Source organism: Oncorhynchus keta, chromosome 13 (genome assembly GCF_023373465.1).
Source record: "Oncorhynchus keta strain PuntledgeMale-10-30-2019 chromosome 13, Oket_V2, whole genome shotgun sequence".
NCBI lineage: Eukaryota > Metazoa > Chordata > Actinopteri > Salmoniformes > Salmonidae > Oncorhynchus > Oncorhynchus keta.
In genome coordinates, this window is record NC_068433.1 from 38,691,312 (window position 1) to 38,763,400 (window position 72,089).

A 72,089-nucleotide genomic window follows, 5' to 3' on the forward strand; every position below is an offset into this window, starting at 1 on the left:
TCAACGAGATGCTATTCAGACGAAGAGAAGAGAGCAGGACCTGTAAGTTGAGTTCACAGCCACCTACACGAAGGACATGACTACAGAGATATGCGGGATGATGAAGAGGCTGCGTCACACTGGCGCAGCCTCCAAAGTCCACAGGAAGAAGCTCACTCCAGGGACCCTCTGAAGATTGAGACCCCAGGCACACAGGCAAAGACATGCTGGTGTAGAAACCAGAGATCTATGAGCTGGTGCCATACACCTAGGCGACCGCTGACTTGCCCACCTATTGATGCAGATGCTCCTGCTATGCTGCCCAGCCCTTGTACTACTGCAACACCTTAATGAGCTACCCCCAGTATGGCTATGTACTGGAGATCATCGACGAGGACGTCATCTTACGTAGCTTACGTTTGCCCCTTTCGGAGCTGCCTATCAGGTCTCATTAGTTCAGCATTTTTGATTCAGTGGCCAGATCATTGGATTCACCAATGTTCCCTTTTTTGTACAATTTAAAACTTTAATAGATGAATTCAGTCCTTTAGAGAAGGCCACATTTGGTAACAATGCAAAAAAAAAGAAAAAAAAAAAAAGAAAGTTACCTACAAAAATAAATCTGCATCATCAATAATATAAATAGAATATAGCAACATTTTTTTTCATTATAACATGTCGGTTCAATCCCGTCTCCTCCAAGCTGAGCCCACAGCTGCTGTGTTCGTCCACATCCTGCTACTGAACCATCACTAACACCGTCAGCAGAATCATTCCAGGTATAGATCTTACAGTCGCTGCATATAGCACTGCAGCGTCGAACATTAGGGCATAGCTGAAGAGACAGGGGGGGCTAGCAATCTTTGGCAAATAACAGTTATGCATCTAACTAGTTTATGTTTATCTATAAAAACTTTCATACATTTCCAAGTTCAACAGTACTGGCCTCTGGTTCCTAAGAGCCACATAGTAGACCTATATGCATTAGGTGTAGATGAATGCTTTATAGTATATTTATATGAGTTACTTTAGCAGTCATCCTCCTACATCCCACTTAACAAAGCTAACCAGAGAGCGCTGCCCATGATACAAATTGAAGATAAACCAATCACAGTCTAACAAATCATACAGGAGCTTGTACAAACACCTTACATCTTTCATAAAGCCCACTCATTTCAATAAGGCCTAATTATGAAACATTGTGTAGAATTATAATAGTGGAACATTGGCATCTGGTAAATGGAGAAGGTAAAGAAAAATCCCTGAATTAAAAGGTAAAGTGCCCAGAAGCTTCAGTAGATCGTAAACTGGTCCGATAGAAGCTCTGTAGATAGATATTAACTTGTCTGATTCAAAGCCCTGATGCTGAAATGTGCAGACCTTTAACTAACTAACACAGGGCCAGTGGTATCTGTCAATGTAACACTGTGCTTTGCAACACCACCTAGCAAGGATGGCAAAAATGGCTTTAGGATAAAAAAAAGTTAGATTTTACCATATCTAATTCCATTAACCCAGTGTTTAAACGTAAATTAAGTTCTGGGTGTGTAACCCCTTATAATAAACTCTAGCTATAAAATGTTCCCTTAATTTGAGGCCTCTAGGAGCATCAGGCAAAACCTAAAATAAATCCAAACATTTTATAATAGCCTCGGTTATAGAACATGAACACATAAGCAACAGCACATCATATCACCAACAGGCAGACCGAGAGGACAGTTACAGCATTTATCCATAAGGTGGGGCTATATAACCACACCACTACTCTTTCTATAGAGATAAACATGGCAACTAATGCAGTACCATCAGAAAAAACGTCATATAGTACTTGCAGATAAACAAGGCTTTTAAACATGCCAAATCAACATATATTCTTGCATTTGGTCAGTGTGTTTTGATACTGTGCCGAGGGTTGGTGGCCCAAAATGCGCTCACTAGTTGCTCTGTCCATTCAATTTATTGTCCATCTATTCCAAAGTACAGTCTCTGTTCAAATGACCTCTCCTGTAACTACCAGAAAATCGATACAACCCTGGTAGATGTAAATACAGTACTGAGAGAGAGAGAGAGACGGACAGGGAGGCAAAATGCGAGAACTTCAAAGCAACAGGTTCTAGCCGCTTTCTCCTAGCCTAGGACATTGAACACATGGCCATGTGACGTCACCTCTACAATAAACTGACTTTATCCTACCAGCCCTGAAGCAGATTAGGACAGATGTAGCCATGTTCAATGACTACCAGAGGAACAGAAATATAGCCATTGTCCTTTGCTGCGATTCATGACCATGTTATCTGTGGACACTGGCCTGGCGCTGGCTCCAAGAGGCCCTGAACTTTCTCAGCATAGAAAATCTCTTTTAACATGGAACTCCAAAAACTCTTGTTTGTCACATCCATTTCATTTGTTGTTGTTTTTTTACAGTCTTACTTATCTACTTCCTCTAAAACCATTAGTCAACTTCCTAAAAATCTTTCCATTCTCACAGCGCTAACCTCTTCTCCTCTGATACAACTAGTCTCTGTCCAGAGGTCAAAGGTGAGCGGTGAGCTCAAACTCCACTGTCAGTCTGGTCACAAGCGGTCACACTTCCATCCTGACCTCTAAACCCCAAACAGCTTGTGACTGTCAGACTCTAAAGACTGCACCAAATATGCTTCTCCTTTCAAGACCATCACAACCTTCAGTTTAAATACACCACTCTTATTCTGGTTCGTATCATTTGCCTTTTCTAGTTTCCATCTCATCCAAGACTGTGTCCTTTCCATGATAAACCAGTCTAGCCTTTATGTTGCTGATATGTTTTCTGTGCATTAACCCCGGTGAGAGAAATCAGTGAGCACACGAGTCGGGCCCTTTGGGGTTGGATTGCTGCCACGCCTTCATAGAACACAATAAAACCATTTCTGCAAAGAAACAGAACAAAGCTTCACCCACATAAATTAAAAACAACAATATGTACAAACCCTTGCATCCACCAATTAAATAAAAATGCAAAATAAATGGATTCAAATATTCGGGGGTTTGAATCATTCACGTGTTCAAAAAGGTCATTCTAAAATAATAAAAAAATGGCAATAACCAGAAGGATAAAAAGAGTGAACAGAAGAGTGGATATGGCACACAGGGGTGTAGGCCTACTCAGTAAAGACATGGAGCTAGTCTCTTGAGTGCTTAATGCCAAGTCCAGGCTGAACGCAGTGGAACCACAGATGCCCTCTAGTGTCCATCTAGTGTATTGCACATAGGGTCCACAGGTAAAATCTAGAGTTTATTCCAGCTCTCTCCAGTTTCTGAATCAGGTTGGACCAGTTTCCCCCTCAGTGTCCCTTAGACTGGATTCTGGTTCCCAGCCCTCTCTCCTCCGGGGACAGTAGTTACCCCGGCCCTCCTGCTGCTCTCATGGCCTCCTGCAGTTTGAGTCTGTAGTTGTCGTAGCGACGCGTCACAGAACACACCCGCTCAGTCTCCTCCTTCTCCAGCATCCTTAGGAAGTTACTCAACTCTGCGATGGAGAACGCTTCCCACTGGAAGAGGAGAGAGGTATGGTTAATACAGGGAGCATGAGTGTGTGTTTAGTGTGTGTGTGTGGGAGTTCAGTGTGCGTCTTACCATGACCTCGCCAGTCTGCTGTTCTCTCAGGACAAAGCCCAGCCTGTCGGTGTTGGGACCTGCTAGCAGACGCAGGAACAACGGATGCTCTCCCTCCGACAGCTTACACATGTACTCTACAGGAGGAAACACAATAATATTCTGTGGTTATAATTCATGGTTATTAGGGTTTATTCTACAGAACGGTTCAATGTCAAGTGGGGGGGGTGCTGTAAAAACACAAATGAGAGCTTTAGTAAAAAATAATATATTTTTTTTTAGTTTTGGCTACATGCCATGGGGGTAAGCACAAACAGAAAGCAGCCCGGTCAGATCAGAGAGACCGACGTCTTTCATGCGAGTCAAGTCACCAGGCAGCCCTAAACCCTCCTGCATGCTCCATATCCAGAGACAGCAGCTCACACCACTACATGCTCTCAGCCTGTCCCTCTACAGTAGAGGCTCCCGCCTGCCTGCTAGGCCAAGCCTACAGGCTCTCCTATTAAAAACACAGCTGCTGAAAGGGACTAGCTCTACACAGCTATGTACCAGATGGTGCCATGGTAAGTACAGTACTTTAGCCATCCATCTCAGCAGGACTGGGAGAGACCCGCGTTCCATGCCAGATTCAGACATCACCGTGGCATTTCTTGCGGCAGGCAGGGGCTTTAAGTTTACACCATCGGAATGGGTCATAAGTTAGACGTGCATACATTTACCATTCCTCATAGATAACGCAGTAACCACAGATCTAGGGTCAGAGTTATGACGCCTCAAATCCTAACCATTTCGAACTGAGTCCGTGCCCCATACAGCCCAGCACACACAAGCCCCCCTCATGTTTTTAATTGGACCACAGTATATACTGTCTAGACAGACATTAACAGGCTCAGACCTCCTCTCTTCATGTACCGAAGGGAAAACACCGCAAACACGCACAGAGCTTGCGTCCAAGTCACGCTGTCCTAGAGGTCTGGGATAGCGGGTGTGCGCATTTCCCTTGACATAATGAAGAGCTGTCAGATTACACAACAGTGTGAGATTGTGCAGTCTGTCACGGTCTGTCTATTGTCGGCACTGCAACTCGGCTGGAAGTCTGACCTATTCACAACCATAAGCTACCTGCACTCCTATTCCCGACTACTCTACCCCTAACCCCACCCAGTCTTCAGTAAGATGAGTTAATCTCCTGCTCTGTGGTATAGGGACTGATCCATCTTTGCTTGTCTGCTGGTGGTCTCAGACTCTGAGCCGGGTGAAGGTCCATGCTGAACCTCATCAGCGAGTTGCCCTCTCCATCTTATCTAGCAGAGCCCTAAAATAGGAAGAACAGTAGCGGGGGGGGAACAGAAGACCAAGACACCGGCTGATACTGTAAACTGTACTGAAACCTGTTGTGGACTTCTCTCCACAGGCTGGCTGGTTGAGAACAGCTGCTGCTGTACACGGTGTGTGTGTTCCTTCCCTGGTGGGGCATTCCAGCCACAGGGGTGAAAAGTAATGTGTGTGTGCGGGCAGCCCTGTGGCATTCAGCAACATGAGGGCGAGGCGTCTAGAAATACACACCCTAAACCCTACAGATACCGACACACACTATGTTCAGACACCAGCCCAGTTCTGGCATGCATGCTATCCAGCCAGCTAACATAGACTGGCATCTATAATAGCATGACAAACCAACTACAATGCCTCCTATAGCCAGAAAGACAGACACACAAACACTTACCTTGCTCATCCCTGCGGCAGCGTTTGTACAGGGCATATTTAGCAGGGTTGTCAGCTACGGTGAACTTGGTCAACAGGGCCTGAATCACCTGATGGAAACAAAGATCAGCATCAGTGTTCATATATAATTATAGCCATTTTCTACTAAATCACTGCACGCAGGTTGTACGTAACTGTGTGCGTGTGTGAGACCCACCTGTCGTACGGTGTTGTTGGAGCTGATGTGAAGAGTGTTAATCGCCCCCTGGGGGAGGTAGAAGGCTTCCTCTCCTCCCTGGCCCCCTCGTACTGTGACGGGTCTCCTCAGCTCCAACTGCACCTTAATGAACCCCGTATACACACCACTGGGGTTCTACAGGGAGGGAGGGAGACCGTTTAGGATACTGCAGGGCAACACAGAACAGGTACACAAGCACTCATGTTCGCACACAGTAAGCTCTGTCATGTCTGTGTGAGAGATGACCAGATGGGGTGGGTGGGGGCTTCACATTAATTACCAGATGGAGCCCAGATTTGTGGGCTCATCTTTAAACCAATTACTTCACATGCCATCCCCCTGTGGACGTGACAGCACTGTGCGAGAGAGCGTGTTTAGCAGTAGTGTAAAGGTACTAAAGTAAAAATACTTTAAAGCACTACTTAAGTTGTTTTTGGGGGTTACTTTACTATTTATATTTTTGACAACATTTACTTCACTACATTCTTAAAGCAAATAATGTACTTTTTTACTCCATACATTTTCCCTTACGCCCAAAAGTACTCGTTACATTTGAATGCTTAGCAAGACAGGAAAAGGGTCCAATTCACGCACATCTAAAGAGAAAATCCCTGGTCATCCCTACTGCCTCTGATCTGACGGACTCACTAAACACAAATGCTTTGTTTGTAAATGTCTGAGTGCTGTAGTGCGCCTCTGGCTATCTTATTATTATTTTATTTTTTTTACAAAATATGGCACCGTGTGATTTGCTTAATATAAGGAATTATCCATACTTTTAAAACCAAATACTGGATGACTCACTTTTACTTGATTCATTGTCTATTAAAGTATCTTTACTTTAAGTTTAAAAAAAGAAGAAAAAGACAATGGGGTACTTTTTCCACCACTGGTGTTTAGAAGGTTATTAAAGGAGAAGAGATGAAACACATCAATCAGCTGACTGCCACTACTAAAATGCACCATCACGGAGTTATGTTTCTATAGAGAAAGAGAACAAAGAGTGACTTGTGGTTGTGATAGATGGACAGATCAGGGACACAAAGAGAGGCGAGAAGTGGGAGCAAACAAAGACATTCTAAAAGACAACAAGACCGCAGTAGAGTCATTATGCCAGCCTGACTGCATGTTTTTGATGAGACTGACAGGTCTGATCGCATGGACTAGATGGACATCAATGTGAATCAAAGAACAGTGGTTTCGAACTTTGACCCAGAAGGAAATAAGTATAATAACTAGCAAATCTGATTACATCCCTCTCAGACAGGCCTGTTCCAGAAAACTAGTCTGGTGAACATGTGCTGTGTGCCACCATCATGCCCGCAGCTTGGTGAGCAGTCACAGACAGAGCTGGTCCTCTTCCACATAACAGGGGAGGTCAGGACAACAGAGCTTCTGTTCAATCATCATCCTTATCATTAGTAAACAGAGGAAGGAAGGAGAGATGTGGTGGAAACATGCAGCAAGCAAACGTGTGTCTCTTGTGGATCAGGAGGGGATAGATAACGCACACCACGTGAGCGCTGAATGAGCCTTTACAGTTAAACTCTGAAGGCTGGCAGAACCACGCACACACTCGTGGCAGAGATAACCATCAGAGCCTGACGGTCATACAAGTTGGTTTAGGGATGAGGGGGTCAAAAGTGGGAAGCTAGGTCAGAAGGGATGATAAACCGAGGTAGCCTAATGTCTGATGGAGGAGTTGGGTTATGGGTTAGTGGATGGGGTCAGGGTTAGAGGTCACTTACCAGGGTCATTTTGAGGTGGTCCTTGGAGGAGGAGTTGTACAGCTCGACCTTCTGTCTGATCTCCTCTCTGCTGAGATGAGTCCGTAACTCCCTTTCCTGCTCCACATCCTGATAGACAGAAACAGAGAGAGTTAAGTGGTGTTATTACATGTGTTATGGCCTGAAGAGATTGGTAAGATCAGCTGATACAGATCGACATAGAGCACACACACACACACACACACACACACTGACAGGCCTCCAGCCCTGGGCCTGCCAGTGTTGTCCTGACCTTCATTTGGAGGACCTAGATAAAGGATATTCAACTGGCGGGGCCCAGGCCAGATCTAGCCCGTTTATTATTTTATACTGGCCCTTTGATTAATTGTGCACATTAATGAAAGATCTTTAAAATTATAATAATAATAATAATAATAATAATAAATAATAATAGCCAATATCGGACGTTCAGTTCCAGAACGGCACTATGGTGGTTGTCTATAGTGTGGTTTCTAGCGCCTATGTGGCATGTTGATTCTACATATGGAGTCTAGCTTTTGAACGGATTAAGTTACAAAATATTAATCATTATTTATTACCACATTTTTAAAAGCTACGACTAAGGAACAGATACGTGCCTTCTATTTCCCTCATACACACAAGGACTCATTAAAAGTGAGTGTGACAAAAAAACATGTCTAATGACTGAGGGAAATTAATTCAAAGCATACTTCCTTCAGACTGGAATTTTGCATTACCTAACAACACACTGCATTCTTTGTTATTTATTGAGATGCTTAGTTTTCAGATGATTTTAAAACAACCTATTTACTTTTAGAACCTTATATTTGTTTAAATAAAACAAAAAGTGAGCATCAATGTTTGTTGCACCTTGACTCACGTCACTTCTTTCCCAATTACTTTTGGCAACATTTCCTTTTAAGAAAAGTGCTTAATTTATGGTTATGCGTTGCTTTCTTTCCACCTGACAGGTGTGGCATATCAAGAAGCTGATTAAAACAGCATGATTACACAGGTGCACCTTGTGCTGGGGCAATAAAAGGCCACTAAAACATGCAGTTGTCACAACAATGTCACAGATGTCTCCCTTGAGGGAGTGTGCAAATGGCATGCTGACTGCAGGAATGTCCACCAGAGCTGTTGTCAGAAATGTTTGTTAATTTACCACCATAAGCCGCCTCCAACGTTGTTTTAGAGAATTTGGCAGTAAGTCAAACCGGCCTCACAACCGCAGACCAAGTGTAACCGTGCCAGCTCAGGACTTCCACATCTGGCTTCTTTGGGCTCCCGTGTGGCACAGCGGTCTACTGCATATCAGTGCAAGAGGCATCACTAGTCCCTGGTTCAAATTCAGGCTGTACCACATCCGGCCATGATTGGGAGTCCCGTAGGGCGCCGCATAATTGGCCCAGCGTCATCCGGGTTTGGCCGTCATTGTAAGTAAGAATTTTTTTTTCACTGACTTAGTTAAAAAGGCAATACACCCCAAAAAATAAATGTTTAATTCTTCACCTGCGGGATCATCTGAGATCAGCCACCCGGAGAGCTGATGAGGATTATTTCTGCCTGGAATAAAGCCCCTTTGTGGGTAAAAACTCATTCTGATTGGCTGCGCCCCTGCCTAGTCAGTGTGAAATCCATAAATTTGGGTCTAATGAATACATTTCAATTGACTGATTTCCTAATATGAACTGTAACTCAGTAAAAATCATTGAAATTGATGCATGTTGCATTTATATTTGTGTTTAGTAATTGGAATCGCCCTACCCTAGTTGATTTTGGAATAATCTAGGGGAAACACTGGAATCACACGCATACAACAGTCATGCATCTCTCACACCCTGTATCTTATTGGGTCTCCCCCTCAAGGCAAGGGTCCACCACAGCAGAGACGACTCATCCATAGGACAGAAGTGCACCAGGCCCAACCCATAGTTATGTAACGAATGTTCTCCCCAGATCCAGAGAGAGTCTTTTTGCTGAAGGCTGTGACCGTCACACACAAAGTTTAAACTCCTAGAAAGTAGAAGGATCTGACTTCAGAGTTCGTTGATAACGATAACTGAATTTTAGTCATTTCTTAATGGGCAGCTTCCTCTCCATTTCACCCTGGATCATGCAGTCAAAGCAGACCCGCGTCATTCTCCGTGTGTGCCTGAAGGTCCAAAGTCCAGACAGCGCTGTGTGTTCTTACATGGGCATAGTGCTTCTCTGCTCTAAGGCTCCTAGATACTAAAAACAAACCTAAACCCCAGTCAGTATCCTGACAAGACCTAGCAGGCACTGGACACCTTATAAGGCCACACTGCACGAGAGACCAGGGTGCCAACTTGTGTGTACACACACACACACACACACACACACACAGAGAGAAGAGTCCACCTTAGGCAATAACATTGATAGTGGAGTGGTATGGTTCTAATAGCTAATACTAGTGTTCTCTTTCATGTCAACATCAAGGCAGTAAAAAGCATGCATTCCCTTCTGGAGGTTCTTCTGATTGACTTGTTTTTACTGCCTACCACAGAGGACAACAGGCTCATAAAGTAACAGAACAGAGCTCCTTACTGTTACGGTTAGCAATGGATGTGGTCTAATGCTGTGGTTTAGACTCCTGCCGCAGCCAGCTGTCTTCGCAGACTGGGAACTGGGCTTGGTGGAGCTGTAGTAGGATGGGCCTGTGAGGAAAACTGTTGGTCAAGTCCACCTAGGTCCCAGCTGATTCAGGTGGCTCACAGTAAGACCCAGGGGATTATGGGTAGCCACAGAGAAAGAGGTTGGTGATGGTTATGACAACACTTAATAGCCGCTATTGCATAGTAACCAAGATTTGGGTTGGTTACTGTGTTAAAAATAGTCTTCTCACCCTCTCCAACCAGCTCTATAGGATTACCTCTGTTTCAAACAGAACCTCGCAGAGGTCATGATCAACTACATCAGATGACTCCGCACCGAGCCAGTTCATGACCGCGGTCTTGAACAAACTAACATCAGTATCATTACTTTGGGTTACGAGGCAGAGTATATAAAAGGGAGTGTATTTGAGTCCATACAGACAGATGAGGATGGGGCAGACAGGAGAGGGTTAAGAGGAGCACCAGTGAGACAGAGCATGACAGGCAAAAGGCTAAACAAACAAACATCCCAATGAGGTAATGGACCCCAAAAAAAAAAAGCCTTCACTCCCACACAGTGTTTGTTATAGCCACGGGCCACTGCACTGCAACCGGTGAGGGGGAGAACAGAAAGACAGCAGAACAGACACTCCCTGAGAGTTCAACCTGTTGCTCTTTCTTCACCCATCACTGTAAATTACTGCAGCATCAAGGTTAATGAATGCCAGTCGGATTAGACTCCGTTAAATGAACTACAACCCTATACTCTCCCTCTGTACTCGGATTGAAGTAAGCAGTTAAGTAACTTTTCCTGGGGCAGGCAGGGTTAGCTGGGGTGGCAACGGTATAAGAGCAGGACTGATAAAGAGAAAGAGAAGTAGTTTTTAGGGTAAAGAGTCAGTAGGCCGAACAACGAGGGATAGTGGTCGGTAAAGATGCTCTGGGATTGACTGCTTAGAGTAAGCCTTAGTAAGTAGAGTTACAATGAGTTCAGTGCTTAAGTAGAGGTGCTGTAGCTTAACGTGTGAAGTAATGTGTGTGGTGTGTTCTAAGAATAGAGATTCGGCTATGCTTTGTGTCATCAGACTGGTTTCTCCAGCGCTTCTCTCAGTCAGGCGAGGAACAGGTTTGACTGACTAATTAAGATAACATCAGCTATGTAGGTAATCTGTTTACAGACAGATCCAGAGCTATATATAATATATATATAATATATAAATATATATATATATATATATATTGCATAAGTGGCCAGCTGAGGGCTCTGTCAATTGCCAATTGTCCCGGTTGATATATTATCAAATAGATATTTGAAAAACACCTTTAGGATTGATTATAAAAAACTTTGCCATATATATAAAAAAAACTGGAAATAGACTAAACACCCCTGACTTAATCTACATCTGGATGGGCATGGATATTGTTCTACATAAAGATCTGGTATGGGAAGAGCAATTTGACCATTTGTTATGGTATTTTGTGATGACCGTCTCAATCAGTGCCACAGCACTGTAGCAACTATCCCCCCCCCCCGTGTGAGACTTCCTCTGCAGCTTAGAGGGGAAGTCCACAGCAGCCACGCCTTTCCTCCGCATAACAGACATCGATAATCCTCAACGAATGAAGGTTATGTAGACTTAAATCAAGCACTGCATACACCTCATTCAGTACAAGCCCAATTGGAGAGCTCCTATACTACCACTAAACCACAGCCAATTCCCTGACACCACACTACAAAACACAGTATTAATTTGGACCTGGAGGGATTCCAACAGCTATTTGCCGTACTGGAGTCCAACCCAGTACTGCATGCACAAACACACAGAATAGCGTAGGAAAGACTAAACCACTCCAATGACAGGAGTGTGTGATCCATCCCTCAGTGTCCCACAGGGTAGACCAGAAGTGAATTCCTGCTCAGTGGGCTCAGAGTGAGAGGGTGACAGTGAGCAAGTCCATCCTGCCTCCTGTGGTGTCGATGGACTCTCATAACTGAAAGTGGCTTTACTTAACCTCTTGAAACTAGGGAGCACCATTTTTATTTTGGGGAAAAATAACATTCCCAAAGTAAACTGCCTATTTCGCAGGACCAGATGCTAGAATATGCATATAATTGACAGCTTAGGATAGAAAATCTAAAAAGTTTCCAAAACTGTCAAAATATATGCGAGTATAACAGAACTGATATTGCAGGCGAAACCTTGAGGAAAATCCAATCAGGAAGTGCCTCTTATTTAGAAACCGTTGTGTTCCTACGCATCCCAAATTGGCCATTGAAAGGGATATCAACCAGATTCCTTTTTCTACGTATTCCCTAAGGTGTCTACAGCCTTTAGACGTAGTTTCACACCTTTGTTGAAGAATGAGCGTAAACGACTACATTGCATAAGTGGCCAGCTGAGGGCTCTGTCAATTGCCAATTGTCCCGGTTGATATATTATCGAATAGATATTTGAAAAACACCTTGAGGATTGATTATAAAAAAACTTTGCCATGTTTGTCGATATTATGGATATAATTTGGAAAAAATTTCGGCGTTGTCGTGACCGCTATTTCCGGTGAATTTCTCAACATAACCAACAAACGGAGGTATTTTAGGTATAAAAATATTGCTGTCTAACTGAGAGTCTCGTGAGTGAAAACATCTGAAGATCAAATGTAAATGATTCATTTGATTGCTTTTATGATTTTCGTGACCAAGCTCCCTGCTGCTAGCTGGACATAATGCTATGCTAGGCTATTGATAAACTTACAAACGCTTGTTTTGCTTTGGCTGTATAGCAGCATTTCAAAATCTGAGATGACAGGGTGATTAACAAAAAGCTAAGCTGTGTTTCGCTATATTTCACTAGTGATTTCATGAATATGAATATTTTCTAGTAATATTTTTTCACCGTTGCGCTAGTGTAGTTGATGACAATTCTCCCGGATCCGGGATGGGTAGTTCCAAGAGGAGTAAGGAGATCAATATTTTTGCACTAGTTGGCTGTACATGCAGCATCCAGTACTTTATCTTCTTTAATTGTTCTCCGTCTTTTTAAAAATAGGGAGCCAATTGGTTTTAAGTAGCTTTATTTCCATGACTGATCAAAACATCACGGCTTTCGCGTGTCCCTCTGTCACAGACATATGTTGAGCAATATTTTATAAACAGTGAAGCGCAAGAAAATAAAAATCACTACTGAATCAGAATACATATCGAATCACCACCTAAGTACCGTGATATCGTATCGTGGGGTCCGTGGCAATTCCAAGCCCTTGTCAGAGGACAAGGAATTGACGATGACTGAGGGACAAGTCAGAGGACAGGGAATTGACGATGACTGAGGCACGAGCCTAGGGTCTGTCCTTTCTTGTGGGCCATTTCTTGATGATCTCCCTCACGGTTTCTGTCTAAGAAAATTGAGAGCGCAAACCAACTTAATTAGGTTTATAATCAACGGCGTAACTGTTAAATGTGTAAATCATCCACATGTGGGCCACACTCATTCAAGTATTTTTCTTTATTTTTACTATTTTCTACATTGTAGAATAATAGTGAAGACATCAAAACTATGAGAACACATGGAATCATGTAACCAAAAAAAGTGTTATAAAATTTTATTTGTTTTTATTTTAGATTCTTCAAAGTAGCCACCCTTTGCCTTGATGACAGCTTTGTCATCAAGGGGTCCAAACTTTTGACTGGTACTGTACATCTACAGAAATAAGACATAGCTTGCTTCTGTTGCCTGTTTGAGTGTTTGAGTGTTTGTTTATTAGCCTACTGATTCCGTGAGCGACAAGCCTCATGCAAGTGCAAAATGTTGAATAAAAGTAATTTCACAGATTTGGCTGTTTTAAATCTTTGCAATGCTGTAATAACAGCTATGCAATTATTTTTTTGTTAGAAGAGGCTGGTATTATTTGGAATGTATTTTTGGTTGTTTACAATATTCTCTCTGCCTGTTGTTTGGAACAGTGTAATTAACAGAACCTGTCTCACAAAACATGTTATCATTAGTAGGCGTGGCCTTGTAGAACCACCATCGAGCTGGAGGCCTAAGAGCGTGTCCTGCTTGGTCTTAATACCATAATTTACTTAGGCGTATATTTCAATATCTAGGCTACTGTGTATCAATCAATTATTAATTTGTTCATGTCATCACACAGGGAGCTTGTAATCTAACAGTAACTGTTTGGCATGCGTCATACTCTCATACCCTCCTCCTTGAGCTCCAGTAGTTTCCACAACTAAGTTTAATGTCTTCCACAGATCTGACTTCCCCTTTCCCCCCTGAACAACCAGTAAACATTTGCCCGTTTCGGGTTTATTTTTCACATCCTACACATCCATTTTGCTGCTTGTTATAAGCAATTTCTGTGATTTTGTAGGCTATAGGTCACATGCATGCAATGCTTACATGTTTCACGTAAAGAGAGCAAGGGTTAATGGGAGGTTCTCTAAACAAATTGGGGATTTTGGTAACAGAACAGTGGTGACAGTGCAATAAACACTTGCTGTGCTATGGTGCCTTTTCACTGCAGTAGGGAGGAGAGAAAGACAACATGCACCAGTCACACAGGCACTTGCTGTCATTTTTTTTTTTTTAACAGTGTGACTATTGGGCTTGGAGTCATTTGTGTCTATTATTTAATCAAACAGACAAGCTCAGTGCATTTGCAGTTGGTTTTATTCAAACAATTGTCTATATATGGAAGAATACATTTAACAGTTTGACCATTCGATTGGTCGAAAGAACAGGACGACTCTTGGTCGACCACGATTATATATATATTTTTGATTACAGTTACTTATTTTATAATAAAGCCTTCGTATCCAAATTAAAATTACACATTATCTAAAAGTAACTTCTATTGCCAACTTTGTAAAAATAGACTACATAAAGCCCCCAAAAATTATAATATTGCAGCCTGCATGTAGAAAATATCCTGATAAAAATGCAGGAAGCTGGTGCTAACAAACTTGAAGCATCGTGTAAAATATTCTGGGCCCTCGGAGTTATCCCACACCAGTGAGCACCAGACACACATCTGTAGCCTATTTGCACAATAAGAAGCAAATCAGGTAGGCCTATTTTATGAAGTTTCCGCTGGATAAGAGCAAGATTTTATTTGTACTTTTCCCCCCAAGCTGAGAGAGCTGGAAATGGATGTACAAACAGACTTTGTTAACTTGCCGTATGAGGTGAAAAAACAATTCATTTGATAACTCACTCCCACTAATGAGCCGTGGAGCTTAAGACAAATCAGAAATATGATCACATTTATAAGCCTACATTTGCGCGCAGGCCAGGTAGCCGAGGCCTACTTCTACGCGTAACCAGACATGCGTCCTTACTTAACATCGACAGGAGTGCTCCAAACAAAACACAATGAATATATTGATAACTCTTAAAGACTGAAAAAAATAAAAAATAAAAAAAACTTGTGTAGCCTAGGTTGTGCGCTCTGCAAACAACGTGTCCACTCTAACAATGAAAACTGTACGAGACTAATAATCTCATATATACACACACATACACACACTGGGGCAAAAAAAGTAGTTAGTCAAATCAAATTTTACCAATTGCGCAATTTCTCCCACTTAAAAAGACGAGGCCTGTAATTTTCATCATAGGTACACTTCAACTATGACAGACAAAATTAGAGAAAAAAAAAATCCAGAAAATCACATTGTAGGATTTTTTATGAATTTATTTGCAAATTATGGTGGAAAATAAGTATCGTGGGGCCCCAGATCGAGGGAGATTATCAGTGGTCTTGTATGTCTTCCATTTCCTAATAATTGCTCCCACAGTTGATTTCTTCAAACCAAGCTGCTTACCTATTGCACATTCAGTCTTCCCAGCCTGGTGCAGGTCTACATCCAAAGAACACCATACCTACATTCTCCCAATCTTCTTCTGGATCATCCAAATGCTCTCATCTTTTTAAGTGGGAGAACTTGCACAATTGGTGGCTGACTAAATACTTTTGCCCCACTGTATATATAAAATACTGGTGAGCCATTGGCGTGGCCTCCGCAATGGATTATGCCACAGACGGGTGTCAATCAAGACATTTTAGTTGTTGTAACAGCGACGAAAGAAAATAAAGATTCTAAGCCAACCAAAAGCGTATTGCCCAAACAATCGACCAGCCGACTAAAGGGGGTCAGTTCTCCGCCAACACAGCTGTAAAGCGTCACCACACAAGAGTGCGCTGATAATGCATCTCTTCGCCCCTCAACCCCAAGTGGCTTCTTGCCAGGATGTTCCAGCACAGTTATTGGTTTTCTAAGACTCCTGAAATATAGGCTTAATATCAGTGTGCGGAGTACGACTGCCTGGACAGACAGGTTTCATTACTGCAGCACATAGCCTAGGCCTGTAATAAAGACATTACATCACTGTGGTCCAATAACAAGACTGTTCTACTTCCTCACACCTCAGCTCCTCAGGCTTTTTACCACACCCCATCCTCCCCAATCTCTTCATCTGATCAGCCACTGTTACCCAACTCCGTGTGTGTTTTTCAACAATGGGGAGTAAGCATGGGGTGGTGAGAAGTGACATTATGAAAGGCAGACTTCCCTGTTCTTCAGTAGCTATGTTAGTGTGTGAGGCAATAGAACATTTCACAGCACTGAAAGACCAGTCCTTTGAGAACCCAGGTCAACAATAACCCAGACTTCCACTGTTGAGTTTTATTAGCTGTCGCTGTGGAAACCTGGACCCTGCACTACAGACCACAGACACACACAGGCCTGTTAACGAGGGAGACATGGATGATTGACAGTTCACATAACTGCCTGGGGAGGATTCATCATGCATCAAACCAATGTGCTGGGTCAGCTTGTTGTTAACCTAATGTGAGAGGCCCACACAATACACACTGGCTATAGTATGTAGCCTAGGCCTATAACATGGCATTGAGCAATGGGAGACATGGGGAATATAGTAACAAATAGCACTAGGCCCAGCACTGTTCCTCTGTCTTCCTGATCCACTTCTCGCTTCAGAGTGGATCTCCATCTCAGAGACAAAACAGGCTTGGCTTCAGACAGGTCTAGTTACAGTAACATGGAAAACATTCCAATAGAGCAACACAATGAGGATAATAAAGAGGGATGAAAAACAGGTGTGTCTGTGGCAAGAGACAGGAATACAATAGAGCACACAAGAGAGCAGAATGTGGAATATGGGGACGACTGAGCAGATGTGATACTATGTGGTTCACTCGGGGAGGAAGTAGACTTGTCTGACTAACGACTCATACAGTATCTACCATAAACTGCCACGGAGGTATGAAGCGGCAAGGAGCTAGCCTGTAGAACTAGTCTATGGGGAGTAGCATAGACCCACTCTCTATCATGTCTAACTCGCACTTAACAAAGACGTAACAAGAGCAATAGCACCAACACGCTCCGCTAGACCACTCAGTCGGCATGGCTGCAGGGAACCTGCAGTGGAAAATGAATTGAAGGTCCTTGGCTGCAAGGTACAGACTGTCACATCAAACACAACCTCTGGGAAGCTACTGTACTAACAGTTCCAAGCCAGTCAAAACAGGCTAACACTATAACTGTAGACTAAACTCTGACGATCAAAACTGCACTACTTTAAATCAACGTTGATGAAAGGCTCTCAACTGGAGTATGGAGACATTGACAAGCCTCTTATAGTGAAACTGAAGGTCTGATAATAATATTGGCCTAAAGGCAGCTAGCTATCCGGCATTAACTAACTATAGGCTACTCTCCTGTGACAATAATTAACTCAGCCTGCCTGCGCGCGTGTGTGTGTGTGTGTGTGTGTGAGAGAGACATTAGATAGATAAGCGCCAGTAGCCTACTACAACTATAGCGGCCCTCTTCCGAGAAACACAGTAGTCACGTTTTACCATGAGCATGTTCAAAACTGAATAAGTGCTGAATTAAATCCATTCAAAATAGAAGTAAGAACACATGATACCAGGGTTGTGTAACGCATTAATGCATGCTTAGACCATAGTCAGGCACTAACCAAGTGCAGAAACACAGCACACAGAGGCTCTATATAGGGTTACAAAGCCACACTTCCCAACCTGTCCATGCTCTCTGTGAGGGAATGGGACAGGGGTGTGTTGTTGCTTTTCCTACTATGAATAAACCCATACAACTTGGACATGACAGGTCACAGACCCCCGAGGCTCAGTCACCTCTAAGCACCAATAGAAACCTGAACAGGCCCATCTCTGGCACAATGGAGTGTGATATGAATGGTTTGGCTGACGGAGAGGACTGTGCTGACAGAAGCCGTAGCCAAAGCCTTCACTAAAATCAGACACAGCTTCAGTACTAGCCAGGGCGGAGACCAGCAGCTATAGCCACACAGTTCAGTGACTGTAGCAGCCAGCCATAGCGGGGGCGGTGACTGTAGCAGCCAGCCATAGCGGGGGCGGTGACTGTAGCAGCCAGCCATAGCGGGGGCGGTGACTGTAGCAGCCAGCCATAGCGGGGCGGTGACTGTAGCAGCCAGCCATAGCGGGGGCGGTGACTGTAGCAGCCAGCCATAGCGGGGCGGTGACTGTAGCAGCCAGCCATAGCGGGGCGGTGACTGTAGCAGCCACCGCACCAACAGATCCACAGATGATGCGATCTCTATTTCACTCCACACTGCCCTTTCACACCTGGACAAAATGAACACCTATGTGAGAATGCTATTCATTGACTACAGCTCAGTGTTCAACACCACAGTGCCTTCAAAGCTTATCACTAAGCTAAGGACCCTGGGACAAAACACCTCCCTCTGCAACTGGATCCTGGACTTCCTGACAGGCAGCCCCCAGGTGGTAAGGGTAGGCAACAACACGGGGGTCCCTCAGGTGTGTGCTTAGTCCCCTCCTGTACTCCCAGTTCACCCACGACTGCATTGCCAAGCACAACTCCAACACCATCATTACGTTTACTGATGACACAACGGTGGTAGGCCTGATCACTGACAATAATGAGACAGCCTATAGGGAGGTCGTCAGAGACCTGGCAGTGTGGTGCTAGGACAACAACCTCTCCCTCAACATAAGACAAAGGAGGTGACCGTGGACTACAGAAAGGGGGAGGGGCATCAAATATGCCCCCCTTCACATTGACGAGGCTTAGTAGAGCAGATGGAGAGCTTCAAGTTCCTTGGTGTCTACATCACCAAACACACACCAGTCAAGGGCACCACTAACACATTACTTTCACTAACCTGTACCCCCGCACATCGACTCAATACCAGTACCCCCTGTATATAGCCTCATTGTTACTTGTGTAAATATTTTCTTAACACTTATTTTCTTAAAACTGCATTGTTGGTTAAGAACTTGTAAGAATTTCAAGGTATTGTATTCGGCACATGTGATAAATACAATTTGATTTGAATTAGGCAAATGGTGTCCATTATGCTGTGAGGGCTGGAACACCCATGCGAGTGTATTGAGAATGCTGGGATACCCACCAACAAAGCAAAAAACACATTAGGCGCACAGTAAAGAATGGGTTTCCACAACACTCTGGCCTGAGCAACTTCAATCACATCTCTCCAAGACGTCCTGTTTCGTGGACCTACAAGTGACATGATTGAGCAGCTGATACACTGTATACATTTAAATGTACACATGTCAATGGGTATAGCTAGCAAGTAGCTACGAGATCCAATTTACTCCATGCTGTTGGCATGTCCTCCCTTTCTCGCTCTCCTCTCACGTAGTGTGCAATGGTGTGTGTGGAGCTTGTACGTAGTGTGTAATGATGTGTATAGATACCATGCGCAGTGTGTGCATGATTGTGGTAGAGTAATTACAGCCACATCCAATTTCTCTAACTGCTCCCAGAAACAGCATATGGTAGCCAGGGATCTTCAAGGATAGTGACCCACAACCCTCTGCTCTGTACCAGTTGGCTTCTGACCCTAGCCAGGGGAAATGAGAGGGTGGTGGCTGACACCCATCAGTTAAATGACCACCGGGATACCCTTTCTAGTGTGTAATAGACACCTTTAGGCCAGGTGTCTTCTGGGACCTATGAGTAAGAACCAGCTCCTAATTGGGCCTCAGTAGTGCTAATACAGGGCATTATTCAGGATAATGATAGTTTGTTGTCCAGAGGAGAAGGGATTCTCCCACAGACAGTGAGGGGGTGTGTCTAATAGACCACCTGTTCTGTTGTCTTGCTAGGATGGGACATGACCACAGGTGATACAGTTCAGTAGGTCTGGAAGCTTGATCAAGTGCTGCCGTTCCATAACTGATGTGGCTGTGCATGCACGAGTAGTCGAGCACACACACGGGTCCAGTGTTTAACAAACACCTCATCTGCTCCATGACGCAGGCAGTCTGAAAGGTAATCATATTATCAAGGAGCCTGCTCTGTGTGCGCGTGTAGGGGGGAGACTGCGATAGCAACCGGGGCCATTGCAAAAACAATCAAATTGAGTTTCCTCTGGAACAGAACACTTAGAGCAGCAGGCAGTTATAAAAAGGGCTTTATGTAACATGCAGGCAGGTCATGCAACAGCAACATAAGAGAGGAAGACTGGCCACGGATCATGAAGCAGCCTACTCCCATGCCAACTCCCTGCAGTAAAACCCACCTTTGGAGCACAATCTTTTTTTCAACATGGCTCTGTTTGGTATGTAGGCTAGATGACGTAGGGCCCCGTTTTGCATTTCTAAACTAAGAAGCACGTTTCCATAATCAGACTTTTTTTTTTATCAGTAGCTGTGAGGGCTGAATTGGTGGAGTATGCTGTGTGGGTCCCGCTTTGTTTAGCTGAAGTATGAAAACAGAGAAACGGTTGACATTCTCTCCTTTCTGCAGCAGAACAAAACTCACAACAGCAGGAAGGAAACAGGCCTGCATGGCACCCATTGACACAAACACACGGTGCACAGGCACACACAGCTGAGTCGAGCTGAGCATTGTTTATGGCTGGCTAGGTTGTGAACATAAACAGATGAAAGCATCAGGGACTCTTCTTCAAACAGTCTGTACCGCAAGTGGTGCCGCGAGCCCTCTGCCACTGCTTAGCCATGCTATTCTACGACCATATTGAAACACACATAAATAGACACGAAAGGTTTGGTGTAAGGTTGATGAAGGTACAACTGCTTGGACAGCAAGTATTCACCGCTTGGAAAGCAAGTATATATATATATATATATATATAAAACTTGTTAATTACACAGATCTATTGGAGATCTCCCTGGAGCAGATCCTAGATTTTGTCTAGGCTGGGTGTGCCACTGACAAACTCTTCATCTCCAAATCTGAAGACTCAAGTCAGAGGAGTCATCCCTCTCTCACACACACACAGACCGGTATGCTGGAAAAAAACGGACACCCAGTCCCTGAATAGCAGAGACAAAGCTCTCAGGCGCTCTCACTTCTTCTGGAACAGGCGTCTGGAGAGGTCTGGCTGCCGTTATGTAAACTCACAGCAGACTGAAGGTTCTAGTGTGAGTTTGAGATTTGCTCCTAGAAGTCTTCTCTCAGACCTTTTCCACTCCCCGAAAGCTAGTGCTAAGTAAACGATAGCACAGTATGGCCCAGGAGGAAGAGCAGGCCTGGTGAACAGGTTTGTTGTATGTACTTCGGACTTGCATGTTTGTTTACATTTCCTCATTTCCTACAGCAAGATGACAAGCAGGACAAAATGGAGGAACTGTGGTAAATGTGATACTGTAATAATTAGGGCAAGGACGATACCAATAGCGCAATATTTTTTGGATTGCAAAAACGAAAACACGAAGCAGACCAAACTCCTTGGTCCTTTAAAAACCTGCAGTATGTAAAGTATTGTGTGCTATTGCTTGGGAAATTAATGTGACTCTGGATGACAAAATAATGGTGTTTGTTTTCAACATAAGTGACTGATTTACTAAAGATATATCCTCTTCATGTTGTGTTTCCTTGCCACAATACTAACATGGCAAGGAAGTTAGTCCCAGCTCTAGGAATAATGCACAACTTGTCGCAGTGCTAACAGCATCAATACAGATCCTGGTTCGATCCCAAGCTGTGTCAAAGCCGGCCCCGACCGGGAGACCCACGAGGCAGCACACAATTGGCCCAGCACCGTACGGGTTAGTGGAGGGTTTGGCTGGCCGTCCGGGTTTGGCTGGCCGTCCGGGTTTGGCTGGCCGTCCTTGTCCCATCGCGCTCTAGCGACTCCTGTGGCAGGCCAGGCGCAATGCACGCTGACTAGGTTCCCAGGTGTACGGTGTTTCCTGACTTCCGCTTTAAGCGAGCAATGTGTCAAGAAGCAGTGCGGCTTGGCTGGGTCATGTTTCAGAGGATGCACGGCTCTCGACATTCACCTCTCCCGAGTCAGTACGGGAATTGCAGCGATGGGACTAGACTGTTACTACCAATTGGATAGCACAATTGTTTTTTATTTTATTTTTTAAAATACGTTATGCACAACTTGAACTGAAAGTGACAGCAAACAGAGAACTAGATACAATCAGGAACTGTAACACAATAGCTGAGGAACTAGGGGTGGCAGAGGGGGAGACGCATGAGGGAGGGTGTGTTAATGGATTGTGTGGTTGATCAAGGTCCTGACATGCGTTTGCACACCATGCTGCCAGGTAATGTCATAGACAAGTCAAACCCAGCCTCCCTGAACATGTGTGGGGGCACTGCCACTGCCATCAAAACCCTCCTGTACTTACACAGGAATATAGTCTGCGGGACTGAGATCCAACTAAAAAGGGGCCTTTTCCCACCAGCAGCAGCAGAGACGGGAAGGGAGGCTAAAGCAGCTTCTTTTTCTGTAGCAACACGGAAACCATGGGTGTGATTCCATCCCCTTCTAGTAATCTGGGGCAACCTCTGGTCCGGACAGAGCAGTGTTTCTGATGTCTGAGGAAGACCGATACTAAGCTGTTTCTTTCCCTCCCTCTGTTGGACAGATCTCTCCCACCCTCTCCATCTGGAAACAGAGAGCACTCAAGGAGAGAAACTGAAATGCATTATTGTTGTACAGCACCCTAAACACACAAACAGCCACCACTTGTCCTCCACTCCACTCAACCCAACCAACAGCCCTCTCTGTGACCGAGGCAGCATATAGTTTTATACAGGAAGACTGCCAGAGGAGATAATGCGTGATGATTATCTTACATAAGCGTCTGCCGTTGTTGACTTTGGAGCAGAGCAACAAACAGCAGCCCTCTCTTCCTACACGGCTGCCATGTTAGATTGAAACAGACCAACTCACTCCTAAACAGCTCTACTAAAACCTAACTATTTTAAGTATTTATTTAACTAGGCAAGTCAGTTAAGAACAAATTCCTATTTACAATGACGGCGTACCAAACCTTAACCCAGACGACGCTGGGCCAATTGTGACCCCGCCCCATGGGACTCTCAATCAAGGCCGGTTGTTGATACAGCCTGGAATCAAAACCAGGGTCTGTAGTGACACCGCTAACACTGAGATGCAATGCCTTAGACCGCTGTGCCACTCAGGAGCTAATACGATAACTATAACTAAGACTACACACACTTATTTTTTAAATTGTACCTTTATTTTACTAGGCAAGTCAGTTAAGAACAAATTCTTATTTTCAATGACGGCCTAGGAACAGTGGGTTAACTGCCTGTTCAGGGGCAGATTTGTACCTTGTCAGCTCGTGGGTTTGAACTTGCAACCTTCCGGTTACTAGTCCAACACTAACCACTAGGCTACCCTGCCGCCCCAAACACCTATTATTATGACTAATGTACTATACAGCAATATATCTATCACATAGCTAGCTCCACTACAAACCCATTAGGGTTCTCTCCTCCCGTATACAGAAAGAGGGCTGTGAGTTACTGAGTAGTCCACAGTATTAGCTAGCTACCCTGGAGACACAGAGACTAGCTGGGGAGGGTTATGAGGCCCCCGTCACTCAGAAGCTGTGCCGCCGCCGTGTGTGTCTATTGCAGCTGTTTCCCAGCAGCCCAGGCAGAGTCAGAGCTTTGAGTGTCCATGGTGCTAAGGGGTAAACAGAAAGACTAGAGGCATGTTGAAGCTGAATCTTTGACTTGTAAAGACACACACCACAATGAACAGGCACTCTTGGTTAAACACGGGCCAAGGCCAACAGAGAATCTAAATCGTCACAAAAACCATTGCGCAAGAGGAGACATTGCTACGGAAGAAACTAACTTGCCCCTCATCTTTATCATTAACTGGTAGTTTAACTGTTTTTTTGCTGGGGCTGTCAGGGGGGAAAGGAAGGAGAGTTATTTGAAACAAGTAGCAGTGACATAACCAATGGCACCATCAAGAACAGTACATTTAAAAAGAAGGCATTAAGTCATCCACATGGTACTGGATGAATAGAACCCCATACAGCAAGATTTGAGCTGCTGGAGGGTTAACTGGAGGAGCAACTATGAGAGACCCCCTGAGTGATGTTTCACTCACAATAACACAATTGTGGGTGCAGACACAGCATTATGCTTAGTGGGCAAGTCCCTTCATGGCATAGTGTGTGTTGCATGGGACACTTTGTCCACAGCCTGGCATGTAATATGACTGTGTCAAGGTCATATGGAAATATGAGAAGTCATGCTGAGAAGAGTTTGCAAGCTCAACACACACATAGTGAATGCAGTTGTGTGTGAGAGACAGGACAATAACTTACATTATATGCAGAGTCTTGGGTCTGGGAGACAGACCAGTATTGATGAGCACAAATTGACCTACTTATGAGTTCCAGAACCCATAGTCAGGATGTCATGGGCTTTAACCCAATCAGGGGCTAAAGGTCTCCTCTGGCATGCACGTTGACCAACTATTCGACTGTTTAAAATACAACTATACAATTTAATTGTTGACTATAGCTCAAAATATAAAGTGTTAGGGGCACCTAAATTGCTATCCTATCAAAGTATGATCCCACGTGGTTCTGAAATATATTAGCTGCACGTGCCACTCAGATTACGGCTATAATTGTCCACCATCAGATTAGCTCAATTCAAATCTAAAATCATAAAGCCTGGCAAACCAATACGGATTTAGCCTAAACAAATAATTGATAACTAAAGTTAGCTCATGAGACGGCTGGCCAGCCTCCCTCCCATTGGTTACGTTGAACATACTGTAGAGCAGGACTGCACGCGAAAATGGTAACTCCTTAAATTAACGCGTTAGCAACAGGTTGCTAACTATATATGACAAAACACAGTTGCTAACAGGTGAGACGTTGGCACAAATTAAAGTTAATGTACCTTGCACTGGGTTGGTTTCCCTGAAGGCTTCCTGAAGAACGAAGTTCTGGCGGTGAAAAAATACTCTTCGGAGTCCTCCTCTAAACTACTGTAGCCACTACTCATGGTGCTAGTCCACGTCATTTGAGGAGAAAACTAAATCTCTTCAAATTTGGCTGCAGCAAAGCAACAACTTGAAAATAAAGTTGGCTACACCTCCGCAAACTTGTTTTGTGAACCGCAAAAAGCCGAACACTTTCCAACGCTCGAATCCTCCGTTCACTCTTCAACCAACTACTGATGAATCCTCACACTCTAGCAACTATGGAGCCGCTGTCTGTCAGCCGCTCTGAAGACACGCCTACTAGAATTCATTGAAGAGTCCTCTATAGAAATCACCTTTGACTTTCTTCCTCTTCTTCTTCGTGTGGTTTTCCGGCAGTCTAGACGCTGTGTTGCTGCCGTTTACAGGTCGGAGAGCAGATTGCACATTTTGGTCACCCCCAAAAAAGGGAAAAGAGGAATTGGGACAAATTTAAATTGGACCACCATCTAACCATGCAACTATACACTATCCCCAAAAACCCACCACCCCATTCCACTATTTTTGCCCGAAGGATGGAACCCCTTCTCTCAAACCTTCCTGTAGAACTTCTGCACTAAAATCTCTCACACCCAAATATTTCTCTGCTACTGTAACTACCACATCTATCTTCAGTGGTGTCTGTTCCATCAGTGAAGTGCAGTTGATCACCATGGCTATAACCGCAAGAAATCCAACCTTACTAAAACGTATCCTCTCTGGCTCGCTCTCTTCATGCCTGCTCACTGGGGGGCTCCCAGTCGACTCACTCACCCTCGGGCTATCCTCTATTCTCTTCGCTGCCTTAGCATAGGAAACTTTCTGACCCACTCGAAGCCTGGCAATCTCAACCTGTCTCTCTTTCACAGGGCACTTCGTATCCCCAGCTGCATTGGCACCCTCACAGTTGACACACAGTGCTTTCTCTATCCCAACAGTACACTCCCTCTGACTATGCTCTCATGCACATTTCTCACATCGTTGGATTTCCCTTCTACATTACTGCTGCAACATGTCCAAAACCTTGGCACCTAAAGCACCATAGCGGGTTCGGAACATAGGCCCTCACAGAATAGCAAATATAACCTAACCTTAACAGGTAGAAACTCTGGGTCAAAGCTCAACAAAACAGACAGGGTATTTTCAGTCTTGCCATCGGGTCTTCATCTCACCAAATGGCGGAAGTCACAAACACTAGGAATCTTCATTTTCATTTGATCCACATCTACATTCAACACTTCCCTACAGGGCACCCCTTTCAGCGGTGCCCTGCTCCGGAGAGCAAAGCACACCACAGGTTGAACCCCGAGCTGCGTGACTTAAAGCACCCGCTTCCTCTGGGAGGCAGATACATAAAAAATCGAAACAATTCTACTTCTCAAAACTTCAGATGTAACCATTCCCAGTTTATCCTTTACCCAGCTTGACACAATGTACGGGTTGCCCAAAAAGCCGGAATCAACCCTTTTCTAAAATCTCACTCAGACCGGTCCCAAAATCATCTCTGGTAGGATTCTCGGGGCAAACGTTGAAAGACTCTACCACACCTGCTGCCGCAGGTAGGACCACTACATCCTGGACTGGCTCAACTTCAGAGTGCTCACCACTGCTGACTGACTCCATTTCAAGATCCTCAAGGTTCTCAAGAGAGCATGAAGACCTATAAGTAAGATGATTTGGTTTGTAATCAGGAGACGTATGTACAGTATGTACTCCTCAAACTCAGGAGACGAACCTCTGATCTTAGGCGCCATTCTTGCGCTTTCGCGTCATCGCACCACTTTCGCCTCTTCCCAACCTACAGTTTCCACCGGCTTCTCCATTACATTCACATCAATGAAACCCATAGTTATTTAATTCTTTCTTGCTTGCTTCTCTCCTTCTGCCTCTCATATTTTCTTTCCTTAGTCAGTGTGGCACTTGATGAGATACTCCCGAGTGGCGCAGCGTTCTAAGGCACTGCTTCTCAGTGCAAGAGGCGTCACTACAGTCCCTGGTTAGATTCCAGGCTGTATCACATCCGGCCGTGATTGAGAGTCCCATAGGGCGGCACACAATAGGCCCAGCGTCGTCCGGGTTTGGCCAGGGTAGGCTGTCATTGTAAATACAAATTTGTTCTTAACTGTCTAGTTAAATAAAGGTGACACTGTTTTTTATACTGTAGGTCTATATGCTCAGCACTTCCACTCATCATCAAATAATCCACATGAATCCATAGGTGCACACATCCTAAAGAGACAACATAACATCTGCCTGCCACTTACCTCAATGAACATGCAGCACAGCGAAGCTAGCTTTCTTATTTTCCTTCCCTGCAACATGCTGCTTTACCCGAGCTCCAGGACCAACTAAACTAAAAATGCAGACCAAAGGCATTTAATACTTTAGACTTACATACGCCCAGATGAATGGGTGGAACATCAGGCGTTCAGTCAGACCAACCTTTTAAAATTCCCAGTGACCCTTGATAGTTGTGTTTGTGTGTCTCTAAGTGTGTACATGTCAAAAACCCCTGCCTATCTACCAGAACCACATATAACCTATATATAAAATCAGAATGTCTTGCCCCTTTCTAAACTCTGCATAGGCCTATGGGATCCACCCTAACACAGCTCAATGTGTTCGCACGGGATTCTGTAGCCAGGGGTAACATGACATCATCAGTAACCAGGAAATGGGACACGTGAACCCTACACAGGAACTCCGGTTCAACTGCATTCTCACCTTTCAATCCAAACTGGTCAAGGCATTGGTTATAGTGACCTGGGGTCCATCTCTGGTCCATCTCTACCACATGAGGACAACATTACTTATGTAAACGTTTGGCATGGATGAAGAAAAGCTGAATAAAAACACCCAAATTAAAGCCTTGTTCTCTGTTAGACATGAGACTGGGTTGGGTTCTAGCCAGGAATAAACCCCTCTCTGCTACTGACTCTCATTCCCTGATGTTGGTTGGCTTTCTCTCCTACTGGCATTGATCACAGCGAGTCATGAAAATGTAATCAATTCAGCAGCAGCTTCTCATGCTGTTGTTACGACAACCACCCATGCAGTGTCAGATAATCTGTTGTATAAGTATTAATAAACATTCTTAAAAACACATTTAGTGTGTTGGCTAGCTGGCTCCTGGGTTTATTTGGTTATAAATGTGTAATATGTTTTTTATTCATGTTTTAACTCAGTGGTGGTGTTCTTAGTGTCTGATAAAGCTGTCTTGCATCAGCCAACAAATGGAACCCATTACTGCGATTCTCAGAGAGCAGAGCTATAATGCTTTAACGGCCACAATGAAAAGTGCATGCAGTTCATTTCTATTAGGATTTTAGTTGCCTAAGGCTTTTTTCTAAGTACATTTCTACATGGCTCCTCCTGTGTGGCCTGTTCTTTAACACACTAATATCATACAACTAACTAGCCCACCCAGTCACTAGAAAGGATGTTACAATGTCAGCTACTGGGTCAAACGTATGTAACATCTGTAGTGAATAGGGCGTACAACAACCCTTATCCTGACCACACCCAACACATACTGTAGCAGGCTTCTTGGGGGTTTATGGAGGGACAGCCCTAATTTAAACCCAGAGTGCAGAGGCGACCTAAAAATAACCTAGGAGCACTGGAACAGCCAAACCCTTCAACCACACCACAGCCTGGCCAGAGAAGATTCATACAGCTGGCCTCTCTGTCCAGTTCTCTTGCAGTCTCAGAGCCAACTGCCCACATGTCTGTCAAGGACAAACTATACAGTCCACTAGAACCCTGTCTAACCAACAGCTTCTGGTCAGGTAGAGTGATGGGCACTAGTTGTTATGGCTTCCGTGGCCTGTATTCCTGTAGTACTGTGCTGACTTTGGAACCAACAGATTGGCTCCTGTAGGTGCATGGGAGCGTGTGAATAAAAATCACAGAGAATGTCTCAGACACATGGAAACTCATTCTCAGTCCCAACCCCCTCAAACTCCCTCTCCCTTCCCTGGTGTAAAACAATGGACACTCGGCTTGAACCCCGCCCCCCCTTCCCGATCTCCACAGAGAGAGAGCGGTCAGGCAGGCCAGGCTAGAGAGAGAGAGAGGTGAACCTTCACTAGGCCTGTAGTCTCTCTGGCTGAAAGCTACAGCCCTTGGCAGACATTACCCACATTCCTCTGCAGACAGGGGGTTAAGGTTCTCAGCACACTGCTTGTTTACAAGCTGCAGATTTTGTTAGTTATAGGTGAAGGGGTAAGAAGAGGTGAGGGTGAGGTAAAAGGGGTAGGTGCATAAGGAGGTGAGTGGGTGAGGTCGGGGAGGCGTAAGGAATGTCCCATAAATGAGCCTTCCACCACAAAGGCTAGTCTGTGGTGAGAGTGTTGTGAGAAAACTGACACTCTCTACTTCAGGCTAATCAGTGAGTGTGGGAGTCCGAGTTCCCCTACCTTTATCATCTAGAATGACGACATTGTTGTAATAATTCACCCTATTTTATTATCAGGAAGTACAAAAAATATTCCTATGAGCAATGATATATGATGTGCTTGAGATAAAACACAGATGAGGAATGCTCACTCATAAGAGTGATGGATAGCTAGTTTCAGTATACTGTATACAGTGCATTCGGAAAAGTATTCAGACCCCTTTCCTTTTTCCACATTTTGTTACATTACAACCTTATTCTAAAATGGATTAAATACATTTTTCCCTCATCATCTACACACAATACCACATAATGACAATGAAAAAACAGGTTTTTAGACATTTTTGCAAATGTATAAAAAATTAAAAACAAATACCTTAGTTACATAAGTATTCAGACCCTTTGCTATGAGACTCGAAGTTGAGCTCAGGTGCATCCTGTTTCCATTTATCATCCATGTGATGTTTCTACAACTTGATTGGAGTCTTTGGTAAATTCAATTGATTGGACATGATTTGGAAAGGCAAACTTATCTATATAAGGTCCCACAGTTGACAGTGCATGTCAGAGCAAAAACTAAGCCATGAGGTTGAAGGAATTGTCCGTAGAGCTCCAAGACAGTATTGTGCTAAGGCACAGCTCTGGGGAAGGGTATCAAAAACAATTCTGCAGCTTTGAAGGTCCCCAAGAACAGAGTGGGCTTCATCAAATCATATCGAATTTTATTTGTCACATGCGCCGAATACAACAGGTGTAATCATATACCGTGAAATCATTCTTAAATGGAAGAACTTTGGAACCACCAAGACACTTCCTAGAGCTGAGCAATCGGGGGTGAAGGGCCTTGGTCAGGGAGGTGACCAAGAACTCGATGGTCACTCTGACAGAGCTCCAGAGTTCCTCTGTGGAGATGAGAGAACCTTCCAGAAGGACAACCATCTCTGCAGTACTCCAACAATCAGGTTTTTATGGTTGAGTGGCCATACGGTAGCCACTCCTTAGTATAAGGCACATGACACCCCTCTTGGAGTTTGTCAAAAGGCACCTAAAGGACTCTCAGACCATGAGAAACAAGATTTTCTGGTATGATGAAACCAAGATTGAATCTCTTTGGCCTGAATGCCAAGTGTCACGTCTGGAGGAAAACTGGCACCATCCCTACGGTGAAGCATGGTGTTGGCAACATCATGCTGTGGGTATGTTTTTCAGTGGCAGGGACTGGGAGACTAGTCAGGATTGAGGGAAAGATGAACAGAGCAAAGTACAGAGAGATCCTTGATGAAAACCTGCTCCAGAGCGCTCAGGACCTCAGACTGGGGTGAAGGTTCAATTTCCAACAGGACAATGACGCGAAGCACACAGCCAAGACAACACAGGAGTGGCTTCGGGACAAGTCTCTGAGTGTCCTTGAGTGGCCCAATCAGAGCCTGGACTTGAACCCGATTGAACATCTTGGGAGAGACCTGAAAATAGCTGTGCAGCGATGCTCCCCAACCAACCTGACAGAGCTTGAGAGGATCTGCAGAGAAGAATGGGAGAATCTCCCCAAATACAGGTGTGCCAAGCTTGTAGCGTCATACCCAAGAAGACTCAAGGCTGTAATCGCTACCAAAGGTGCTTCAACAAAGTACTGAGTAAAGGGTTGGAATATTTATGTAAATACATATTTCAGTTGTTTATTTTGAATACTTTTGCAAACATTTCTAAAAGCCTGTTTTTGCTTCGTCGTTATGGGGTATTGGTGTAGATTGATGATTTTTTTTTCAACACCTGTGGCCATATACAAGGTTAGATTACACCACAATAGTACTGGATACCTGTCCCTACCCCCCTTTGACTTCGCCAAATAAGGCCTGAGTGACTCAACTTTGACTTCTCCTGTGTTTCTTCTGAGGCACTGAGTGCATTGGAGTGAGTGTGTGTGTTGAAATATATCTGCTGCCTCTCTTCCTCCTCTGAGGCACAGTAACTCACAACATTCTCTGACAGCCAAGAAGCGCCACTCACTCATGAGCAAACACCATAGGAATGCTTGGATACGGACACTATGCTACTGTAATATATTCCACCTTTGCTTCTGTAGTTACCTAATTTCCACAAGCTCACAACTACAATAACAAAAAGTTATTAGTTATGTGCAGACTACTGTATTTCATTTAACTGGTTTCTGAGCTTCACAAACCACCCTCCATTTTGCACTTCAAACGGTAAAGAACCTGGCACCCAACGTTGACCCCGGAGAGATCAAAGGGACTATTATACTGGGTAACATACTTACTCTTTGGGGAGTTGAGCTGCTGCCCATAATTCTACACTCGTCGTTGCCAACACAGCCAGATCAACACTATCCACTTCACACGCTCTCGGTTTTCTCAAATCTAGTTGAATCTCAAGTCTTTCAACGTTCATTTTGTACATTTATACCTTTATCAGTGACGAATGTGTGCCATTTGCAGTGGAATCTTATTGGAGAGGAGCGGGAGGAGGAGGCAGTGATTATACGGGTAGATACGGTGGGCAGAGTCCAAGGCAGCATTGTAAACATAAACACACACAGACCCGATTCATACCACACCATTGGCTACCCTACGATCAGCCCATGGGCACAGATCTATAAATGTATGGGGGCAACTTTATCCTACTCATAACTGCAGACAACACAGGAACAGCTGCTGCACACAGGCATAATACTATAGGCAGGTCAGGACTCGCTTAAAGAGTCACAATAGACCTGCTCTCTCCCCGCCTTGTGCCCCATATACAGTAACTAACTGTGGCTCCTTTGTCTGGCCCTTAGATGGACACAGGGCTTAGAATCATCAGGTCCCCACTCTGTCTGTATATTTGAGGGGGAAGCGCAAACACTACCTATAGACACTGAGGGGGAAGCACAAACACTGCCTATAGACACTGAGGGGGAAGCACAAACACTGCCTATAGACACTGAGGGGGAAGCACAAACAGTACCTATAGACACTGAGGGGGAAGCACAAACACTACCTATAAACACTGAGGGGGAAGCACAAACACTACCTATAGACACTGAGGGGGAAGCGCAAACACTACCTATAGACACTGAGGGGGAAGCACAAACACTACCTATAGACACTGAGGGGGAAGCACAAACACTACCTATAGACACTGAGGGGGAAGCACAAACACTACCTATAGACACTGAGGGGGAAGCACAAACACTACCTATAGACACTGAGGGGGAAGCACAAACACTACCTATAAACACTGAGGGGGAAGCACAAACACTACCTATAGACACTGAGGGGGAAGCACAAACACTACCTATAGACACTGAGGGAGAAGCACAAACACTACCTATAGACACTGAGGGGGAAGCACAAACACTACCTATAGACACTGAGGGGGAAGCACAAACACTACCTATAAACACTGAGGGGGAAGCACAAACACTACCTATAGACACTGAGGGGGAAGCACAAACACTACCTATAAACACTGAGGGGGAAGCACAAACACTACCTATAGACACTGAGGGGGAAGCACAAACACTACCTATAGACACTGAGGGAGAAGCACAAACACTACCTATAGACACTGAGGGGGAAGCACAAACACTACCTATAGACACTGAGGGGGAAGCACAAACACTACCTATAAACACTGAGGGGGAAGCACAAACACTACCTATAGACATTGAGGGGGAAGCACAGAGACGCTACAGTTAAAACACACAGCCACTACAGGCAACATAAAACATCAGGTGAGATTATCCCCTCGTCACACTTGGATTAGACGCAGGCTCTGATGAGCTGTTGGCTCTGTCAACAACATGGACGTCTCCTCTCCTCAGGTCACACACAACACAATGACTCACTGATTACACTACAGACTGGCAGGAAAGATGGGAGACGATGGGAAACAGGGGAGAGGAGGTGCAGATAAGAAACAATAATACATCCAGTTTTTACAGGCTGACCTGGAAGTCCTCAGGCTGTGATCGTGATGGGGTTTTGATTGTGATCGTGGCACAGAAGCCACTCTGTCTTGTGGCTCGACATAAGGTTTTCTTGTAGGGCTGTGAATGATAGGGGAGCTAAGCTGGAACCATAAGGGACTGGGATGACCACTGACTAGTAGTGATAGACATTCTAGTTCAATAGAGTTCACCGTAGAGTCCCAGACGATTCTTTGATCCAGACAGTCATGTCTGCTATGTCTGCTGATAGGAAACACTGTCTGTCAGAGGTAGCTGGGTTATGGGGAAAGCCTGGGGATGTCTGGTGTGTTGAAGATGTTATCGTACATCTTTATCTGCCCAGTTTGACACAGAGAGGGAACATTGAAATAACTGGAACACCCTGTCTGTAAAACAGTAACATGATGAACCAATCTGGGCTGAACTCTGACCCCGCTCCCTCACAACAACCACGTAACAATAAAAACCCGACATCAACATCTACAGTAAGTTGCCCGGGCGGTGTGTTTGGGATCATTGTCATGCTGAAAGACCCAGCCACGTTTCATCTTCAATGGCCTTGCTGATGGAAGGAGGTTTTCACTCAAAATCTCATGATACATGGCCCCATTCATTCTTTCCTTTACACGGATCAGTCGTCCTGGTCCCTTTGCAGAAAAACAGCCCCAAAGCATGATGTTTCACCCCCATGCTTCACAGTAGGTATGGCGTTCTTTGGATGCAACTAAGCATTCTTTGTCCTCCAAACACGACGAGTTGAGTTTTTACCAAAAAGTTCTATTTTGGTTTCATCTGACCATATGACATTTTCCCAATCTTCTTCTGGATCATCCAAATGCTCTCTAGCAAACTTCAGACGGGCCTGGACATGTACTGGCCTAATCAGGGGGACACGTCTGGCACTGCAGGATTTGAGTCCCTGACAGCGTAGTGTGTTACTGATGGTAGGCTTTGTTACTTTGATCCCAGCTCTCTGCAGGTCATTCACTAGGTCCCCCCGTGTGGTTCTTCAGTCTTCCCAGCCTGGTGCAGGTCTACAATTTTGTTTCTGGTGTCCTTTGACAGCTCTTTGGTCTTGGCCATAGTGGAGTTTGGAGTGTGACTGTTTGAGGTTGTGGACAGGTGTCTTTTATACTGATAACAAGTTCAAACAGGTGCCATTGATACAGGTAACGATTGGAGGACAGAGGGGCCTCTTAAAGAAGAAGTTACAGGTCTGTGAGAGCCAGAAATCTTGCTTGTTTGTAGGTGACCAAATACTTATTTTCCACCATAATTTGCAAATAAATTCATTAAAAATCCTACAATGTGATTTTCTGGATTTTTTTTCTTATTTTGTCTGTCATAGTTGATGTGTACCTATGATGAAAATTACAGGCCTCTCTCATCTTTTTAAGTGGGAGAACTTGCACAATTGGTGGCTGACGAAATACTTTTTTGCCCCACTGTACAGACAGACAGACAGACAGACAGACAGACAGACAGACAGACAGACAGACAGACAGACAGACAGGCAGACAGACAGACAGACAGACAGACAGACAGACACTAGGTGTTTCATCTATTAATCGTGATAGTTACTGAGTAATATTGTAGAGGCCCTCTCTATTCCTAGTTTATTACAGACTCTTCTAAACTAGGATAAGGAGCTCATTGTCTTCCTGTGTCTGTGTCCTCTGGGTATAACAGAGGCTGAGGAGATCCATCCATCCATCCATCCAGCCTCTCTCCGATTCCATTTCCTTCACCGAGACATTTCCTGTCTCATGGGTTCATATCATTATCTGTCCATTTCAGGAGAGTTGGAACCACAGACCACAGAGCAGAGACAGAGAGTTGGACAGAGCTACAGTAGCTACGGTCTACTGGGAGGTTCAGAGTACTTTATATAAGGATAATAAAGGATCATATAAATATAGGAATCTGGTTCTGGGCAGTCACATGGGAGAGTTTGATCAAAACCCAACAATGCCTCCCGCTGTCTGACCCGGCCGCACGCACGCACACACGCACACAGAGACACAGACGACACACAGACACACACACCCAACCACAGATTAAGACAGAAACAGAAACACGACACTGTGAAACAACAACGACAGACATCTGCATGTCTCAGCAGCACTGTTCAGCACTGGTCCCAGGTTTCTGCTGAGCTAACATCTCACCACTAAACTGTTTCACTGCAGTATTGAAGCAAGATTGTTTTTGACAGAGTTGAAGATCCCTGACATGCTGAATATGTCACGCCCTGGTCTGTTTCACCTGTCCTTGTGATTGTCTCCACCCCCTCCAGGTGTCGCTTATTCTCCCCAGTGTATTTATCCCTGTGTTTCCTGTCTCTCTGTGCCAGTAGGTTATTCAAGTCAACCAGCGTGTATTTACCGTACTCTTTGCTATTCTCTTTTTGCTAGTCTTCCTGGTTTTGACCCCTGCCTGACTCTGGACTACTTTCCCGCCTGCCTGATCATCCTTCCTGCCCTGACCTTGATTCTACCTGCCCTTTGGTACCTTTTGGACTCTGAACTGGTTTTGACCCTTTTTGCCTGTCCACGACCATTCTCTTGCCTTACCCTATTGGATTAATAAATATTGTAAGGCTCCAACTGTCTGCCTCCTGTGTCTGCATCTGGGTCTCGCCTTGTGTCATAATAGAATATGATCCAGGGGTGTGTCTATATGGCGTAATGCCCTCACTCTTTCCATCCATCCATCCATCCCACACGAGAGTTGTGTGTGTGTGTGTGTGTGTGTGTGTGTGTGTGTGTGTGTGTGTGTGTGTGTGTGTGTGTGTGTGTGTGTGTGTGTGTGTGTGTGTGTGTGTGTGTGTGTGTGTGTGTGTGTGTGCATGCTCGCGTACATTAGGTTGACCAAGGCTCATGGACTTAGGGACAGGCCCCCCACACACACACACCTTTCGATTCTCCTGGGACCACAGAGGACAGAAATGTGTGTGAGGCCACCCAAAACAACCACCGCTATATGTGGCAGCCGTCTCATGTTGCTGTTGGGTGTGCTACAGGACCGGGTAGTTTAGAATGCGCACGCACACACTATTGACTCCGGGGCTATTAGCTTAGTGGTTAGAGCATTATATCTGGAGTATTTCTCCTGTCTTATCCGGTGTCCTGTGTGAACTTAAGTATGCTCTCTCTAATTCTCTCTTTCTCTCTTTCTTTCTCTCTCTCTCTCGGAGGACCTGAGCCCTAGGACCATGCCTCAGGACTACCTGGCATGATGACTCATTGCTGTCCCCAGTCCACCTGGCCGTGCTGCTGCTCCAGTTTCAACTGTTCTGCCCGCGGCTATGGAACCCTGAGCTGTTCACTGGACGTGCTACCTGTCCCAGACCTGCTGTTTTCAACTCTCTAGAGACAGCAAGAGCGGTAGAGATACTCTGAATGATCGGCTATGAAAAGCCAACTGACATTTACTCGTGAGGTGCTGACTTGTTGCACCCTCGACAACTACTGTGATTATTATTATTTGACCATGCTGGTCATTTATGAACATTTGAACATCTTGGCCATGTTCTGTTATAATCTCCACCCGGCACAGCCAGAGTAAACTGACTAAATGTCAGTTGGTGCATCAAAGCAGTGACCGAGAGACTGAAAAACAGCTTCTATCTCAAGGCCATCAGACTGTTAAACAGCCACCACTAACATTGAGTGGCTGCTGCCAACATAGACTCAACTCCAGCCACTTTAATAATGGAATAATTGATGTAAAAATCACTAGCCACATTAAACAATGGCACTTAATATAATGTTTAGAATACCCTACACTACTCATCTCATTTGTACAGTATATACTGTACACTATACCATCTACTGCATCTTGCCATCTTTATGTAATACATGTATCACTAGCCACTTTAAACAATGCCACTTTATGTTTACATACCCTACATTACTCATCTCATATGTATATACTGTACTCTATACCATCTACTGCATCTTGCCTATGCCGTTCTGTACCATCACTCATTCATATATTTACATGTACATGTACATATTCTTCATCCATTTACACTTGTGTAAAGGTAGTTGTTGTGGAATTGTTAGGTTAGGTTACTCGTTGGTTATTACTGCATTGTCGGAACTAGAAGCACAAGCATTTCGCTACACTCGCATTAACATCTGCTAACCATGTGTATGTGACAAAGAAAATTTGATTTGATTTGATGAGGACTGGCCACCCCTCATAGCCTGGTTCCTCTCTAGGTTTCTTCCTAGGTTTTGGCCTTTCTAGGGAGTTTTTCCTAGCCACCGTGCTTCTACACCTGCATTGCTTGCTGTTTGGGGGTTTTAGGCTGGGTTTCTGTATAGCACTTTGATATATCAGCTGTTGTAAGAAGGGCTATATAAATACATTTGATTTGATTGGGCCAGTAACCGAAAGGTTGCTGGATCGAATCCCCGAGCTGACAAGGTAAAAACCTGTCGTTCTGCCCTTGAGCAAGGCAGTTAACCAGCTGTTCCCCGGGCCCCGAAGACGTGGGCCCGGAAGACATGGGCCCCGGAAGACGTGGGCCCCGAAGACGTGGATGTCGATTAAGGCAGCCCCCCCGCACCTCTCTGATTCAGAGGAGTTGGGTTGAATGCGGAAGACACATTTCAATTGAAGACATTCAGTTGTACAACTGACTAGGTATCCCCCACTTTCCATTTCCCTTTCCTATTATATAGAGAATGACATGGACAGCTGGTCTCAAAGCATTGGCCCCGCCTAGCTAATCCCAAACACGCACCCTTCACTATGATACCATCAGAGTACCCAGAGCCAAGCCATTTATCCCCCCAAAAAACCCTAAGAGCAACACATCCCCCAAACAGTCACTCACTCCAGCCAAGAGTTCTATGACAAGAGATACAGTATAGAGACAGAGAGAGCGTCATCTGGTGGTACATTGGTGAACTACGTCTCAGTCACTCACTGTAATCACAGGCAGGGCGAATACTCATTCTATGCACTCTAACGCCCCCTTGTGGTAAAAACACACGAAATACAGTCATAATGTGACCATCACAGAATAATATCAGCACTCTTCTCAAGGAAAAAAGTGTTGACCCTTTAATTAGACAACACAGACACACAGAGGGAGTGAGAGAGAAGGTGGGTACTCACAATGGCCGGTGTGTTGTTGTTAAGGTGGTCCTGGCTGAGGGGGGTGTCAACGGCAACAGGACCACCGGGGTGACAGTCCAATGACACTCGCTCCCGACACTCTGGGTGACACGTATACTTACACCCTGGAGCAGGAGGAGAGGAGTTTGTTAAATAATTGTAAAGAGCACACTCTGACCTGACCTGGCAGACTCATAGAGCCTGTGTGTGTCAACAGAGCGGGTGGCGTTCAACACTGCACCAAATACCCTCGTTTCATACTTCTAGTTATTCTTCCACCTCTTGAAGACTCCTGCCACTTCCTTGCCAGAAGGAGTTCAAATATTTCATCTGTGTTTGACTCAATAGCAGCGTGATCATTAACAGAGACCCGTGCATTCCCTCAGGTCACAAGTACTATGTTAAACACTCCGCCAACCCCTAACAGGTTTCATCCATAACCAAATAACTAATGTATAACCCAGCCACTAACTTATTTCATCTGTAACGCAACCCCAAACTGCTACGCAAGTATTCCCTGGGACTCCAGGCTCGGGTCTCCAGCAACAGCAATGAATAACCAGACGAGGTTGTGTTGTGTCTGGAGGGAAAGGACGAGATGGAAATGAGGTTGTCCACAGTATGCAAACACTGACCCCGTTCACAGTCACCATTGCAAAAATCTTTCAGCTGAGCTCTCGAAAACATTCAGCTCAGCCAAGTGAAACAGAAGTCACGATTCCAAACTATTCCAAGTGCAAGAAAAATGTAAACATGATATAATACATCGGAGTGATAAAGAACAAGGGGAACTGTTCCGCTGCCCTTCGATCAGGTCTGTCTGACAGGCCGGGGAAAAGTCTACAAGTGACACACAAACTTCCTCCCGTGCACACTGTAACTCCGCCGCGGCAGAACAAAAAGGTTGATGGAATCTCTAATGTGTCCTCTCTTTCTTTCTCTTTCCCCTCTCGTTCTCTGCGCCGGCTTGGCCAGCATCCAGCAGCCCACTTAGAATTAACCCAGTGTGGAGGAGAGACAGGGAGAGACCGCTAATAACACAGAATACATTACACATCACTGTGACACTCCCTCTGCAGAGTACAGAACATCCAGCGAGTCCTCGTTGTTAGCACCGGTGTACAGGAACAGAGTGGCCTGTGCGCGTGCGTTTGTCTGTGTCTCCTCTCTTACCTGAGGACCTCCTCTTCACCTGCCGGCTGAGCTTCACCGACAGTCTACAGATGGCTGCTCCCATCCCCGACCAGCACACCATTTCCCTCCTGCCTCACACACTCTTCTCTCTGAAGCTCTCCCTCACTGCTCAACCAATACTCCTTGACCACTGCGCACACTGTACCACCACTGGCCAGTAGCAACAGGCCCAGCTTCGACGCACTCACTCTCTTACACACAGGCACAACAAGCATCAGGAACAATAGCCTGTATGGACTGGGAACCCCCCACCTCCCTCGCCAGCCCAGACCTACACAGAGACTCATTTGCCTAGCTGCTACCACTCTCTCTCGCTTTCTCTCTCACACTCGCCCACTCACTATCGGTCTCCCCCTCCCACTCTCTATGTATGGTAGTGCTGAGTGGGTGATTTGCCTGTCAAATGGAGGCTCAGTGGGTCACAGTGATGGACACACAGACAGTAGGAGAGAAGAGAGAGGGAGAGATGGAGGGGGGAGAGAGAGAGAGAGTGTGTGTCCGAGCGTGTGTGCATGTGTGCGAGAGAGTGTGTGCATGTGTGTGTGTGGGTGTAGGCCAGGGATGCTCCTCTCTGAGCTCACCAGAACACAAAGAGGGTGGTCAGCTCTTGTCTGCTAGGCTTCCTGCCCTAACACTCGCTAACCCTCTGTAGCTCTCGATACAATTAGGCAAAGCCTGGGTATTGTCTCAGCTAGGCCCTGGCGCTGGGACAGAACCAGAGAGGAAACGTTACACTGTCCGTCCACGACACCATGACATAATAACAAACACCACCACAGGCTATGTCATCAGACATAAGGCCCTATGCCTGTGATGCATGAACTTAGAGGAGATTTGTCTCGCCCCAGTGGGGAGAAATAAAACACACTTCCATGTCTTACACAACTGCAAAAGACTGACATCTGATGATGATTTTTACTGTCTGTCTGATGAGTTAAGCACTTTTTTCTCTCTCTGGGAGTCTCCTGGGCCTGTGGGTGTGTGTGTGTGTGTGTGTGTGTGTGTGTGTGTGTGTGTGTGTGTGTGTGTGTGTGTGTGTGTGTGTGTGTGTGTGTGTGTGTGTGTGTGTGTGTGTGTGTGTGTGTGTGTGTGTGTGTGTGTGTGTGTGTGTGTGTGTGTGTGTGTGTGTGTGTGTGTGTGTGTGTGTGTAGTATAGCTGTGCTGTCTCGTTGATAATAGCCCTTCCTGTAATCAGCCAGGCAAAACCAATCGATCGGACTTAATCAGTGGAGCTGAGAGGAGAACAGAGCGCAAGTCAGCATCTTCCCGCACTCCCACAAAGAACAACAACACACTCCACAAACAGATGCGTACCAACACCACTCGCCCCTGAGCCTAGCCAGTGTCAGCTGTGTGTAGTATTTAGAGATGGCTGTCTAACAATGTCTCTGTGTGCTGGGAGGAGAGATGAGGAACCTGTGGCGACCTTCTCACTGACGTGCCAAGAGCCAATTCAGCCAAACTCTGCCTCCCCCTCCCCACAACACACACATCTTGCAGTATTAATCCCAACATGTAAAGATCATAGCCTTGGTTTTAAAAGCAAGTAAGAGAGGGCCAGACGTGTGGTTGCAGAAGACATAACAGTACTCAAGCCTACTCTTCTTGGAGTCCCGCTGTGACCAGGTAGACCTGTGTGCGTGTTTGGGGATGGAGTGTGTGTGTGTGTGTGTGTGTGTGTGTGTGTGTGTGTGTGTGTGTGTGTGTGTGTGTGTGTGTGTGTGTGTGTGTGTGTGTGTGTGTGTGTGTGTGTGTGTGTGTGTGTGTGTGTGTGTGTGTGTGTGTGTGAGTGAGTGATATAGTTTTCTTATCCTGTAATCAAAGCTGGAGTGAAGCCTTGTGTTTCAGTAGGCACAATAGCTGTATCTGGGCTATGGATCGACGTGATCAACTTACTGAGGCAGTTGGTATGACACTAAGGCTCTGGACTGTAAATAGGAGTAAAATGGTCTGGGGCTGGAGAGCTGTGTGTTTGTGTGTCTAGTCCAGACAGGTGGTGCGTTGTATTTGTTCCTGCGCTTTCTTTAGACTGTAGAAAATAGATATCCTTCTTGTAGCAGCATTGCGCAAACTTAACAGCCCTCTTAGTTCCCCATTCCACATTCGGAGACTTCAATTCGGAATTCCACGTCTCTCATTCCTATCCGGCTCCACTCAGGCCCCCGCTAACAAAACACACCGCACTAAAAACACACATACACACTGCCCGGACAGCAGGTGGTCTCAGACCGTGCATACTGTCAGTGGAGGAGACGGAAGGGTTGTCATTCCACTGTGGTAGTGTTGTTTTCCTAAGTCAACGGTAATCTGTTCCCCATAGACACCAGCGACGGGACTAAACCCATTCCCTCAGCACTTAAGAGCCTTTTCACACATGGCTGCTAAACACCTAACTGAAATGCACACACACTTAATTATGGAACGTGCATATCTTCCACTCTCCCTCTCACGGGTATCCCTTCGTCTGTCTTTCGGTCTCTCTGCAGAGTCTGTCTGTCTGTTTACCTGCCTGGCTTCCACACAAAGTGTTTGCTTGGGTGTTTCATGACAGGTCAGGGATGACATTGAGTGATCTGTCTGTGGACACAACACTGCATCTGTGGACCTGAACTGTAGGTCCCTAAACAATGTGTTTATACACTTATTTTATCTCTCAGCTCATGGCCTCTAAGGGACACCAAACCATCTGTCTGCCTTACCACCATGCTCTGGGGTTGGCTAAACACAGGCCCAGATACACACACTCTCCTATACAAACGTACTCACCCACACACGGACACACACACAGACACACACACTCACCAGAGTTCCTCCAAAGCAGGCTTAGTTCCAGGCGTCCAGAGCGGCGGATCAGTTTGGGAACACGGAAGAAGAAACCTGATAACCTCCTCAGAGTCCTCCCAAATCCTTTAGCCAGCCCCATTGCTCATTCCCTCACACAGAGTGCTCACACACACTCATATGCTCACACACCCAGGTTCCAACGCATACATAGTGGGCTCCATTTTGCAGAGAGCACTGCGCAGATCCAACATAAGGTTGCCCCGGTCCTGCAAAATCACAGACTGTCTTTCACTCTGGCCCCTCTCTACCCTCTTTCTCCTCCTCTCTTTCTCCCCCTCTATCCTGCCCTGTCTGGCTTTTCTGTGTCATGTCTGGCCTGTGCTAGTCCCTCCCCTTACTGTTGCCCCCCCATTCACCCTGTGCGTGCGTGTGTGCGTGTGTGTGTGTGTGTGTGAGGATTACTATCCTCGTGAGTACTGGAAATCCCCATAAGGATAGTAAAACAAGGAAAAAGGCTATTTTAGGGGTTGGGTTAAGGGCTATGGTTACAATTAGGGGTTAGGTGAAGGAGTTAGGGTTAGGGGTTAAGGTCAGGTTTAGGGGAAATAGGATTATGAATTTAAATACATTTTAGGTCCCACAAGGATAGTAATACATAAAGTGTGTGTGGTCATTGTGATGGGTCATTAACCTGTCACAATGAGAGAGTAGTGTCTTCTGGAGCCACACTGTCACTGCACCTGCACAAACAGCAGCTGGGCGCTAGGGCAAACACACACGCAGGCAGGCAAGTACACACAGAGACACACACAGAGACACACACAGTCTTTCAGTGGAGAATGAAAACTGATCTAGTCATGGGGAATTACAACAAGTTATTTCCAATCCAGGAGCACAACAGGTCTCTAACACTTCCCTGTGGTGAATGAATGGTCATGTTAATCCCCCATCTCCTCTGTGTCTAATCTAATTTCACCAACTTCTCACCTCTCCATGTAAATGGCTTTGGACGAGGCCCACAGGCCTAGCTGACCATTTGGGCTTATAAGGCCAATGGTTCTGTGGGAATGACAGGGATAAATACCGCCCCAATATATCCACGGGTGATACAATCGCCATCGCACTGCACTATCCATCTGGACATGAGGAACACTTACGCAAGAATGCTGTTCAATAACTACAGCTCAGGCTTCAACACCATAGTACCCTTCAATCTCGGGGCCCTGAGTCTGAATCCAGCCCTGTGGAACTGGGTCCTGAACTTTGTGACGGGCCGCTCCCAGGTGGTGAAGGTAGCCAACAACACCTCCACTATGCTGATCCTCAACACAGGGGCCCCACAAGGGTGCGTGCTCAGCTCCCTCCTGTACTCCCTGTTCACCCATGAATGCGTGGCCACGCACACCTCCAACTCAATCATCAAGTTTGCAGACGACACAACAGTGGTACGCCTGATTACCAACAATGACGTGACAGCCTACAGGGAGGAGGCAAGGGTCCTGGTGGAGTGGTGCCAGGAAAATAACCTCTTTCTCAACGTGGGCTTCAGGAGACAGCAGAGGGAGCAAGCCACCATCCACATCTACGGAGCCACAGTGGAGAAGGTGAAAAGCTTCAAGTTCCTCGGCGTACACATCACTGAAAATCTGAAATGGTCCACCCACACAGATAGCGTGGTGAAGAACCTCACGAGGCTGTAGAAAATAGGCTTGGCACCTAGGAATCTCACAGACTTTTACAGGTGCACAATTAAGAGCATCCTGTCGGTCTGTATCAACGCCTGGTAGGGCAACTCCGGAGGGCTCTCCGGAGGGTGGTGCGGTCTGCCCAACTCATCACTGGGGGCACTCTGTCTGTCCTCCAGGACATCTACAGCACCTTGTGTCACAGGAAGGCCAAGAACATAATCAAGGCCACCCGAGCCCCGCAATCAACCAGAAGGCGAGGTCAGTACTGGTGCATCAAAGCTGGGACCGAAAAACAGCTTCCATCTCAAGGCCATCAGACTGTTAAATAGCCATCACTAGTCAGCCTCCACCCAGTACCCTGCCCTGAACTTAGTCACTGTCACTAGCTGGCTACCACATGGTTACCTTAGAGGCTGCTGCCCTATGTACATAGACATGGAACACTGGTCACTTTAATAATGTTCACATACTGTTTTACCCATTTCATATGAATATACTGTATTCTCGTCCGGTCCATCCTATTCAACTATTGCTGAAAATATACTACTGTATGCAACGTATTCTTCAGATAGTGTACATATTTGATCCACATACTGTCCATTAATCCCATCACATACAGTGCCTTCAGAAAGATTCAGACCCCTTGACTTTTTCCACATTTTGTTACGTAACAGCCTTATTCCAAAATAGTATTTTACCCTCATCAATCTACACACAATACCCCATAATGACTAAGCAAAGACAGGTTAAGACATTTTAGCTAATTTATACAAAATATAAAACTGAAATATCACATTTACTGTTGAAGTCACAAAGTTTACATACACCTTAGCCAAATACATTTAAACTCAATTTTCACAATTCCTGACATTTAATCCTAGTAAAAATTCCCTGTTTTATTTTAAGAACGTGAGATGTCAGAATAATAGTAGAGAGAATGATTTATTTCAGCTTTTATTTCTTTCATCACATTCCCGTGGGTCAGAAGTTTACATTCACTCAATTTGTATTTGTTAGCATTGCCTTTAAATTGTTTAACTTGGGTCAAATGGTTCAGTTACTCTTCCACAAGCATCCCACAATAATTTGGATGAATTTTGGCCCATTCCTCCTGACAAAGCTGGTGTAACCGAGACAGGTTTGCAGCCTCCTTGCTCGCACACACTTTTTCAGTTCGGCCCACACATTTCCTATAGGATTGGAGGTCAGGGCTTTGTGAGTCATTTTGCCACAATTTTGGGAAGTATGCTTGGGGTCATTGTCCATTTGGAAGACCTGTTTGCAACCAAGCTTTAACTTCCTGACTGATGTCGTGAGATGTTGCTTCAACATATCCACATAATTCTCCTACCTCATGATGCCATCTATTTTGTGAAGGGCACCAGTCCCTTCTGCAGCAAAGCACCCCCACAACATGATACTGCCACCCCCGTGCTTCCCGGTTGGGATGGTGTTCTTCAGCTTGCAAGCCTCCCCCTTTTTTGGGGGTCATTATGGGCAAACAGTTTTATTTTTGTTTCATCAGACCAGAGGACATTTCTCCAAAAAGTACGATCTTTGTCCCCATGTGCAGTTGCAAACCGTAGTTTATGGTGGTTTTGGAGCAGTGGCTTCTTCCTTGCTGAGCGGCCTTTCAGGGTATGTCGTTAAAGGACTCGTTTTACTGTGGATATAGATACTTTTGTACCTGTTTCCTCCAGCATCTTCACAAGGTCCTTTGCTGTTGTTCTGGGATTGATTTGCACTTTTCGCACCAAAGTACATTCATCTCTAGGAGACAGAATGCTTTTCCTTTAATGTGTACTCTTTAATGTGTACCGTAGTCTGGCTTTTTTATGGAGGTTTTGGAGCAGTGGCTTCTTCCTTACTGAGCGGCCTTCCAGGTTATGTTCGATATAGGACTCGTCCACCCAACTTATTGTGGAAAGCTTGTGAAAGGTTACCCAAAACGTTTGACCAAAGTTAAACAATTTAAAGGCAATGCTACCAAATACTAATTGAGTGTATTCAAACTTCTGACCCACTGGGAATGTGATGAAAGAAATAAAAGCTGAAATAACTCATTCTCTCTCCTATTATTCTGATATTTCACATTCTTAAAATAAAGTGGTGATCTTAACTGACCTAAAACAGGGAATTTTTACGAGGATTACATGTCAGGAATGGTGAAAAACGGAGTTTAAATGTATTTGGCTAAGGTGTATGTAAACTTCTGACTTCAACTGTATTATGCACATACAATTATGCTGAGTCTACACACACTCACTCACATAGAATCATCATATACAGTACCAGTCAAAAGTTTGGACACACCTACTCATTCAAGGGTTTTTCTTTATTCGTACTATTTTCTACATTGTAGAATAATAGTGACGACATCAAAACTATGAAGTAACACAAATGTAATCATGTAATAACCAAGAAATTGTGAAACAAATCCCTGGTTCGTGCCCAGGTAGGGGCGAGGAGAGGGACGGAAGCTATACTATTACACTTTGAAACCATCAATGTACAACGTGTGATGACTAATGGACCACTCTGGGCACAGACGTCAGTTCAAGGTCGAGTTGTCAACTAATGTGAAATCAACAAATGTCACCATGTCATTGGATTTAGGTTAAAAGAAATGCCCTTAAATTGATGACTTTTTGCAAATCCAATCAGTTTCCCACATTGATTCAACGTCATAACATAGATTAGGGGGATTGAAATGACGTGGAAACAACGTTGATTCAACCAGTTATTGCCCAGTGGGGAGTAATGCAGCAATGATAGGAGTAGCAACAAGAATGTACTGTATCAATCATCAGTAAACAGGTGCCTGGGACATTAGATCGAGGAAGTGAGTGCCTATCAGTGGAAGAATACAGAGAAAGCTGAGCCAAGAGGAAAGCATGTGTACAAATGTCCAGTTTTTAAACCAGTTTATCAGCACGGTGTGAGTGTGTGCGTAGAGCCCGGCCCTGTGTAGAGGTAGACTGTACGTAGCCATCCTGAACATGTACAACCAACGTAAAGTATTCCCAACCCTTGACTTTTTCCGTGGTTGTCGAGCAATGATCGACAATCAATTTGACAAAGCAAAGAATTGAAGAATTGTTTTTAAGAATAATGGGAAGACACTGCACAATCCAGGTGTGGAAAAGCTCTTGGAGACTTAAACCAGAAAACATTGTCGCTGCCAAAGGGTGCTTCTACAAAGTATTGACTCAGGGGTGTGAATACCTGTGTATTTGAGATATTTCCGTATTTAACTCTGAATACATGTCTTAATAAATGTCTAAAAAACATTGTATGTAGATGGGTGACAAAAAAAAACAATTTTGAATTCTGGCTTAACACAGCAAAATGTGTAATAAGCCAAGGGGTATGAATATATCTTAATATCCAGATTGTATGGAGCCTGTAAGAAAGTCTAGTTTCATAAGGCAGTTTAGGTATCCAGTTGATAAATCAATTAAATTGATAAGCTTCATACCTTGAGGCTCTCTGTTAACCAGTATGTTGTCTGCTGTAGTAGATGATATTGATGTTAAGACAGTCAAGCTATCTCAACTGAAACATAATACAGTTGTAGAACTCACCTGAACACATCAGGGAGAAGTGGAGGATGTATACGCGGCAAACATCGCACCATGCGCCCGAAAGACCAAGGTAGAAGGTGTGTCCCTCCCCCCTCATCTGGGAGTCTCTCTCACTGGAGGAGAATATGGTCCTCACATCCGGGGGCTTGAACCCCCTTTTCCTACTGCCGCGGCCAGGGCAGCCGTTCTCCGCGGGGTTCGTCACCTTCACCGGCTCCGGTCTTCTCTCTTCGAGGTTTGGTAACGAGTCCGCTCTGATCTTGCACCAGACCGCCTCGATGTTCTCCAGACTCCTGCTTGGAGTAGAGGTATGCCTTCGGGCGGCTCGGACTACCTTGACTTTCGAATGGTACATCCTAGGCGGGTTGAACAATTCCCCTCGACTGTAGTTCAGTCTTCAGTGCTGATTTATTAGCGATATCCACAGCTAACTGTGATACGCCGATCAGGCGAAGTAGCGCATCGGTGAGTACTTCCTACTTTGGTGCATGATCTTACGCACTCTTTCGGGCACACAGGCGACAGCAACGATGAGTCTTCGCGCGCAACACAGATGAGATACAGAACAAGGTGTTTATTTTAGTACATGTTACCTATATGTTGAAATCCACATTGTGTGAATAGATTACACTGTTTCCTCGCTCTGACCTGTTCTTGTTGTCTGTAAGCAGGTTGAGCAGGTGCAGGAAACCGTTTAGGTTTTCAGTACAGACCCTAAGAAATCCCCCCTCCCTCCATGAGTGACGTACCTGTACACAATACCTGCACATGAGTGACATACCTGTACATGCACGCTGTGCATGATGATTCTGAGATTGCATTTCAATATAAATTACCACTTGTTCCTAAATCATTTTACACAATGTCAGGAGTCTTCAACAGAACTATTTTTATTCAATAAATGAATATTGAAACAAATCAGTCACAAAGCTGTCTAAATCAGTGTAAACATTGAACACTATAATCATAACATGGAATTTGTTTAATTATTCCTAAACAAGTCAGACATTCCAATGCATAGACTCAGCACACAGAATGAAAGTGTGACCATATAGCAGTAAGAATAGATGCACTTCCATACAGTATATGTAGGCTACAGTAGCTGCCCCAGTCTTTGGTCCAGTCATGGTTTAACCATGTAGTGGTTCAATCTCTGGATCAACGGAGGACATAAGTCCTGGAGGTCTGGTATGTTGATCTCTTTGACTTATTTGCTTTATGTAAACATTGTTTGGATCAGACAGTATAGGCTACATCAATAGTCGACAGTCTCATCATTATTATTATTCTTACAATAAAAAATAAAATAAGTTTTTTTTTTTTTTTACATTCCTATAGTCCAAATTAAAATGTTAACAAAACACCTGAATACAGTACTTTCACATACATTCTTATATCATATCAATGTATAATTAAAAAAAAAGGAATGGGGTTTGAGATGTACATTTTCGTATATACTACGGCTCTGGAAGACAGTCTATATTTCTATGTGCATGTTTCTTTGTGCAAAATCAATGTTAAATTGGGCATTCAATATTAACCTGAGTTGAAACTTCTCTAGAGGTTGGGGTTAGAGGGCGACATCCCAATTCTCCACCCTTTCCCATCATGCATTTAACAATGGTGGAAACTCACTTTAGCTAATAACTACACCAATGAAATTCTGATCCATGGAAGAAAGTGCGCAAGAGCATACTTTGGGAAAAGGGTGTATAGGATGGGGAAAATCCCTCTGACTCAGTCGACTTCCTCCTCATCATCATTCACAAAAGCTTCCTCCTGTTGAGAGAGAAATGAAAGCTGTATTGACCAACATCTCACAAAATAACATTGATATTTGTCAGCTGGAGATCATTGATAGGAACAAGAAGGTGGACCTCCAGTACTATAGGCGATATATCTCTCTGTATGTACGTACATATCCACCCTGCTGTATGGCCCAGGAAGAGAAGTGATCCTGCAGGTATTTCGCTCCAAATCCCAGCACCCGGCTCATAGGGAGGCTGTCCACCGCTGACAGGCGACTGGTCACCTGGTGGAGCATAGGGTTGAGAGTTGACACAAAATGGCTGCCATGCAACCAAATGGGTATATATGCTTGTGGTACTCCAATGGGTGATTTAGCCACATACAATGTAAAGCACTTACAGGGACATTTTCTAAGACCCAGATTAAGCTTATTTCTGGAGTAAAAAACACTTTCAATAGGGATTCTTGAGCATGCATTTTAGTCCAGGAGTATGTTCAAATATTTGTCTGGGAAAATGGCCATTAGTTAGAAAAAGGATTGAGAAAAAAATGTTTTAGTTAAATGTAATTCTGTCATGATTACCTCACAAGTCATGGCGATTTGGGCCGTGGGTGACCCCTGAGTGCCGGGGTCCGAGGTCAGGCCAAGTCTGCCGAGGAAGGTGGAGATGGTCCTCTCATACAAGCTGTAGCCAAAGAGCTCTGAGGACAGAGAGGCGTCCTTCAGGACCTGCCAGGGACATGATAGAGGACAGTAAAGTTTACACCCCAATCCCACAAGTATTTTCTGGGTGAATGCCCATGTGATGAAAAATGGATGAATGATAAATGCAACACCATTTTTTCCATTTCTCTTTGTGAGGGGATCCCAGTCTTGCAGATAGACTAATATTATCTGTGTGTAGAGGGACACCAAGTGGGCAGAGAACTACACAAATCACACAGGTTCTACCTACAGAAATGGATATTTCCTGCCATACTTTACCTCCTCATTGAGTTTGTCTCCAGCTCCTCTCAGCAGAAGCCCCACCAGCCTCTCTATAGCATCTGAAAGGCAGAGATAAGAGGGTAAGGGTTAGAGGTCATAGGTAAAAAAACAAAGAGGAGTTCAGGGTCGTATTGATTAAGGCACATCGTAGAAAAACATTTTTAATTGCGATTCTTATTTGACAAGATCAGGTAGTCCCTCCCATTTTCAGGCCCTTTTCCATTTGGTGCCTAATGAATACATCCCATATATGACGGCTGAGTTGGTCTTATACCTTCCTCTCCGTCAGTCTCCAGGTCCCCAGAACTGCAGGTCACTCCGTCAGCAATCTGAGTCAACCGGTCAGCTACCTCTCCCAGCTCATCTCTCGCTAAACCGGAAACAAACACACACAGCTTTAGTATACTTGACATGACAACAAACCATCTGCCTAAAGAAGAAACATACTTTAAAATGTAAGGAACAGTGTATTACACCAACACATGCAATCAAACAACCCTCCCGTCTCTCCTTCCCCTGATACAAACTCACAGTTGCCAAAGGATCTGAAGGAGGACCTCTGGGTGCCCGTTGGTGGTGATGGTGTTCTTGGTGGTCCTGATGCTACAGCTGTACTCTCTCTGTGGGGTCGGATACAGCTCAACAAGCTCTGCAGCCTCATTCTCATCCCCTTCTTCTTCCTCTTCTTCTCCTTCTTTATAAATGTGTCTGCATGGCCCTCTAGTGTCTGTGCACCACCCGGCTGGGTGTCTGTGCCTTGAGGTAGCGGGCACAACACCTCCTTAGGTCTCCTCCTCTGGGCATACGCCATCATCAGCCTGAACTCCACACTGTCCTCCATGCCATCCATATCCCCTGGCAGCCCAGCTTTGGCACTCCCATTCACATTACTGTTGGTACTCCCATTGGCATTGCTGTTTGCCATCTCCCTAAACAAAAATAAACAAACAAACCAGGAACAGGAAGTGAGTGTATAGCTGCAACAGCCTATTACACAAATCCAACAACATTGATCTGTAAGTTTTCCAATGCAGTTTAAAAAAAGTTTATGAATGTATACTTTCCTGGAAGAGTGCAATGCACAGTCCCCCCAAACAGCACATTAGGAATAGAGAATGAGAATTTTCACTGAAAAAAAAAACATTAAAACAACCTCTAGAGAGCAGCAGCACTCGTGTGGTGGTAAAGGGCGTAACTGATGCCAAAAAATGGGAAGACAACATACAAAGGCACACCCTTTTGTCCTGTGAGTTCTGAGTCTGACATGACATCAATAGGTGACAGGTAGCATAGTGGTTTGGGCTTTGGGCCAGTATCTGAACGGTTGCTAGTTTGAAGGTGAAAAATATGTAAATGTGACCGTGAGCAAAGCACTTGGAGTTGGGACGTGCAAAAATATATATATATTTCCAATGCGCATACAAGTACAACACACTTGTAGCTGCCTAAATGTGTTAAATAGGACAAATAAGTACCCACCAAATTATAATCATTTTAAATAATCCAGAATGTCTTAAATAGTAGTGTGTACAATCAAAAACGCATCTTTTGACCAATGTGTAAAATAAAATGTGTTAATTGTGTAGATACTCCTCTAAGAAAGCCAATGGCTCAAACCTCATGTCGCCAACATAATTAGTTCAAAGGTTATTGGAGGGGATAATTCAATGGTGGCCTGAGGGGAAAAAAATAAAGAATTCCGGCAGGGGGGAGATTTTCGGCACAATATCGAGATAAGATATATATCGACTTTGAGACATGTAGTATTTTCATATTAATGCGAAATTCTTGTTCAGAAGATTTCTCACAAAAACGTCTACTGCCAGGCGCGTACTGGGAAACCAACCAGGGACAGTAAAACTTTAACAAAGTTTAAGTTAATACATCGGCACTTACTTATTTATCAAATAAAAAGCCATGCCTACTTACGTATAACAGTACTACGTCTGCGCTAGTTGCCAACGTTTTAAGTTATAAATTCGCCGGTGAATGAGCGTCTTCTGATTCTTAAAACTCTCGTTCTGCCTGCTAGCTGCTGCCTGTCCGACTGACTCTTGGTGTTTCTTTATAACCTGTCTTCCGTAAACGTCACGTTTGTATGTGGTCGAAATTGAAACCAAGTTGGCATGGCGATTGTTTTACCTACATGTGAGAATCCCCAAATAGTGACACGTCAACCCCGTGATAAATTAGTCATGTTAAATAAACAAAACAATGACATTGCTATTTTATCTGTTCTTCTAAATTGATAGTTATTCGCATATTAGGACACAATTATAAAATCCGTTGGTGTTGGACTATTCCTAATGTCTATCAAATGTATCCCCTTCCAAAAAATAACACAATACAATGATCACAAGACTGCTTGCAAGTCTGTTCCCTGTCTGTATAGGCCATATCAACCTGCTGGCTGTAATGGGTAAAGGTTGTGACTATATTGCAGGCATAGTCTATGACTGATATAAATCTCTCTGAGACTGGATAGAGCGATTCAGCCACCATCAAAATGGACAACAATAATATTCTATTCCTTAAGGAAATCCCCAGAGTTAGTTTTAGCAGGCACACATGATATTCAACCACCCTACTATCTGTCCCCTATCCCACTCTGAAGGTTGGGACTCTTTCACAGGCTTGTGTAAATGTGATTTCTCTTTTGCCCCACCTCAACAACAAACAATCATTCAAAACACAGGAAATAAAGTCAGAGGCAAGCAATAGTATTTTCTCTTGGAAAATGTCTCCTGTGACATGCCCTCAGTTAGCCTACCACACACACACACACATATTGTCACATGTTTTGTTGTGAACTTGTGACTCATACTGTTGCGACTCATGAGACATCCACAGGTAGTGCTGAAAAATGACGACACCTTATTATATCAGTTCCAGGTACTTAGACCTACATTAAATGTTGTTGATCATTGACAGATACAGTGGGGCAAAAAAGTATTTAGTCAGCCACCAATTGTGCAAGTTCTCCCACTTAAAAGATGAGAGAGGCCTGTAATTTTCATCATAGGTACACTTCAACTATTACAGACAAAATGAGGAAAAAAAATCCAGAAAATGAATTTATGAATTTATTGGCAAATTATGGTGGAAAATAAGTATTTGGTCACCTACAAACAAGCAAGATTTCTGGCTCTCACAGACCTGTAACTTCTTCTTTAAGAGGCTCCTCTGTCCTCCACTCGTTACCTGTATTAATGGCACCTGTTTGAACTTGTTATCAGTATAAAACACACCTGTCCACAACCTCAAACAGTCACACTCCAAACTCCACTATGACCAAGACCAAAGAACTGTCAAAGGACACCAGAAACAAAAATGTAGACCTGCACCAGGCTGGGAAGATTGAATCAGTAACACACTACGCCGCCAGGGACTCAAATCCTGCAGTGCCAGACGTGTCCCCCTGCTTAAGCCAGTACATGTCCAGGCCCGTCTGAAGTTTGCTAGAGAGCATTTGGATGATCCAGAAGAAGATTGGGAGAATGTCATATGGTCAGATGAAACCAAAATATAACTTTTTGTTTGGAGGACAAAGAATGCTGAGTTGCATCCAAAGAACACCATACCTACTGTGAAGCATGGGGGTGGAAACATCATGCTTTGGGGCTGTTTTTCTACAAAGGGACCAGGACGACTGATCCGTGTAAAGGAAAGAATGAATGGGTCCATGTATCGTGAGATTTTGAGTGAAAACCTCCTTCCATCAGCAAGGACATTGAAGATGAATCGTGGCTAGGTCTTTCAGCATGACAATGACAATAGTTGAAAGTCCGTGTTGCCCAGCAACAGCCCCAAAACATCACTGCTCTAGAGGAGATCTGCATGAAGGAATGGGCCAAAATACCAGCAACAGTGTGTGAAAACCTTGTGAAGACTTACAGAAAACGTTTGACCTCTGTCATTGCCAACAAAGGGTATATAACTAAATATATATAGTTATATATATATATATAACAAAATAAATTTTGTTATTGACTGAATACTTATTTTCCACCATAATTTGCAAATGAATAGTTGTCATAGATGAAGTGTACCTATGATGAAAATTACAGGCCTCTCTCATCTTTTAAGTGGGAGAACTTGCACAATTGGTGGCTGACTAAATACTTTTTTGCCCCACAGTATGCTACCATACAGGTAAGCACGGGCATATTATGGGAAATAGTCAATGAAAGGGTAAGCCGTCAGCAGGGTGGAGGAACGCACAAGCACACATGCACGCATATATTTGGATCATGTTTGACTATAGTGCAGGGGCGCAACTTTCACTGGGGACGGGGACGGGACGGTGTTCATGCACAGCTAGCACTGCGATGTAGTGCCTTAGACCACTGCATCACTCAGGAGACCCTAACTGCTGCTTAACTTAACAGAAAAAAAACTAAACTAGTGTTTATTCGCAGTGCTGAACTAGTATTGTAACTGATATGTAACGTTGGCTAATGTTTCATCCCCTCTCGACTGAGCTAGCTAGCTAGTACAGTAGCTACCACAGTCAGGTCAGCTCTAGCCTCTAGTTATCTGTCAGATAGCAGTATGAAGTAGCTACTATTACTATCTAACAGCTGTTGTTTGTAAGGAAATGTTTTGTTGTCTTTGTTTTGTCCCGTTTCAGAAGTAAATGTACTTGGCTAGCTTTCACCAGTTAATGATGGCGCTGGAGGGATGCTGTCTTATCGGCTCTTAACCAACCATTCTATTTTGTTTGTTTTTTCGCATTGGTCGTAACTTGTTTTGTACATAATGTTGCTGCTACTGTTTCTTATGATCGAAAAGAGCTTCTGGACATCAGAACTGCGACTGCTCATCTCAAACTGGACAAAGAGTTCTTCTTCAATGAGTCGGACGGGAGGGGACATACTACTACAGACACCTGACCAGGCCCAGATTCCCATTATTCGCTGGAGAAGAAAACAAAGATTTCATAGAAAAAGATCAGGGTGTCTTGCGAGGATCAGGCGACGAGTGGCTAATCTGCCCTTGCCTTCCGTCCTGCTAACTAATGTTCAATCGCTGGAAAAGAAATGGGACGAGCTGAAAGCATGTATATCCTACCAAAGGGACATTAAAAACTGTAATATCTTATGTTTCACCGAGTCGTGGCTGAACGACGACATTATACAGCTGGCGGGTTATACACTCCATCGGCAGGACAGAACAGCAGCATCTGGTAAGACAAGGGGTGGGGGCCTATGCATATATGTGAACAACAGCTGGTGCACAATATCTAAAGAAGTCTGAGGTACCTCGCCTGAGGTAGAGTATCTCATGATAAGCTGTAGACCACACTATGTACCTAGAGAGTTTTCATCTGTATTTTTCGTAGCTGTCTACATACCACCACAGACCGATGCTAGCACTAAAACCGTGCTCAATGAGCTGTATACCACCATAAGCAAACAGGAAAATGCTCATCCAGAGGCGACGCTCTTAGTGTCCGGGGATCTTAATGCAGGTAAACTTATATCAGTTTTACCTTATTTCAATCAGCATGTTAAATGTGCAACCAGTTGAAAACAAATTCTAGACCACCTTTACTCCACACACAGAGACGCGTACAAAGCTCTCCCTCGCCCTCCATTTGGCAAATCTGAACATAATTCTATCCTCCTGATATATTAAAGCAGGAAGCACCAGTGACTCGTTGTATAAAAAAAGTGGTCAAATGAAGCAGATGCTAAACTACAGGACTGCTTTGCTAGCACAGACTGGAATTTGTTCCGGGATTCTTCCGATGGCATTGAGAAGTATACCACATCAGTCACTGGCTTCATCAATAAGTACATCAAGGAACATCGTCCCCACAATGACTGTACGTACATACCCCAACCAGAAGCCATGGATTACAGACAACATTCTCACTGAGCTAAAGGGTAGAGCTGCTGCTTTCAAGGAGCGGGACTCTAACCCGGAAGCTTGTAAGAAATCCTGATATGCCCTCTGATGAACCATCAAACAGGCAAAGCTTCAATACAGGACTAAGATCGAATCGTACTACACCAGCTCCGACGTTATTCGGATGTGGCAGGGCTTGCAAACTATTACAGACTACAAAGTAAACCACAGCCGAGAGCTGCCCAGTACGGGCAAAATAACTTCAAAGCTTGCTTCGAGGCAAGTAACACTGAAACATGTATGAGAGCGTCAGCTGTTCCAGAAGACTGTGTGACCACGCTCTCCGCAGCCGATGTGAGTAAGACCTTCAAACAGGTCAACATTCACAAGGCCGCATGGCCAGACGGATTACCAGGACGTGTACTCCGATCATGCGCTGACCAACTGGCAAGTGCCTACACTGACATTTTCAACCTCTCCCTGTCTGAGTCTGTAATACCAACATGTTTCAAGCATAGTCCCTGTGCCCAGGAACACTAAGGTAACCTGCCTAAATGACTACTGATCTGTAGCACTTACGTCTGTAGACATGAAATGCTTTGAAAGGCTGATCATGGCTCACATCAACACCATTATCCCAGAAACCCTAGACCTACTCCAATTTGCATACCGCACCAACAGATCCACAGATGATGCGATCTCTATTTCACTCCACACTGCCCTTTCACACCTGGACAAAATGAACACCTATGTGAGAATGCTATTCATTGACTACAGCTCAGTGTTCAACACCACAGTGCCTTCAAAGCTTATCACTAAGCTAAGGACCCTGGGACAAAACACCTCCCTCTGCAACTGGATCCTGGACTTCCTGACAGGCAGCCCCCAGGTGGTAAGGGTAGGCAACAACATGGGGTCCCTCAGGTGTGTGCTTAGTCAGGGAGTACAGGAGAGGGCTCAGAACGCACCCTTGTGGGGCCCCCGTGTTGAGGATCAGCGGGGAGGAGATGTTGTTGCCTACCCTCACCACCTGGGGGCGGCCCGTCAGGAAGTCCAGTACCCAGTTGCACAGGGCGGGGTCGAGACCCAGGGTCTCGAGCTTGATGACGAGCTTGGAGGGTACTATGGTGTTGAATGCCGAGCTGTAGTCGATGAACAGCATTCTCACATAGGTATTCCTCTTGTCCAGGTGGGTTAGGGCAGTGTGCAGTGTGGTTGAGATTGCGTCGTCTGTGGACCTATTTGGGCGGTAAGCAAATTGGAGTGGGTCTAGGGTGTCAGGTAGGGTGGAGGTGATATGGTCGAGGGCACATCAAAACCTATTCCCCTTCAGGAGACAAAAAAATAGTTGGCATGGGTACTCAGAACCTCAAAAGGTTTTACAGCTACTCCATCGAAAGCATCCTGATGGGTTGCATAACTGCTTGGTATGGCAACTGCTCGGCCTCCGACCGCAAGGCACTACAGAGGGTAGTTCGTATGGCCCAGTACATCACCGGGGCCAAGCTTCCTGCCATGCAGGACCTCTATACCAGGCAGTGTCAGAGGAAGGCCCAAAGACTCCATAGACACCCTAGTCATAGACTATTCTCTCTGCTACCGCACGGCAAGCGGTACTGGAGCGCCAAGTCTAGGTCCAAGAGGCTCCTAAATAGCTTCTACCCCCAAGCCATAAGACTCCTGAACAGCTAATCAAATGGCTAACCAGACTATTTCCATTCCACTGTTATTATCTATGCATAGTCATTTTAATAACTCTACCTACATGTACATATTACCTCAATTACCGTGACACTGGTGCCCCCCACATTGACATTAACTCTGTACCGGTACCCCCTGTATTTAGTCCCACTATTGTTATTTACTGCTGCTCTTTAATTATTTGTTAGGTAACCATGATTGACAGAGGAAGAACAATGATTCCAAGCGTCACCCTCCTTTTGAAGCTTCCAGTCTGTTATTCAAACTCAATCAGCATGACAGATTGATCTCCAGCCCTGTCCTTGTCAACACTCACACCTGTGTTAACGAGAGAATCACTGACATGATGTCAGCTGGTCCTTCTGTGGCAGGGCTGAAATGCAGTGGAAATGTTTTTTGGGGAGTCAGTTAATTTGCATGGCAAAGAGGGACTTTGCAATTAATTGCAATTTATCTGATCAGTCTTCATAACATCCTGGAGTATATGCAAATTGCCATCATACAAACTGAGTCATTCTCAAAACTTTTGGCCACGACTGTATTCGTTAAATAATATTCTTCAAGTACGAAAAGCCTTTAGCAACCTATATTGCCAGAGTACGTTATATTTTGCATGTTGATTAGCTCGGTAGTTAACGGCCATGATGTCTGTATAGTTAGCTAGTGGTGGGCATGCTACTAGCTAACGTTAGTAAGTTAGCAGTGCATTTACTCGCCTCAGCTCTGTTTATAACTTTTGTCATTTCTGTGTAAGTTTTATATTCACCGAAATAGCTACGTATGTAACATATTAGCTACCTAGCTTACCAAAAAACGCATTGTCAGCAAACATTACAGTAGAACTGAACACGTGCCCCTGCAAGGTAGTTTGCCTGTGTAACGGTCGTCGGTGGAAGAAGGTGAGGACCAAAGTGCAGCGTGGTACTTGTTCATGTTATTTATTAAAACTGAACACTCTCAAACAAAGAAACAAAAAAGCACAACCGAAACATCTCCGTCAGGTACAAAACACACTAAAACAGAAAATAATTACCCACAACTCAAGGGTGAAAACAGGCTGCCTAAGTATGGTTCTCAATCAGGGACAACGATTGACAGCTGCCTCTGATTGAGAACCATACCAGGCCAAACACAGAAATACCAAATCATAGAAAAAATAACATAGACTGCCCACCCAACTCACGCCCTGACCATACTAAAACAAAAACATCACAAAGGAACTAAGGTCAGAACGTGACAGCCTGCTAGGCAAGCTACCCAGGAAGTAACAGGTAGGAACAATACGTAGATAGCTAGCTAACTACACCTAGCTATCTAACTACACCTGTCCTTGCAGACACCTTCTTGTTGTTCACATATTCACAACATGTTCAAGGCAGCACTGCAAATCTAAGGTACCCCAAAGAACTGAAATATACCTTTGAGGTGTTCCAAAAAGTATTCTTGGAACTTGATGATCTCAGGACCTCCCCACGGGTCCAAGCTCTAAAGATAACTTCATCTTTCAGTTTTCAGTGATATCTTAAGATATCTATAACAACTCTCAAATGGCCACTCACAAACTGTGGTCTAAACCCTACTCAGTAAGCTGAAAAACTAGTTATTAGGTGGTATAGGAGCTACAGTTTACATGATGCTCTTTTTCAGGTGAAGTCATAAGAGACATTGTCAATTCCTGGTTAAAAAACAGCTTTGTTTTAAAACGTCCTGTACTTCATTTGCACTAGTGGATTTCTGAGATTATTTGTAGTCAGGTGCAAGCTATCTGGATGTAACTTTACCTAAGGAGTTAAGGTGGAGTTATACCCAGAATGCTTATACCTGTCAAAATAATATGTCTATATGGGCTTCACTAGTGCAAATGGAGTCAGGCTTAAGGGACAATTTGGCAATGTATGTTTTGAAAACCCATGTTTTGATGAATCTAAAACAGTTTGAATGAGGTTGTATTTGAGCTAAAATTCATATTGTGCTTTGTGTAAAGTCTATTAAGATAAATCGTTAATTTACGTTTCTGTTAAAATATCGCTTTGATGTTAAGGGGCACACAGACCACTAGAGAATTCTTGCCAAAATGTTCAAGATGTGAGTTCAAAGTGCTAATCCCAAACTATCACCTAAACTTTATGGAGTTGTGAAGATCTGAAATTATTTGTAGTCAGGTGCAAGCTATCTGGATGTAACTTTAGGAGGCAAGGTGGAGTTATACCCAGAATGCTTACAGATTAAAAAATAATGAGCTCTCCACAAATACTTAAGGAGTAGGGTTTAAGGGGCAATTTGAGATTGAAGTTTGAAGAAAGCCTTTATTCAAAATAAAGGTGTTGAAGTTTGAAGCTGAACACTGTTGTTTCTTTTTGCATATTCCCTTGTATAGAAATAATCATTTTTAGTCAATTATCCCAAGTATATTGAGGTAACTATTTGCATCAGCTTTTTAAGTATAGTTGTGAGTATATATTTGAGTAGTAGGAACCCAATTTAAATACATTTTTACTAACTTGAGTACCATAAGTAACTGAGCAAAAAAACATTTGTAGATTAAACATAGAATATAAATTACGATACTGAGTAAATTCAGCTAATTAAACTTACAATATTAGTTCTGTAACTGATTACATTAAGTATATCAAACTTATAACATTAGTTCTGGGACTTGAAGGACTTAAGCAGGGCAAACTAAAAAAAACTTCTGAACCTGATAAAATTAAGTTGAATGAAAGGAATTTTTGAGATCCTGTTAGTTGTTTGCACTTAATATCTTTGAGTTTGTAATGCACTAAAATATTATACTTAAATGATCCTCCTTGTTGGATTTACTTAAAAGGCTGATGCAAATAGTTACTAAAAAATGTTGAATTAAAAGGGGCACAATATTTTTTACAGTGTATCAGCCAACAGCAGACAGATTTGGAGAAACTTGCACTTTCTCTATAACTATTTTTCAAAGACTACCTTTTGAGAGAGGGAAGATTTTCAGATGGAGAAATATGGGTGATCAATATTTTCAGGACTATTTCTAGGCTATGTAGTAAACTATAATCATAGGCCTATTAAGGAAGAACATGTCCTTGGAAAGATAACTGCCAGTGCTTCTCCGCCCATTTATAGGTTTTAGCCTACTCTATTTTGAGATCCCACTCGCACATGATCTCGCAGGTATAGCTAATGAACTGGAAGCATCAAGAATGATGACAGCGACACTTGCTACGTTTTGCATAGGCCTATATGATATAGCCTACATTTTGTGAGGCCGATTTGCATGCAGAGACAAATAAAAATATGTGTTTTTAATACAATGAAAGAGGACCGTTTCCAATCATCTGTGTAGTCTGTAGTCTGTCTGAACCCCTGCTCCCTCTGCAGCATGAAAAATGCGACCACGCGCAATGATCTCTGTCGGGACCCGCTGGACGCCTGTGGGACCTGCGGGTCCCGACAGAGATTATTGCGCGTGGTTGCATTTGAGGGAATAGAGGGAATGCAGCCCTCTAGTGTAGTCAGTACACAGCACAGTGCTCATGTTTTATCATGATCAGATGGTGACAGGGGTCCCAGCAGGGTCAGACAGCCAGTCTACGGAGCTCACATGAATTTTGTAGGAGGCCTATATTAAGAATATCAGTAAATGATACAAAGTTCCATCTTGATGGGTAGACCAACAGTAGCTACAGGACAGCAGATTAAATTTAAAGCTACAGGGATCTGGAAATAATGGTAATTTCAATTATTGAACCATTGATTTTATTCTTGGATAATATAATGTATAAATGTACACCAAGGTAATTATTTGTCATGCCTCATTTTAGGAGGATCAGATGGCGACAGGGGTCTCAGCAGGGTCAGGCAGCCAGGGAAGACCAGGCTGTGATGGAGGTGAGGTGAATTTTTGGCTGTGATGGAGGTGAGGTGAATTTTTGCAGATACAACACTTTGTTCCCTCTGTGCAGCAAACAATGGACAAGCCAGATGCTATTTTATGGCAGTCTGACAAACCTCCAAAGTTGATTTCCAAACTGTATCAAGGGTTGATAGACTTTTCCTGATGATACAAAACATGTCAAACAAAAATGTGAGCAAGACCTGGGAGATGCTATTGATGATGATGAATGGATACAGATGTGTTTGAATGCCCCGTCATGATCATATAAACTCAGACATAAATTACTGCAATTTAAGGCCATCAATAGAACATACTACAGTGGCAAGCAAAAGTATGTGAACCCTTTGGAAAACCTGGATTTCTGCATAAATTGGTCATACAATTTGATATGATCTTCGTCTAAGGCACAACAATACACAAACACAGTCTGCTTAATCTAATAACACACAATTATATGTTTTCGTGTCTTTATTGAACACACCCTATACTTTTTCCAACCTACACTGTGAATGTTTAAGTGATGCATTCAACATAGACAAGAACAATACAACAATGTGTGTGTTATTAGTTTAAGCAGACTGTTTGTCTGTTGTGACTTAGATGCAGATCAGATCTAGTTTTATGAACAATTTATGCAGAAATCCAGATAATTCCAAATGGTTCACAAAAGTTTTTTTGCCACTGTATATGCCAGTGGTCCTGAATTACTCAGAAATGGAATTCCTCTGCTGGAGGTGTAAACACAAAAGGGGACATATTTGCATATGTTATGGTCTTGTGAAGAATGGCTGAATTCTGGCAAAGAGTATGTTCTTTTATCTCAGCAAGTCTACAGACTCCCCCTACTCCCTGTTTGTGTTTGCTTGGAAATGTTGATACTGGAGACTGTTATCGGAAGAAACTGTGTAACCAATCATTTATACCGGCTAAGAAATGCATTGTGTGCTATCCAGCTATATTGTGTTCAAGTAAAAAGAGCTTTACAGTACAATTAGTCCTATGAGATGAGATGTGTTAATGTATATTTGATGTGTATGTGAGTTTTTAGTTTTTAGTTTCCAAACCTTCCCTTGGGAATTAAAGCAATGTAAGGTGTGTACGGTAAAATAAATTGTGTTGGGAGAGGGTTTAGTCATTGACTAGACTGGTGGGGGTCGTGCGTGCAGGTGGCCCGGGCTGACTGGTCGTTCTAGCTAAAATGGAATATAGAGGATGTCTTAATAAAGACAATCAGAAGTCTTTGTATTTTTTCACGAGTTGTTCATTTGTTAGGCATTTGGTTAAAGGTGCAATATTTATTATTGAATTACCTTAGATCTAGTTCAGTCTTATTAATCACTTAACCTCTCTGGAGCAGGGGGCAATATTTTGACATCCGGATGAAAAGTGTGCCCAAAGTAAACTGCCTGTTACTCAGGCCCAGAAGCTAGGATATGCATATAATTGGTAGATTTGGATAGAAAACACTCTAAAGTTTCTAAAACTGTTCAAATAATGTCTGAGTATAACAGAACTGATATGGCAGGCGAAACCCCGAGGACAACCCCCCAAAAAAAAAAAAAAAAAAATTCAGCTTACCACTTTTTTCAATGGCAATTACTTTAATTATAAGGTCACGTCCTCACAGATTGGATTTCCTAGGCTTCCACTAGATGTCAACAGTCTTTAGAAAGAGTTTCAGGCTGTTTTTTGAAAAAATGACCCAGAAATTGTAGTTTTGCTGTAGTGTTTCCAAGCTCGTGGAAGAAAGCGCGTTCTTTGGTATTTTTCTCTGGTAAAGACGATGATGATAATGATTCTCCGTCTTAAATTTTATCGTTTATTTGCATATTAGGATACCTAAGGTTTGATTATGAACGTTGTTCGACTTGTTTGGAAAAGTTTATTGGCAACATTGAATTAATTTTGTATGCATTTTGATGGAGGGAAAATGGGTGGATTATTGACTGTAGCGCGCCAGCTAAACTGTTTATGGATATAAAGAAGGACATTATTGAACAAAAGGACCATTTGTGATGTAACTGGGACCTTTTGGAGTACCAACAGAAGAAGATCGTCAAAGGTAAGGCATTTTTTATATCGCTATTTCTGACTTTTGTGTCGCACCTGCCTGGTTGAAATATGATTTTCATGTGCTTGTATGTGGCGCGCTGTCCTAATCGTATGGCTTTCTTTCACCATAAAGCCTTTTTGAAATCTGACACGGCTGCTGGATTAACAAGAAGTTAAGCTTTATTTTGATGTATAACACATATACTTTCAAGAATGTTAAATATTTGAATGTAGTATTTTTTAATTTTGCGCTGCAATTTCACTGGATGTTGGCCAGGTGGGACGCTACCATCCCACTTACCCTAGAAAGGTTAAACATATTTAATAATGATATCTTACCTAGCTTGATGACTGTCGGCATTGTTGCTTAGTTTTTGTTCTACATGGAAAAGGCATATTGGATTGTTTAAAAATGCAGGAAATTAGCTTTTTTTAATTATGGGGGAGGACCCCCTGGCCCCCCGGCAGGTCATGTCCCCTCAACTTCTAAAACCAAAGTGATACTCCTGCTTTAGTGTATGTAGCATGGGTTCTGGGCGATTGAAGTACTACTTACAGTGCCTTGCGAAAGTATTCAGCCCCCTTGAACTTTGCGACCTTTTGCCACATTTCAGGCTTCAAACATAAAGATATAAAACTGTATTTTCTTTAGAAGAATCAACAACAAGTGGGACACAATCATGAAGTGGAACGACATTTATTGGATATTTCAAACTTTTTTAACAAATCAAAAACTGAAAAATTGGGCGTGCAAAATTATTCAGCCCCCTTAAGTTAATACTTTGTAGCGCCACCTTTTGCTGCAATTACAGCTGTAAGTCGCTTGGGGTATGTCTCTATCAGTTTTGCACATCGAGAGACAGACATTTTTTCCCTTTCCTCCTTACAAAACAGCTCGAGCTCAGTGAGGTTGGATGGAGAGCATTTGTGAACAGCAGTTTTTAGTTCTTTCCACAGATTCTCGATTGGATTCAGGTCTGGACTTTGACTTGGCCATTCTAACACCTGGATATGTTTATTTTTGAACCATTCCATTGTAGATTTATGTTTTGGATCATTGTCTTGTTGGAAGACAAATCTCCGTCCCAGTCTCAGGTCTTTTGCAGACTCCATCAGGTTTTCTTCCAGAATGGTCCTGTATTTGGCTCCATCCATCTTCCCATCAATTTTAACCATCTTCCCTGTCCCTGCTGAAGAAAAGCAGGCCCAAACCATGATGCTGCCACCACCATGTGACAGTGGGGATGGTGTCTTCAGGGTGATGAGCTGTGTTGCATTGTTGCCAAAACGTTCAATTTTGGTTTCATCTGACCAGAGCACCTTCTTCCACATGTTTGGTGTGTCTCCCAGGTGGCTTGTGGCAAACTTTAAACAACACTTTTTATGGATATCTTTAAGAAATGGCTTTCTTCTTGCCACTCTTCCATAAAGACCAGATTTGTGCAATATACGACTGATTGTTGTCCTATGGACAGAGTGTCCCACCTCAGCTGTAGATCTCTGCAGTTCATCCAGAGTGATCATGGGCCTCTTGGCTGCATCTCTGATCAGTCTTCTCCTTCTATGAGCTGAAAGTTTAGAGGGACGGCCAGGTCTTGGTAGATTGTCAGTGGTCTGATACTCCTTCCATTTCAATATTATCGCACAGTGCTCCTTGGGATGTTTAAAGCTTGGGAAGTGGTGGGTAATATATGGGGCTTTGGTGACAAAACGAATGGCACTGTGATAGACCACATCCAGTTTGCTGAGTAGAGTGTTGGAGGCTATTTTGTACATGACATTGCCAAAGTCAAGGATCGGTAGGATAGTTCGTTTTACGAGGGTATGTTTGGCAGCATGAGTGAAGGAGGCTTTGTTGTGAAATAGAAAGCCGATTCGAGATTTAATTTTAGATTGGAGATGCTTAATGTGAGTCTGGAAGGAGAGTTTACAGTCTAACCAGACACCTAGGTATTTGTAGTTGTCCACATATTCTAAGTCAGAACCATCCAGATTAGTGATGGAGGGTCGGGCGGGAGGGTGTGGGCAGCAATCGGTTGAAGAGCATGCACTTAGTTTTACTAGCATTTAAAAGCAGTTGGAGGCCATAGAAGGAGTGATGTATGGCATTGAATTGTTTTGTCATTTGACCGTGGACCCATTACGCAGACAGGCAATGAGGCATCGCTGAGATCCTGGTTGAAGACAGTGAGGTGTATTTAGAGGGCAGGTTGGTCAGGATGATATCTAAGAGGGTGCACATAGTTGCAGATGTAGGGTTGTACCTGGTAGGTTCCTTGAAAATTTGTGTGAGATTGAGGGCATCTAGCTTAGATTGTAGGATGTCCGGGGTGTTAAGCATGTCCCAGTTTAGGTCACCTAACAGTACGAACTCTGAAAATAGATGGAGGACAATCAATTCACATATGATGTCCAGGGCACAGCTAGGGGCTGATGAGGTCTATAACAAGGGGCAACTGTGAGAGACTTGTTTCTGGAAGGGTGTTTTTAAAAAAAGTAGAAACTGGGAAAGTGATGAAAGAAATAAAAGCTTAAATAAATACATCTTTCTACTATTATTCTAACATTTCACATTCTTAATAAAGTGGTGATCCTAACTAACCTAAGACAAGGCATTTTTTAAATGTCAGGAATGGTGAAAAACGGAGTTTAAAGGTATTTGGCTAAGGTGTATGTAAACTTCCGACTTCAACTGTATTATGCACGGGACGGGACAGGACGGGACGGGGCAAGACAAAACAGACGTCCGACTGCTACGTCATCTTGGAAACATGGTTACCATGTGTTTGATCCCATTCCATTGGCCCTGTTCCAGACATTATTATTAGCCATCCTCCCATCAGCAGCCTCCACTTCTTTATATACATCATTGTCCACCCAGTCAGAAGACCTCACCACTGTGTATTTTAGGCCAGGGATACAGCAGGGTTAGTGCTATCTGGCATCCTTGGGACATCCCTACCATAAGCCCTATTTAATGTTTTACCATTGTTCATCATAAACCCTAACCTAAACTATTACATAACCTTAGTAACCCTAACCATTTTCAACTTCGATATGGTGAAGTCAGAAGTGGACTTCCAAAGTATTCCGAATAGCAACGACCGATACAGCAGGGCTTTTGTGGACAGGGTAGCAGCACTCTCGTGTGGCTGTCAAAGAACATGACCACTGAGAACATGACCCACAGACAGCATAGAGATGCCAATCACAATGCGTCATACACTTATGCAACATGATTGGTCGTTGGTGTAGGGGTAAACCCATGTTTGATCATGTGACGTTGGTCGTATAAATTCTTAGAACCTCGCGACATTAACGCAGCTCTATTTTTTTTTCCAGGGGAAAAATGTATCTTCTTCGCGCACAGTCTTTCTCCAGGATCGCTTTTAATTCCTTTCTCTCTACCGTGCCACGGAAAGATTGTCAATTTATGATACAGTTTAATAAAAACTGGTCGTGTGTCGGCTGATTTATTTTAGCTCATATTCTCATATTTCTGCACGAAAATGCCAAGGTCCAAGAAGAAGAGTTCCAGGGGTAAGTAAATCGCTACAGACCGGGTTGATTTTGGCCTGCTCTCGTGGTTTTGAGTTTATGCATTGTAGGAATTGTAGTTATGTGCATTCTTAAAGCGTGTTGAGATGAACGACAAGTAATGTCTGACAGGACTACAAAAGTGGCATCATTGCCTATGTTGACATCAGGCCAAGAGTTTTCAGACATAACTCGCGCTTTCTATTAAAATAATTGTAATTCACTTCAACGATCAATATCATATTGTTTGCCGACATTGTATACGTATTGTGATTATAGAAATTACACCCAATACCGCGATTACATTATTTTTAGATTGACTTTTGAAACGAATTTTGTTACCTAGCAACTAACGTCAGTTTGCCAGTGTTAGTCGTGTGTGTTAGTTTTTAGCGAGTTCTCCTGGACGCCTTTCCTGCAAAGGGATGGTTGTTTTAGTACAATAACTTTAGTTGGATGGACGCCACAACAGTTGCGTGAGGTCGACAGCCAATCAAGTCAAATAATGGGCGACTTCGATTATGCTGAGCCGCAGGGCACCCGTCCTATGGCCCGTGACGTTAACGGTCAAAAACTGTGAGGGAGGAGCGCCCTTCTCAAGTCGAACAGTTATTTATGCGCGTTGGTCATGCTGTCAACAAGGCAGCATGGTGGATCATCCAGAAACTTACAACATGCTTTTCCATAAAATACGTTTGAAATTAACCAGCTTTCATTGGAAGGCAGATATCAAAAGCATTCACATTTGCATGCGAGAACACCGAATACTACTCATTACTGCACGCGCCTACCTAACTTTTGTTTTGTGACTACTTCGCCGTGGACTTTCAACTTTCACCCGGTGTAAAACACGCTTGACCGGGACAGATTCATCCAATCCCCCCATGGTTATATAACTCACTGGATTAGCTAGCTAACCAGTTATTCACATTACAACAAGCTAGCTACATAGCTGGCACACGTTATAGGGCCAGCATTGATATAAATCAGGATAATGTTAGTCGACTTTTCCCCACCCCAGAATTGCCTGTTCAGTGTTATGGTCTGAGAAGGAAGCAATGGATTGCCACATGAACATGGTCACTTTTACACATGTGCAGAGCAGACCGTGTGGCCCTTCCTCTTAGATGGGAACAGACTTAACATAATAAGCTGCACCAGCTGGGTTTAGATTCTGTCACTGCCTGGCCAGCTACCCACTTAAGGGGCTTTAGGGAGCCCTTGACTTTGAGGGAGAAAATATCAAGTGCATATCCCATAAGAGTAGCTATATGGCTTTTTTTTTTTTTAGCTATATTTAAAGTTCTACATTGTGCTTGCATGGATGTGTACTGGTTAAACCCCCAGAGTAGAATGCACACATTGTACCATGACTATGTATGATATAATTTTTTTGGGGTGGGGGTCATGTGATTGTTCTAGTGGGGCCTCATGGAGCTGTGCAACCTTTCAGCGACGAGGATGCCTCCATCGAGACCCTCAGCCACTGCAGCAGCTTCAGTGATGCCATGAGTGTGGCAGACGAAGGTATGTCATCGTGTGCACACGCTTGCCTGTGTCCCATTCATAAAGCAACAAAGGGCAAGTAAAAAAATACATGTAAAAAGCGCTGTAACAATTCACCTGTGAAGTTGTGATAAATGTCATACAGCCTTTTTATGTTTCTATCTTAAATTGTTCAAAAAATACAAACTACTAGGGGAATAGCATAGTACAATTCTGTATTTCTCATGGTGTATTGTATTCATCTTCCTATGTGTAGGAGGGGAAGCAGGTGAGGAGACAGCCCAGGAGGATTTACAGTACAAGCTGAATGTTTTCATTGACAGCACTGTGGATAAGAGGCAAGTCTAAACCACTGTGGGGAAACTGATCTACCTGCTATTTCTGTTAGCTTTTTCGCTTTCAGAAGATGTGGAACCAGATCACATAGGCCTAGAACTGGATCGACAGAACCTGAGATGTTAACTAATGAACACAATGCAACAAGACGTCAACCCTTCCATTCATAAGATTGCTGCTGAAAACTGAACTTGTGTAGTAGATGTTACATAAGCTACTGCAAACACTAGGCCTACATCTTTTACTGTTCTACCTCATTGACAGTGCCAAGACCAGACAAGGAGCTCTGGATGGGCTGAAGGCTGCCATGGCAACGAGGATCCTGTACGAGTTAATTTCAGACAGGAGGATAACCATCACCGACAGCATTGAGCGCTGTCTCAAGAAAGGTTAGCTACTACAGGCTTTCAGTCTTTCACCAAGTCATGTGTCATATTCACCGAATACCAATACAGCAACATTGTAGTATTGAGTTTTCAGCAGTTACTATAACCCCCTTAAAGTTACTGATAATGGTAGTTGACTCTAGCTACTCATATGTCATATCTTTAATCTGAGCCTAGAATAAAGTCTTTGTCCTCAGGCCTGGAGGGAAGGCAAAGTCATTCCTGTACCCAAGAGTAGTAAAGCAGACCTATCAGCTTGCTACGAGGGCTTAGCAAATTGTTAGATTTAAAAAAAAAAAAAAAATTTAACTGTCTGTAGCTCAGGACCTGAAGCAAGGATATGCATATTCTTGATACCATTTGAAAGTAAACACTGAAATTTGTGGAAATGTGAAATTGATGTAGGAGAATATAACACATTAGCTCTGGTAACACAAAACAAACAGGCGTTTTTCCTTTTTGCATCTTTGAAATACAAGAGAAAGGCCAGACAGTGATGTAGGATTCTAGGTGTAATTTAGATGTTGTCCACAAGATGGCAGCAATTTGTGCAAAGTTTCAGACAGATCCAGTGAAGAATTGCATCACTACACAATATTTTGTACCAAGTCTTGTATAAATTGGTCAATTTATACATTTGAGTACATAACTATAGAGATCATACAAAAATGCTATGGTAATAAAAAACTATGTTTACGAACTCCCAGGAATGAAATACAAGATCGATCATTAGCTTCCTTACAGAAAAGACACTAACCATAACACATCTAAATGGCGGGGTGGGTGTGGCGCCAGAGACTGCAATGGCGTCAAACTGTAGAACCCAGTTCCTACATTTGAATATTAAAAATAGATTTTATCATCAAAACTAAGCTACATTTTATCTCTGGGACCCCCAGGATGACAAATCAGAGCAAGATTACTGAATGTAAGTACATTATTTACCTTTAGAGGTGAATGTATCAAACCAAGGTCTGTGATAAGTGTTTTCTTGTTGTGCATTATCCTCAAACAATGGCATGGTATTTTTTCACTAATGGCTACTGTAAATTGGACACAGATTAAATTATTGTTAATTTAACTGAATTCTGCCCATATAAGACATGTCTATGTCCCGGAAAGTTGTCAGTTTCCAACGTCATTCTAGTCACCTAATTGCAAATTGAGCAACAACTGACCCGGTTTAGGGACACCGCATGCCAGTCTCTGATGGCTACGAGTTGAGGAAAGACTGACTTGGTCACTTGTTTTTTTTTTAAACAATGTGTTTGAAATTCCAAATTATTTGCGTAGTCAACTTAAACTCACACTTACCCCACCAGACATGCCACCAAGGGTTTTTTCAGTCCCCAGGTCCAGAACAAATTCAAGGTAATGTACAGTATTATACAGAGCTATGAGTGCATGGAACTCCCATCTTATATTGCTCAAGTGAACAGCAACCCTGGTTTCAAGAAACAAATACAATGCCTCTCCCCCATGTGACCTACTTGTGTGTATGTACTGACCTACTTGTGTGTATGTGGAACTGATCGATGCGCGCACACTACATGTTAATGTATGTAAAATCTTTTGTCTGTAATGTATTTTTTTTGTCAGACTAGCTGTTGCTAATGGGGATCCTAATAAATCAAATCCCTCTCCCAGGTAAAGGACAGGAGCAGTGTGCAGCAGCCTCCCTGGCCTGTCTGCTGTGTATTCAGCTGGGCTCAGGTGTTGAGAGCGAGGAGGTGTTCAAGACCCTCAAACCCATTTTCAAGAACATTCTGTTGGATGGAGCGGCCAACATCCAAACCAGACAAGCGGTGAGTATCTGCGCGGAACCTATCATTTAAAATATGTTTGGTTTGCTAGAAGTGGCCTTTATTGTTCTACTGAAAGCCTTTTCTTTCTTTTATAGTGCGCAACAAGTTTGGGCCTGTGCACTCTCGTGGTGGAAGATGACATCCTGGTATGTGGCTGTATTTGATGTTCCAATGTGATATTCTCTATGCTTGTGTGTGTTGAAATGTGTTTTGCTGAAAAGTTTGGCATTCTGTTTAGCATTTTCTGTTCAGCATTTGGCACAAGCTACAGAAACCAAGACTACCCTCCAAATGTCTGCATAGTCCAATCTCACCCTGGTTAAACATGCATGACTAACCCCTTTCTCTCTGGGTCTCCAGGATGTGTATGCCACCATGGAAAGCTTTGAGAGTTTGTTCATGC

At 43.9% G+C, this 72,089-nt stretch overlaps 3 protein-coding genes across 6 annotated transcripts in view; 1 reads left to right on the forward strand and 2 right to left on the reverse strand.

Moving 5' to 3' along the window:
- Positions 1 to 484: 484 nt before the first annotated feature.
- On the reverse strand, positions 485 to 48,364 carry LOC118392302 (ras association domain-containing protein 3). 4 transcript variants are annotated; one of them, XM_035784138.2, is made up of 7 exons: positions 47,894 to 48,364; positions 38,644 to 38,768; positions 7,261 to 7,368; positions 5,492 to 5,647; positions 5,297 to 5,384; positions 3,592 to 3,707; positions 485 to 3,506 (listed from the first exon to the last, which is right to left on the reverse strand). In XM_035784138.2, exons 1-7 carry the CDS (start codon positions 48,246 to 48,248, stop codon positions 3,357 to 3,359), a joined length of 1,098 nt encoding a protein of 365 aa, XP_035640031.1. In that variant the 5' UTR covers positions 48,249 to 48,364; the 3' UTR covers positions 485 to 3,356. The 4 variants fall into 4 exon arrangements, with proteins under 4 accessions (XP_035640031.1, XP_035640032.1, XP_035640033.1 ...); XM_035784139.2 differs by lacking the exon at positions 47,894 to 48,364 and adding an exon at positions 42,640 to 42,839; XM_035784140.2 differs by lacking the exon at positions 47,894 to 48,364 and adding an exon at positions 39,817 to 39,958.
- A 401-nt stretch (positions 48,365 to 48,765) lies between these two features.
- LOC118392303 (apoptosis facilitator Bcl-2-like protein 14) lies at positions 48,766 to 52,727 on the reverse strand. The gene is made up of 7 exons (XM_035784143.2): positions 52,560 to 52,727; positions 51,162 to 51,559; positions 50,905 to 51,000; positions 50,628 to 50,689; positions 50,226 to 50,372; positions 49,812 to 49,925; positions 48,766 to 49,672 (listed from the first exon to the last, which is right to left on the reverse strand). Exons 2-7 carry the CDS (start codon positions 51,553 to 51,555, stop codon positions 49,631 to 49,633), a joined length of 855 nt encoding a protein of 284 aa, XP_035640036.1. The 5' UTR covers positions 51,556 to 51,559; positions 52,560 to 52,727; the 3' UTR covers positions 48,766 to 49,630.
- Positions 52,728 to 67,435: 14,708 nt separating this feature from the next.
- LOC118392304 (interferon-related developmental regulator 1-like) overlaps positions 67,436 to 72,089 on the forward strand; it is an 8,755-nt gene continuing 4,101 nt past the window's right edge. The window contains exons 1-7 of the mRNA XM_035784144.2: positions 67,436 to 67,656; positions 69,076 to 69,180; positions 69,416 to 69,497; positions 69,760 to 69,884; positions 71,529 to 71,686; positions 71,782 to 71,832; positions 72,047 to 72,089. The exon at positions 72,047 to 72,089 is cut by the window's right edge and continues 136 nt beyond it. Coding sequence (XP_035640037.1) covers positions 67,626 to 67,656; positions 69,076 to 69,180; positions 69,416 to 69,497; positions 69,760 to 69,884; positions 71,529 to 71,686; positions 71,782 to 71,832; positions 72,047 to 72,089 — 595 coding nt within the window. The 5' untranslated portion in view covers positions 67,436 to 67,625. The remainder of the gene's footprint in view (positions 67,657 to 69,075; positions 69,181 to 69,415; positions 69,498 to 69,759; positions 69,885 to 71,528; positions 71,687 to 71,781; positions 71,833 to 72,046) is intronic.

Bases quoted from the DNA above. Each gene is read 5' to 3' on its own strand.
- LOC118392302 (XM_035784138.2), bottom strand. From the start codon at position 48,248: ATGTACCATTCGAAAGTCAAGGTAGTCCGAGCCGCCCGAAGGCATACC. The intron at 7,369-38,643 runs GTGAGTACCCAC...TCTGTCTATCAG, and splicing joins ACAACAACACACCGGCCATT to GATGTGGAGCAGGAAAGGGA. The intron at 5,648-7,260 runs GTAAGTGACCTC...CCCTCCCTGTAG, and splicing joins ACCACCTCAAAATGACCCTG to AACCCCAGTGGTGTGTATAC.
- LOC118392303 (XM_035784143.2), bottom strand. From the start codon at position 51,555: ATGGCAAACAGCAATGCCAATGGGAGTACCAACAGTAATGTGAATGGG. The intron at 50,373-50,627 runs GTAAAGTATGGC...TGTCCCTGGCAG, and splicing joins GAGACAAACTCAATGAGGAG to GTCCTGAAGGACGCCTCTCT. The intron at 49,673-49,811 runs GTACGTACATAC...CTCTCTCAACAG, and splicing joins CCATACAGCAGGGTGGATAT to GAGGAAGCTTTTGTGAATGA.